This window comes from Pipistrellus kuhlii, unplaced genomic scaffold (assembly GCF_014108245.1).
Source record: "Pipistrellus kuhlii isolate mPipKuh1 unplaced genomic scaffold, mPipKuh1.p scaffold_m20_p_1, whole genome shotgun sequence".
In the NCBI taxonomy this organism is placed as follows: domain Eukaryota; kingdom Metazoa; phylum Chordata; class Mammalia; order Chiroptera; family Vespertilionidae; genus Pipistrellus; species Pipistrellus kuhlii.
In genome coordinates this window covers 157,884,132-157,951,845 of record NW_023425404.1, presented here as the reverse complement: position 1 = coordinate 157,951,845, position 67,714 = coordinate 157,884,132, and the positions used below count along the sequence as shown (strand labels likewise).

Below are 67,714 nucleotides of genomic sequence, written 5' to 3'. Positions count from 1 at the left end.
AAGTAAATAATCTCCCTGCATTGAGGAAATTTTGAGAGTTAATGCTCATAGACTATGTATGACAATAACAATGCATGCCATATGGTAAGGATCAATGCAGTAAGGAATTATTATTAAAACTAGAGGCCTGGTGCATGAAATTTGTGCACCAGTAGGGTCCCTAGGCCTGGTTGGTAATCAGGGCCAATTGGGGCCTTCCTTCTGGCTGCCATTCAGGGATTCCTTCCTTTGCGTCGCCTCCTGGTGGTCAGTGCATGTCGTAGCAAGTGATCAAATTTCTGGTCTCCCCATTAAATTCCTGAGAGGACACTTTGCATATTAGCGTTTTATATATATAGACTAGAGACCTGTTGCAGGAAGATTCCTACAAGAATAGGGCTTCCTATGGCTGGAGCAAAGCAGAGAAAAGAATTAAGCAGAGAAGGGAGCTGCCCTGCTTGCTTCTCTCCCATCTTCACTGCCCCACTTGCTTCTCCACAGCTTCACTCCCTTCTGCAGTGCTTGGCTTCCTTCTATGCTGTCTTTAGTCTTCTCTCCATGCCTGCATATGCAAAGTAATTGCTATCTTTGTTGGATTAATTTGCATACTTGCTCTGATTGGCTGGTGGGTGTAGCGGAGGGACAGTCAATTGGCATGTTTCTTTTTTATTAGTGTGGATATATAAATGTAGCATATAGTTTGTCCCAAATTCAAACAAAATAACTCAGCATTGAATAAACTATTTGGAACTGTTTGGTACCTGAGATTTCTTTCTTTCTTTTTTTGTGAAAATTTGAGTGTTACTTTCCATATGACTTATAGTAATTTAATGTCTTCAGGTATACTTTATGTTTAAGGCTACATATTCTATTGTAGTTTAGGTCTAATCAACATTGCTTTTAGGTAAGGGAGGCACTACTATCTGAAGATGAACACAGCACTAACCCACAGTGTTGGGACTCTTGCTCCCTTGCATGCTGCTTCAGAGCGATGCTCACAGCCTCACCACAGGGGGTTCAGAGAAACACACAATTGCAGTACTGTACATGACAGAGGCAATTTGCACAATCATAGTGTTAAGGACATTAAAAATGATTTAGAATATGAAAATACTTTATAAAAGGAAATTATTTGGTAAACAAATAATTCTGTAAGCAAGTAGAAAAAGATAACGTTTATATTTGAGAATCGAGTGAGTGGCTAGGAACATCATATTAAAGAAATAGTTCTCTGGGAAAAAAATTACAGATAAAATAGAATGAAATGGAAATAACAAAAGATACCTAACATGCAAATAATATAAATTCTAGAAGGAGAAAAAAGAAGGAATAACAAGCAATTATTAAACAAATAAGAAAGAAATAGGTTCTTGTCTGAAGAAATATACTGTATATGAATATAAATATAAATATCTCCAATATTAATTTTTTTTTAAATCCTGGTCATGTGTTAATATAATTATTGAATTTGAAACAAAATTAATTTCTTATCCTATTATAATACAAATAACAAAACTGATCCAGAATGATATACATTTTTCTCTAATGTACTATATTCCAGTCAAAGTGGTCTATTTGCTGTTCACAGAACACATTGCACTGCCATTCACAGTCTCACTTCCTTCTGCTGGGAATAGTCTTCTCCCAAAAATATTAATAGATGGACTAAGCAATTTGTATAGGAGGACAAAAGGGAGAAATAATAATTACACCCAGGCAGCACCAGGATATTGGGTCCATCCCAGGCAAACCTGGTCTCATGGTCACCCTACCAGATCTCCAAAAGATTCACCATTGTATGACTTTCAAAACTCTGCTCAAATGTCAGTTCCCAGCCTCCCTGATAGTAACCAACCCACCTCTGCAATTCCTGTCCCCCCTTTATCCTAACTTAATATCTCACCTTCCCTATTATGCTTTTACTTGTTTATTATTTCTCCCCACCTCCAAGAGCAGGGCCCTTTTCTTTGGTGACTGCTGTATTCCAAGAGCCTAGAACAGTGGCACATGGTAGGTATTCTCTTTCCAGGTGACTTTCCATGAGGGGAATACAAAACGTATATGTCTTCCATGATTTTAGCCCTTGGATAGATGAAGTTTTTTTTTAAGCAGTTAGATTAACAATGAGTATCGCTGAAAGTCTATTCATTAGCCAGTCTTCAACACTGATACTGAAAGTGCTACAGAGCTTGACAGACACCCACTGAAACCTTCACTTGAAGGAGCTCATGCCTCAATAAAAGCTTTAACAGCGACCATCAAATCTCTTAGCACAGATGTGTCCTCATTTTTAAGAGACTTTCCACAGGACTTGAATTTTCACTTGGTTCCACTTGCCTATTTTGCTACAGCAGTGATTTCACACATCTTGACTCTTAGGCAGTATTAACTGACATTTTCTTACAAAAATTAGATTTGCTTCAGGAGGTATTTTACTCAGATAAAGTGAGTGTAAAATTGGCTTTGGTTTTCAGTCTCCATATAGAGATTTTAAAGGTCATTTATTTTGTGTGTATGTGTTGTTGGGGTGGTATGATGATGACATATCCTCTTTTATTTGGTAGAACCATGCTTATATTAAAAATAGTGGGAAAAGAATGGTATCCAATCTCTTATCTATAATTGATGTTATCACTTAATGTTTGCTCTGTAAAAGATGCCATGTTTATCAGGCGTAAATTATGATGTTTTTGTTTTGAGGAGTTCTTCAGAATTTGTCTGTCTTATCCATTATTAAATATAATTAGAAAAATCATGTTCTTATTTCTTAATTGCAACAGATGATTTGTAATAAAAGTTGACTATACTGACTAACCAACCATCTTTTTATTTTAAAGTGATGATTTACATGCATAGTACTACTAAAATTTTCAAAAGTCTATAACATCTAAATAGTGGTATTTGAAAGCTTACATTACTTTTTTTTACTAAGGACTAAAGAAACAAAGATGTCTCAGGCCAAATCCTTTTACTTTCATCCTCCTTAGACCACCTCCTTAAACCACCCCCCAACACACACACACACACACACACACACACACACACACACACATTTATTTTGAGATAACTATATTCACATGCAATTGTAAGAAACAATACAGAGAGATCCCATATTCCCCTTCACTCAGTTTCCCTCAATGGTAACATTTTGTATAACTATGGTACAATAACACTACCAGGAACTTGACATTGGTATAGTCCACCAACCTTACTCATACTCACCAGTTTTAAGTACAGTGTGTTCGTTCTGCGCAGTTTGAGAGCCAGGGTAGATCTATTTGATCACCCCCACAATCCAACTACAGAAATGTCCCAGCACAAGCATTCCTTGTGCTGCACCGCTTCCCACCTCCCAACCTGTCTAAGCCCTGCCAATCACTGACCTGCTCGCCATCTCTACAGTTTGTCTCTTCAAGAATGTTAAATAGCCGAAACCGGTTTGGCTCAGTGGATAGAGCATCAGCCTGCGTACTGAAAGGTCCCAGGTTCAATTCTGGTCAAGGGTATGTACCTTGGTTGCTGGCACATCCCCAGTAGGGGGTGTCCAGGAGGCAGCTGGTCGATGTTTCTCTCTCATCCATGTTTCTAGCTCTCTATCCTTCTCCTGTTCTCTCTGTAAAAAATAAATAGAATGTATTTTTTTAAAAAAATGTTAAATAAATTGAAATATCGAGTATAGAAAGTTGAGATCGATCTTTTTCAACTCAGTATGATTCCATTTAATTGCTTTTTCACCTTTTGTCAAAATCAGTTTGGATGTGTCTGTTTCAGGGTTCTCTATTCTGTTCCATTGATCTATGTGTCTATCCCTTCACCAGTTCCCACACTGACTTTTGAATATAGCTATTTAGAAAGACTGAGTATCAGGTAAAGGGGTTTCTTCCACTTTATTTTTCTTTTTCAAAGTTGTTTCAGCTAGTCTAGGTCCTATGCCTTTCATATATAAAGTATAGAATAAACTTGTCTATGTCAAAAAAACACACACTTGCTTCTGTTGAGTTTGATATAAATTGTAATAAACTTAAAGATCAGCTTGGAAAATTTTCTGTCCCCTTTTACAAGCCCTAGCAAACAAAACAAAAACCCTCAGAGACATAACAGTATGGTAATTATCAGAGGGAAAGGGGGTTGGGGGAGATAGGAAAAGGTAAAGGGAGATAAATAGTGATGGAAGAAGACTTGACTTGGGTGGTGAAAACAATATTTGGACAAAAATATACAGATGATGTGTTATAGAATTGTATGCCTGAAATCTATGTAATTTTATTAACCAATGTCACCTCAATAAATTCAGTAAAAAAATTTAAAGCTCTAGATTTTTCAAAGCTCATGTCATAACACAATCATGCATTATTTCTCACTTTTTCAACAATATCTTTAGCACTTGGTTCACTCTTTCTCATTTCTTTTTCTTGTTGCTATTAATATAATGCAAAGGATTTATTGTGGCTTCTCAGTTTATTGACCTGTTTTTCTGAAATTATATTTTTCTACATGTACCATATCATTTTTATGTTTTACTTTTACATTACCATCTGAAAGGTTTACTTCAGGAAACTCTTTTCCATCCAGTTGATTTACTTTAGCATATCACTCCAGCAATACTTTAACTGTAAAACTTCTAATTTAATATTTTCAACAAATAGTGATGGGAAAATAGGATATCCATCCGTGCCCCCCCCCCCAAAAAAAAGAAAAGAATATCAATCCATACCTCATACCACATACAAAAATTAACTCAAAATGGCTTTAAGACCTAAATGTAAAACTTCAAATAATAAACCCATCGAGAAGAAATTAGGAAATATTTGTAATCCTGGTTAGAAAAACATAAAATTCATAGATTGGAATTCATAAAAATCAAGAACTTCTACCTTTAAAAAGCCAGGTTTACAGAATGAAAAAGCAAACCAAAAATTGGGAAAAAATAAATTTTTTGTTAACCACATATGTGATCAATGACTTGTATTTGAAATAGATAAAAATCTCTTAAAACTCAAAATTAAGACAATAACTCAGTGAATGTTTGGCAAAATATCTAAGCAAACACTTCATTGAAGAAGATCTATACATAGCAAATAAGCACTTGGAAATATGCTCACCACCATTATCATTAGGAAAATGTAAATTAAAATCATAATGCCCAGTCAGTGTAGCTCAATGATTAAGCATCATTCCATGAACTGGGAGGTCATGGTTTGATTTCCTGTCAGGGCACATGCCTTGGTTGTAGACTCAATCCCCAGTGTTGGAGTGTGCAGGAGGCAGCCAATCAATGATTCTTATCATTGATGCTTCTATCTTTCTCTTCCTTCCTCTCTGAAATCAATAAAAATATATTTTTTTAAAAATCACATTGATATATCTCTACCCATTAAAATGAGTAATTTTTAAAATCCTCACCGAGTATATGTTCATTGATTTTAGAGGGAGAGGAAAGGAGAGAGAAAGAAACACTGATGTGAAAGAGAAACATAAGTCTTGGTTACCTATCTTAAGTGCCCCAGTGGGGATCAAATCCACAACCTAAGTATGTGTCCTTACCAGGAATTGAACCCACAATCTTTTGGTATATTGGACCATGGTCCAACTAACTGAGCCACACCCGCCAAAAAAATAACTATTTAAAAAAGAAGAAGAAATTAATGCAAAGTGCAAGAAAAGATGAAAAGTAAATGGAACTTTCATATATTGTTATTAAGATCACAACATGGTACAGCAGTTCAGGAAAATAATTTGGCTGTGTGTTATACACTTACAATATATCCTAGCAATCCCACACCTACATATTTATCCAGGTGAAATGAAAACTGTATTTGGACAAAAAACTGTACAGGAATGTTAATGTGGCTTTGTTGGTAATTGTCTCAAGCTGGAAAAGTCCAAATGCCCTCAACTAGAGTGTGTAAAAAGAAACTGTGGATAACAGTTTCTCCACAAATAATTGAATACTATTCAACAACATAAATGAATGAACTATTGATAGAACAATCTGCATTATTTTATTTTTATAATTTTTATTTTGATTCTCAAATGCACTACTTTAATTTGAAAGAAGCCACACTCAAAATGCTAGTTACCATATGGTTCCACTTATATGATATTCTTGAAAATGGAAAAATGTAGGAACAGCAAATAGATCAGTGGTTGCCAGTGATGGAAGTTGGTATTGGCTACAAAGTGGCACATGGAAGAATGTTGTGACCTAATGGAATTATTTTATATCTGTATTATGATGATGGTTATATGATTGTGTACATTTGTCCCACACATATATACCCTAAAAAGGTCAATTCTATCTACACATTTAAATGATAAAAATAAAAATCCCATTTTAAGGACCTTACCACTTTTTTCATTATTCATATACTCAACAAATTCTATCTCTTGATTTGATTTCATGCTATCAGTATCATTAGTTCCTTGCAAATGCTCTTAACTAATTTACTATCTCTCCAATTTTTTAAATTTTTGCATAATTTAGAATTCACTTGCAGTTTTGATAACTGTCCACAAAGAGATCCTTTATACTCTTCACACAACTTCTCTTGTAATCTCTTGCAAGATTATGTAGTACTATATTATGGCCAGGATATTGTCATTGATTGAGTCAATATACAGAACATTTCCATCCAAAGAATCCCTCATATTGCACTTTTATAAGCATATTCACCTCCCTCTCAATCAGAACTCTCACCTCTGGAAACCACTAATCTATTCTCCTATTTCATTATCATGTAATCTCAAAACTGATATAAAAATAGAAATTTGTTGGGACTGGCTTTTTAAATTTAGTATATTACCCTGAAGATTTATCTTTTTTTTTTTGTATATATCAATAATTCATTTCTTTTGCTGTGAAGTATGCTATAGATGTACAACAGTTTATTTAACCAATTCATCCTGTATTTCCAGGTTGACATAGAGTCCAGTTTTCTGTTTATATCCAGGGTGGATGGGTGATGGTTATTTCTGCATAGGAGTGGGAGTCCTGGCCCCCAATAGCCTTCTATTGATACCTCCCTGTCTGTGAGGCCTAACTTTGCCTCAGTACGGTTTCTCAGTGGCCATCACTCCCGGGGGAGGGGAGAAGGCTTGATGCTGCCTGGCAGTGGTGACAGTCCAAGCTCCACTTGCTTTTCTCTGAGGTTACCATGGTGATGAGCCCTCAATACCTTGCTAGAGAATCATAGGAGTGTTACTTTTATCTTCTACCCTCTTGGCCTTTTACTGGCATGGGTAGAGGTGGGCCAGATTTTGTATGGAATTTGTTTGAATTTGGTGGTTATTGTTTAAAAGTTTGCTGCCTTACTGTTCTTCCCAATTTCTCCCCATTTCTGGTACTTTGGCTAGAGAGAGCAGATTTGAATACCCCTTGACATTTCTAGGTTGCCTGTATCTTCAGCTTGAAGTCTGAAATATACGAAGCAAAAGGAAAACCAAGGGAACTCTCTATGTTGTTGTTCCTTGAGTCCCAATATCCCTACCTGGTCTGCCTTCTCTGCACTATTCAGAATTTTCTTATTTTGTTTTATATAATGTCCAGGGGTTTTAGTTGTACTTAGCGGAATAATAAGGGAAAAATGTCTACTCTGTCTTCCCAGAGGCAGAAGTTTTCTTCCAATTTATTATCTTAGGAAAAATTCTGAATAGAGTTAAACTAAACAAACATCTTTAGCCAAGCCAGTGTGGTTCAGTGGCCCAGGCATCAAAAGGTCGCTGGTTCAATTCCCAGTCAGGGCACATGTCTGGGTTGTGGGCTCAATATCCAGTAGGGGGCATGCAGGAGGCAGTGATTGATATTTCTTTCTCATTGATATTTCTATTTACCCCTCTTCTTTTCTCTTTAAACAAAATCAATAAAAATATATTTTTAAAAAAGCAAAAACAAAATCCAAATGTCTTTATAATCTGTGCCTATTTGGAAAAGTCTGAGAGTGCTGGAGAAAAATCACACAATTACATGACTAATTCCTCTTTTAATTTCATTAACCTAGAATGCAGAGGTAGACTCAATCCCTGCCTTTCATTCTGCATTATTGTTTAAAAGTTTGCTGCCTTACTGTTCTTCCCCATTTCTCTCCCACTGATAAGCTCTATTTTCCTTTTTCATATAAAAATTGTATAACATATTCCATCTTTGCATTTCTAGTAAACTCTTCACTCTCAGCTGATGACTTTATTTTATCCATACTAAGAATAACCATAAATCATTAGAATATCCATAAATAAGAACATGTCTTAGAATTAATGGTGCTTAACAATCACTATCAGAAAAGTTATAGTCATGATATAATTGCCATTGGTTACAGTGGATAAACAGCCTTAGCTATTCATTCTGTTGTCATTCTCTGTTAAAATCTATGATCACCCGCCAAGATCGGTTTGGCTCAATGGATAGAGCGTCAGCTTGGGGACTGAAGGGTCCCGGGTTTGATTCCGGTCAAGGGCATGTGCCTTGGTTGCGGGCATATCCCCAGTAGGGGGTGTGCAAGGGGCAGCTGATCGATGACACTCTCTCATCAATGTTTCTAACTATCTCTCTCCCTTCCTCTCTGTACAAAAATCAATAAAATATATTTAAAAAAAATCTTTGATCACCCTATTAATAAGTTCCAAATAAAATTACCAGGAAAAAAGTATTGAGTGTTTAATTGTCAAACTTTTTGTTGGCAGTATATTAAATAAAATTGCATCTTTATAATTTCTGATATTTTATGAAACATAAAATATTACTGTGATATCAGATAATGTAAATGATCTGAGATGTTATCCCACTGTGCAAATATATGTTTCTAGATATAGAGATGATAGATAGATAGATAGATAATGATAGATAGGTGATAGATGCTTCAAACGCAGGAGATGAGGTGGCTGGGGTCAGGGAAAAGAGCTTTATTTATATTCACAAAAAAATAACCAAATTAACATCGCAGCATAAGCCCCCTATGCCCAGAAACCCTGCAGGTTGGCAGGATAGAAGCCAGATGAAGATATGCCCTTCACAATTGACAGATATAATTTGAGAGGTGAAGGAGACAAAAAAAAATAATAATTCTTTGTGTGTTTATAAAGAGAAAATAAGCCAATTCCCTTTCTCTCTTTCTGAGAAAGTCTCCTGGAGAAGCAATGGGATGAATCTGTACTCCAGCGCTCTGATATATAATCAATCCTTCAGAAGCCAAATACGTTCAGCGTGTCTAGCTTTTGCAAACTAGCTATGTCTCCAAGGATCTGGGATTTATCTCTCTTGCAATCGAAGCACCTAGGAAGATAACACTAAAGCCTTCCTGTAAATCTCTGGGATATTCTCTCACTTTTGGAGTGAACCTAATGCCTATCACAGGATGTAACCATTGGGCTCTTGGGGCGATTACTAAAAAAGTTTATTAGCCTTTTGGATGAGAACGATTTACTTCACCATCAGGGAAACAAATGAGTACAGATCTAATCTAAATGTTTCTAGGGGGAGTAAAAACATACATTCTCTGTAATTGTATACATTTGTATATTTCAGGGATCAGGGCACTGAGAAATCCAGGGAAGATTTATTTTCCTGCATTACAATATGCTAAAACTAGAGGCCCTGTGCATGGAATTGTGCAGGTAGGATGCTTAGGCCTTGCCTGAGATCAGGGCCATCTTCTGCCCATTTGCCAGTCCCTAACCAACTGTCACCTCTGCTGCAGGGGCAGGTAGGTCACAAGTTCACCCCACAGCTTCCATCAGCACAGCAAGCCTTAGCAGCAGTGGCAGCAGCAGCAGTGGCGGCAGCAGTGCCCACATGAGTGACCCCAAGTGGGCAGCGCATTCCATCACTGGCCAGCCCAGCTCATGTGCATGGAGGTGAAGTTGCCAACACCCGCATTCCCACCAGCCTGAGCCCTTGAGCAGCCAGGAATGAGCTGGGAATCCCAATGGCCTGACAGCCAGCCTGGTCTTCTTGCCACCCACCCTGGTTACTCCGCTCACCATCGCTGATCCATTGGAGCCTGCAAGTTGAGGGGAAAGACCAAAAGGCCAACCGTTCCACCCACTTGCCAGTTCCCAGTCTGGCCCCACCACCACCCACCCGCTTCCCCACATGGTTCGCCATTTTTCTGAAGGGGGTGGAGGAGGTGGGGGAGGCAAGGGACCAAGAGGTGGTCAATGCACCTCATGGCGACTGGTCGAGCAGTCATTCCGGTTGTTATGCTTATCGTCCCTGGTCTTTTATTATATAGGTTGAGACTTTTTCTGCCTCGCTTTCATCTGTGGTCCAAAGATAGAACATACCACTTTGTTGTAGTATCAGCTTTGTTAAACTATTTGCTAGAATATCCTTAACCTATATGGTTGGGTAGGAGACAAAATCTCTGTAAACTGTGGAGGCTAACGGGATGCAGTAGCCATTATTCCTGCAAGGATTTAAGAATAAGAGGAGTGACACACAGATAAGGAGGTGCTCAGTTTTCCTCACTCCTTTCTGCTCCACATCATGCTCTTCTTCCCAACTGCTGGCCCTGCAGGCCAACAGAGGTGGCAGCCACACTGAGACATCAGCCTCCCACAGACCTGCCTACCCTCCCCTTTATACAATCTCTGCAGGAAAGCTGAACCTGCCTGGCTTCCCGCATGTTCCCCCAACTCGCAGGGCTCCTCTGCAGCAGTGCTTCGGGGTGACTGATGGGTGCCTTTGTCTGTGGTCCTGCCACACTCCCCTCTGCCAGTTCATTTCCCCAGCACCTCCCCGTCTTGCAGGATGGGAAACTATTTACACCCTCAGATTATTAAAAAAAATTAAAAAATTCTATTGGAACACACTCTAGCTTTTTGTTTGTATATTGTCTCTTGTTCTGTGCTCTACAGCAGTTCTGAGTAGTTGTGACAGAGACCTTGGGAGCCCACAAAGTCAAAAATATTTATCTTGGTCCTTGCAGAGTTTGTTGACCTTTGGTGTATGGTTCCTATAGCAGATTCCATGTCTCACTGGGTTCTTTCTTCCTGACTGAACTCTTACTGAGTGTGCTCTGATGATCCAAAACATGAACAACTCTGTATTTCTTGTCTAACTGTGGGTAGGCTGCATTATTTTAAGCTGTTCTTATCACTATAATGTTCTGTGTAGGCTTCTTAGCATGTAAGTTGATAAAATGACAATGAAAAAAAAAATGTCTAACGGACATTCTGGAAGTGCAGGTTCAGAGAAGTAATCTACATATTTTTCCTTAGTTTCTGACTGATTATAAGAAAATCACTTAATGTCTATTTATTTGAACATGAAAAAATGCAATAGATGAATTGTGTTAGTTATCTTAGTATTCAGAATAATTTAAAATATTATTATTCATATTGTATGATATTCTTCAAAAGTGGGTTCTCTTAAAGAAATATATCTTTAAAAAGTAGTAACAGTTTGTTGCTAATACAGAATAAGTATTGATTTATTAATAATATTCAGTAAATGATTGTTGGTAGATATCCAGATAAACAGTATAAAATGATATAGAGCTTAAGAAAGAGTTATACATCCTGTGGGAACACAAAAATATATCTTTTATTTTCTAATTTATTTTCATTCTTTAATTACATTTGATAGTATTATATTACTTTCAGGTGTACAGTACAGTGGTTAGACATTTATATAACTTATGAAGTGATCCCCTCCAAGAAGCCTAGTACCCACTTGGCACCATAGGTAGTTATTATAATACTAGAGGCCTGGTGCACAAAATTTGTGCATGGGGTGGGGGTGTCCCTCAGCCCAGCCTGCACCCTTTCCAATCTAGGTCCCCTCAAGGGATGTTAACTGCCCCTTGGGATCGGGTCAAAACAGGCAGTCAATATCCCTCTCACAATCCAGGACAGCTGGCTCCCAACTGCTCGCTTGCCTGCCTTCCTGATTGCCCCTAACCACTCCCATGCCAACCGGATTGATGTCTAACTACTCCCCTGCCAGCCTGTTTGTCCCCAACTTCCCTCCTTCCCATCCCTCACGGCCCTTCCCTGCAGGGTTGATCGCCTCCAACTGCCCTCCCTTGCAGACCTGATTCCTCCCAACTGCCCTCCCTTGCAGGCCTGGTCCCTCCCAACTGCCCTCCCTTGCTTGCCTGATCACCCATAACTGCTCTTACTTGCAGGCCTGGCCTCTCCCAACTGCCCTCCCCTGCTGGCCATCTTGTGGTGGCCATCTTGTGTCCACATGGGGGCAGGATCTTTGACCACATGGGGGCAGCCATCTTGTGTGTTGGAGTGATGGTCAATCTGCATATTACTCTTTTATTAGATAGGATAGAAGCCTAGTGCATGGGTGGGGGCCAGCTGGTTTGCCCTGAAGGGTGTCCTGGATCAGGGTGGGGGTTCCCTTGGGGTGTGGGGTGGCCTGGGTGAGGGGCCTGTGGTGGTTTGCAGGCTGGCCACGCCCCCTGGCAATCCAAGTGGAGACCCTGGTATCTGGAATTTATTTACCTTCTACAATTGAAACTTTGTAGCCTGGAGCAGAGCCAAGTCCCCTGCTCGCCATTTCTGTTTGAATTTGTTTACCTTCTATAATTGAAACTTTGTAGCCTTAAGTGGAGGCCTAAGCTGGCCAGGGCAGGTGGAAAGCTTGGCTTCCTCTATTGCTGGGGGTAACCCTAGCTTCCTGTCCTTTCCAGCTCCATGGCTGCTGCCATTTTTCTTGGGATTTATCTTCTATAATTAAAACTTTGTATCCTTGAGTGGAGGCCTAAGCTGGCCAGGGTGTGTGGAAAGCTTGGCTTCCTCTATTGCTGGAGAAACGCAAGCATCTCAACTGCTCTCTGTGGCTGCAGCCATCTTGGTTGGGGTTTGCATACTCTCTCTGATTGGCTGGTGGGCGTGTTTGAGGGTGTGGTTTGTGGGTGTGGTTTGAGTGGAGTGATGGCTAATTTGCATATTATTATTTTATTAGGTAGGATTGTTGACTATATTCTTTATACTGTACTTTACATCTCTGACAAAAATATATCTTTTATTTTTTAATATATATATCTGGGATGACTAAACTGTTGACAAATTTTGACATGGATACTTAATGACAAGAAAATTAGTAAATATTTTTTACAAGTCTGTAATTTCCTTATAAACATTATTAGAATAACTGAGGAGGGAGGGAAGGAAACAGTGCTCTGAAATTTTTTACCTTAGAGCAGTGTTTTTCAACCTTTTTTGGGCAAAGGCACACTTGTTTCATGAAAAAAATCACGAGGCACACCACCATTAGAAAATGTTAAAAAATTTAACTCTGTGCCTATATTGACTATATATAAAGTAATTCTCTTGAATAGGAATCAAATAAACACAAAGAAAGTATTTTATAATTACTTTATTATGAAATATTAAGTAAACAAAATAGTGAAAAATTATAAAATTCTTGTCTTGTCTGCACCTACGGCACACCAGGCAACATCTCGTGGCACACTAGTGTGCTGCGGAACAGCGGTTGAAAAACGCTGCCTTAGAGGAATGTTAGACTCAGTCAGGAATACCTACTGGAGTTGAATTGCTATTTCATGCTGTTTCAATGATGAACATATTTACATGTGGAGATTGGGCCCTGAAGGTATATGGCAACTTCATTAATTCAATCCTTAACATTCATATCTGAGCACTGAAAAATTTGAGTTATGGTCCACATAGCAACTTGCCGGCAATATGCTTGTAGACTCGCCAGGAATTCTGTGAATTGTTTTGCTAAAAGCTTTGCTGTTTGCCTCTGTTGCTAATGCACTGAAAGAAAACAAACAAACCAAAAAAGCATACCATAGGAAATTTCCATACCCCCTGCCACTTCCCCTAGAAAGGCAGATAATATGATGTGCACTGCCTTCCAAGCACAGAGATTAGTGCAGTGACAGGCAGACTACACTAAAAAATATAATCTAGGAAAAATTGTCCCAAATGAAATTTTGCTGATTATTTGAGTGGCTAGACTTAGCAGCATTAGTAAATGATTCTCTTGTTTACATAACCTTTTCTTCAGTTGTGACTAGCCAAGGCCCCTCTAAAGGAGCTGGGAGAAGATTCAGAGAAAATAGCTAAATTGCTAAATAATTAATTAATAAGAATTTGAGAATGTTCCAGAGGCTGAGGATAAAAGGCAGTTTGTTTGCCTTCTGGAAGTGGGTGGTTAGATTGGGGCGAGAGAGAAAATTTAAGGGACTGAATGGGAGTGTAAGACAGTTCCCACCAGTTGATGTTAAAAAAAAAAAAAAAGATTTTTTTAAGGAAAACATCTTTTCATGGTAGGCATGGCAAAACAATGTCTAAAATTCAGTTAAGGCTGTTTCCCTTCCTGCCTCTGCTGCAATTCCTTGACATCATCTCCAAACAAATAACCTCACAGAGGGATACTCTGAAAAATGAGAAGGGAGGATTCAAGAAGAGAAAGGAACTGAGTATTTAGTGAGAGCCAGAAGCTGAAGGAACTTGATGCCCATATCATTTTACACTCTGATAACAAACAAAACTCAACAGAATACATTTTAAATATTTCATTGGCTTTATTCAACAATTCCTGAATCATAGCAGTACCCAGTCTAGCAGATCAAAAGGAGTTCAAGGAGCTAGCCCAGGCTGGAGACCTTTCTAGGCAGAAGGGAGCCAGGAACAAGGAAGTTAAACTAGGGAAAAAGTGGATTGCTTAGGGCAAAGTGATTTTCCTTAAGGGGATGGCTGGAGGCTATAAGAATGATTTCCTAATTAGTGTTGATCAGACAATTCAAAATTAACTGGTTTAAGATTCCATTCCTTGAGAGCCGAAACTGAAATCAAATTAAGTCTCAGTTTGGTGACGCAGGGCTTAGTATAAGCAACACATTTTGGAGTTGTTGTCTTGTTTTTAACTCCCCTCAAAATCCAAGAGAGAGACTGGATCTATCACAATCCATGGTCCAGGGCTCTAGCCATTTAAAGTGGACATTTACACAAAGGCTTATCTTAGAAAGATAGGTAAAAGGAAAGTGCACTGTTTGTTTATTTGTGTGATTATAAGTCAGTCAGTAAGTAGTTAGCAAGTGGATTTCTCAGACTGCCTGCTTCATTTGCAAAGTACGTTACAAATAACTCTTTATTTCAACAACATCCTATTTTTATTTTCTTATTTCAGTTTCTCTAAGATATTAATGGAAATATCTATTTTTGGAAGGGATGATGAAGTTTAAGGCTATTTAATGTGGTTTGTACATACATATTTGAAGAGGTCATCTGCTCATTTGTTCATGTACTTTATTTTATTCAACTATTGTAATGGTTAAATATTATATTTCTATAGTTTTCTTGTTATAGAGGTTTTTCCTTTCTTTTTCTTTAATGAATGAATAATGAAAAACAAGTGGATAAAATCATGTTAACCGTAAAAAGTAAAAGTAACTTTTAGATGAGTACTAGGAAGAAAGTAAATTAAAAATTCCAACACAGAAGAAATCACTCTCAATACTGGGCAGATATAACTATATATGTGTGTGTATATATATATATATATATATATATATATATATATATATATATATATCCTGTGGTGTTCTGGGTTTGGCTTGTATTGGTTCAAGAGAACTAATTGTGGCATTATTTCCCAATTCTGCGATCAGAGATATAACATGGGTACATTGAAATCAGCCATGATGGCAATATTTACATCATAGATATAGGCTTCATTCCATGGCTTTTGTTATATTTTGGTTGTTATTTTGAAAGCCAATTTTTAAACATTTGCAAACACACATACACAACTATGTATATCACATGAACAGATAAAGAAAGAGAAATTTCCATATAGAGATAGACAAAAAATACTTTATGGTATACATTATATTTTAAAATAAAATGTGTTGAATTTAAAACTATCCTTAAATTTTAGAATAATAAGGAATGGAGGTGGAACTGAAGGCATTGCTAAACTTTATTGATATTTTTTTAGTCTGGTTGGTGGGAAGAAATGCTACTATAGACCCTATATAACTTTCAGGAAATGCTAATCTTTTGGACATTGGGATGAGAGAGAATTCATCCAGTGGTATGTCCTGAGAATTCTAGGCACTTTGGTCTCCCTGGATTTTCAGCTTGTCTCTTGTTTGTTTTCTGTGTTTTTTTTTGTTAGTTTGTTTTGTTTTTGTTTTAGTTATTTATTTATTTTATATTTTTATTGATTTTAGAGAGAGAAAAAGGGGAAAGGAGAGAGAGAAAAACATGGAAGAAAAAGAAGCATGGGTCAGCCACCTCCTACACATCCCCAACTGGTGATCGAGCTGCAACCTGGGCATGTGCCCTAACAGGGAGTCACACCTGCGACCTGGGTGCATGGGACAACTCTCAGCCAACTGAGTCTTACCACCAGAGCTCAACTCAATATCTTTAACTCAGCGAGTCCGCTAGGTTCTTCTGCCTGGGTTCCCATTTTCTACTCTGGAACTGTAAAACTCTCAAAACAGTAAGCTGGGGTAGGTAATCATAGGGTTCACCTCATTTTTCACCCATTTCTCAGTGATGACTGTCCTTATGGCCTGATGTCTAATGTATTTCAAACTATTGCTTTTATCTATTTTGGGAGAGTAAATCTCATCTCTGTTATTCTGTCTTGGATAGAAGCAAGAGTTCCAACTTGATATTTATGCTAATATAGGATATTTTTCAAGTACTGTTGTACTGTAGGTGATTTAGCAATTCATCTTAACTACTTCATTAATTCTCTGCCATCTAAAGAAATAATGGAGACATTAATAAAATATTAGATGGTAAATACTTGATAAAATGAAAGATGCCAACTAAATATTGGTAATTTTCAGAAAAATTATTTGTAAGTTTGTGATATGCATATGCTTTGGCTTTTGAATAGGTCATAATATCTGTATTTGAAACTAAAATTGAAAATTGAATGTTCCTACAGCTTTTGTGTTAGTGTACACACAATGTATAATCCTGTATGTTCTGTTAGGGCCATGGTTGGCAAACTGCGGTTCGTGAGCCACATGCAGCTTTTTGTCCCCTTGAGTGTGGCTCTTCCACAAAATACCATGGCCTGGGTGAGTCTATTTTGAAGATGTGGTGTTAGAAGAAGTTTAAGTTTAAAATATTTGGCTCTCAAAAGAAATTTCAACCTTTGTTCTGTTGACATTTGGCTCTGTTGACTAATGAGTTTGCCAATCATTGTTAGGGTAACAATAATGCATATGCTATTCATAACATACATTCATCATTAAGCATACTGTTTAGTAAGTAGTAGACAACAAATATTGTTGAATTAATGTACAGGTTTGAGAATTGTATATTAGTGAATTCACATATAGTTTTGAGAACACTTAACCACAATTAAAATTCTTAGTTTAAAGAGAGCTACATGAATGTCAATCAAGACTCTTTTCTATAGAAATGTATGCTTTTAGTAAAATTTACTCATCTCTGGGTGAATAAAATTTACTCATTTCTGCAAGAACTAATAAAGCATCACATTACAGATTTGTATTCACTCACTTGTGTATTTCTATCATGAACAAATATATTTTATATAATGTAAATGGATTTTTGCCATAATAATTCACACAGTTAAAATATTTAAACTGGCCCTGGCCTGTGTGCTTCAGTTGGTTGAACATCGTCCCATGCACAATAGGTCACTGGTTCAATTCCAGGTCAGGGCATAGGGCTCAGTTTCAGACTGATTCCTCAGTGGAGGGCATACAGGAGGCAGCTGATCCATGTTTCTCTCTCACGTTGATGTTTCTCTCTCTCCCTCCTTTCCTCTCTCCAAGACTATCTCCTTTCCTCCTCTTTCCCTTCCCTCCCTTCACCCCTCCCTTTCCCCCCTCTCTCTAAAATCAATTAAAAACATATCTAAACATTTTTAAATAAAATAAAATATTTACTAAGCTGTTATATAAAAAAAAAACTTACAACATAAAAATAATACTGTTAATAGGAATAATATATTCTCTCTTCTATCTGGTATCATAGGAGGTTAGATAACCTTCATATTAATATTCCAGATAATTGAAATTTTTCCTAAACAGTATTAACCTTATATGATAAAGAGATAATACTCCAACACACAAGATGGCGGCCCTATGTGGTCAAAGGTGGCCAACCCCATGTGGACATAAGATGGCCTGCAGGTGAGGGCAGTTGTGGGCGGGGGGGGGACCAGGCCTGCAGTGGAGGGCAGTTGGGGGGACCAGGTCTACAAGGGAGAGCAGTTGAGGGTGACCAGGCCTGTAGGGGAGGACAGTTAGATGTGATCAGTCTGGCAGGGGAAGACAGTTAGAGATGACCAGGCCTGCAGTGGAGGGCAGTTGGGGGCAACCAGGTTAGCAAGGGAGGGCAATTATGGGCAATTGGGCTGTGGTTAGGGGGTGATCAGGCTTGCAGGCAGGCAAGTGGTTAGGAGCCAGAAGTCCTGGATTGTGAGAAGGATGTCTGACTGCTTGTTTAGGCCCGATCCCAATAGCATCAGGCCTAAATGGGCAGTCAGACAACCTTCGAGAGGTCCCAGATTGGAGAGGGTGCAGGCTGAGCTGAGGGACACATACACCCCCTTACCCCTGTGCATGAATTTTGTGCTCTGGGCCTCTAGTATTTTATAAAAGAGTTACTTATTTACTTTATAATATTTATATTTATTCTGCAAATATTTTATCTTAAATAGTGCAAGACTATATTTAAATTTAATAATTCAGTGTCAGTATTTGAATTATTAAGTATTGTTTTTATGGCTATCATATATTAAACTCTATGTGATGTTGTTGGTTTCTACATAAAATTTTTCCAACTTTCTGTGCCTTTATAAATACATCGTGTTTTTATAATTTCCTCTCTCTTCCTCCACTCTGAGGTTTTCAGATGGCACTTTTCACTTCTAGAGTGATTCTGTCATTTTCAGTTAACTTCCTCATTCTTCTAGTTAAACATGGACTTTATAATAAAGGTTTCACTGTAGCCTTTTTAACTATTGGGTGATTTTCTTCACATTCATCTTGCTTCTTGGTTCTTGAACTGAAATTTCTCTTTGACATTTTACATTTAAAGATCACTGTCACATCTAGAAGAAAAATCACATCTATAAACCACACCTGAGCATAAGATGCAAAAGACCCAAATCCCCTGGAGAGCTATGTTTTGAACTTTTAGATTTAGAGGACTGGGAATAATATACACTCAAGTGAACAATGTTTTTTGAAATCTTTCACTGCTTTTTTTTTTTTTTTTAATGTTTTATTGATTTTTTTTTTTTACAGAGAAGAAGAGAGAGGGATAGAGAGTTAGAAACATCGATAAGAGAGAAACATCAGCTGCCTCCTGCACAGTTTCTACTGGGGATGTGAACACAACCTCGGTGCCCACCCTTGACCAGAATTGAACCGGGGATCCTTTATTCTGCAGGCGGATGCTCTAACCACTGAGCCAAACTGGTCTGTGATGTCACTTAATGAACCCCAGGATATCCTTGAGATTAGGCTCAATTTACTTGTCTTCTTGGAAGCAGTTTCTGAGCTTTCAGATAGAGTTGACAATTTCTTGCATTATCCACTTGACTTTCTCTCTAGGACCTATGTTGCATGTTTGTTTACATAAAGTATCTTGCTTTTTAGTCTGTAAGTTTCCTAATGACAAATAGTGATTTATGTTAACTAATACGCAGAAGCTCAATGAATGTGTATTGAATAGATGAATATTCTTTTTAACAATTCCTGAAATTACATAATGTTCTGTGAATTCTATGGTATTAATTTGAACAAATAATATGTAAGGCATCATGTTATATGCCAAAAGTCTTATAAGGATGAGCAAGAAATAGGACTCACCTGTTTAAAAGCTAAATATATTTTTCAAATATTTAAGGTGGTAAACAATGGTGGTGTTTTATTAGTTCAAATAGGGTAGTTAGGATATGCTCTGGTAACAAGTAAATCTTCATATTTCAATGGCTTACCACAGTAGGATTTTGTTTCTCATTCATCCAAGTCTGATCTGGGTCTGGCAACTTCACTGGGTGACTCCTCTTCCATCCATGACCCAAGGATCTGAGCTTCATGCAGCATGTGTTTCAGCCCACTGAGTCCTTGCCTACACAAATGGATGAAGGAGAGGAGAGAAAGCATGGAATAGTACAAAAATCCTTTTTCAGGACATGGTTTGGAAGAGACATTTGTCACTTCTTGTCACATTTATTTGGCCAACACTCATCTTGTTATTCTGTCTAGCTGCAAGAAGCTCAGAAATGCCTTCCTGTACTCATAAACATAATGTGTTATCTCCAGCCCAGTTGCCAAGTATAAGTATTAAGTCAATTTGCATAGGCAACTTAAAAAAGAATAGTTAACTTGTACAGTTCTTCAATTTTCATTCTTATCATTACACTCCAAAATGTTTCCTTTGTGTATCATTACGCTACAACTATAAAAAGTTCTCTCCAGGCAAGAAAGCAAATCATAATAATGACATGCACAATAATTTCTGCTGAGCTCTTATTTCATTCACCTTCTGATAAATTGTTTATAAATATTATGACAACAGCATGACACATCTGTTAAAATTAATTTAACAAGAGATACACAGTAGGGTTTGCCTTGTCATTATTTTATCTTTTAGAAAACAGCAATAGGATCATTCACCTTTGTTAAAGACTCAACATTTTATTACTTTAATGAGGTTTATTGAAATAAATTTCATATTTAATTTAAAATTTGATAATCTTTCTGTGTAGAGAATGTATTTTCAACATTCAACATTCTGTGCCTCAAAAAAATTAATAGTTTTTTGTTCTAAATATAAATGTCAGAAGTACAAGGAAAACAATAGAATAAAAGCACATAAGATTTTGTCTCCATAGTTTTGTAATTGAAGCACTTGCTTGCAAGTGGCTAGGGTCAGTCAATAATTCAAGAGTTGAGTGAATAACAAGAATTATATGTAGATATGGATTTGGACATACTTCAAATTTTGGTTCTGTTGCTTAATTTATGTATGACAAAATATAAATTACTTATTTTTTTTTAACTTTCAGTGTTTTAATTTATAAAATATAGATAATAATACATGAATTTTAGAGTTGCTGTGATGATTAAATGAAATAATAAATGTAAAGTAGCTAATACGTGACCCAATAAAATGTTACTTATTAGTCTCTCCAATAATAATAATAACTTTTTTTAATGTAAGTAAAGACTTAGCAAATTATCTTTAAACTAAGGCAATATAGGAAGATTTGCTTATATTTTCCCCCTTTGCATACTTTTATTAGTAGGTTGAGTTTTAATAAGTAGGTTTCTTATTAATATAATTTTTTGAATTTGACAAGTATAGTAAAATATGCCATATGAACACAGGTGATTGTTATAATTGAATATATCAAAGGACAGAAAATTGAAAGTGGTGTAAACTTCAGAAATTTTCTAAGTGTTCTTAAAACACTACTGGGAAGAAAATTTCTTTTAGGGCTGTTATCATAGTTAATCATGTAGGCATAACTGAGAAGTTTAGAGAATTCCTTTCTACGCATTTTCCATTTTCAGAGCTTCATATTGAGAGAAATGGTTCAATTCTCTTATCAAATTGAGGAATGAAATATAAATACATAAATGAGATATTTTAAAACTATTAAAATACAATGCTATTTTAATAAATATGTAAAATATATGTGAATACTTACACTTCCAGAAAATATTCTTTTAGAGGAAATACAAAAAAGTAATAGGATACAGTTTGCTATATAAGCACATGAATATATTTAACCTAAGAACACTGTAAAAATTAATTTGGAATTTTCTAGTTGAAAATATATGAAACATGTAAAAAGGAATAAAATCCCTCATAAGAAATACCTTGTGAATCATTAACAATAACCACAATGTGATGACTTCAATATAAAAAAAAGAAACAATTCACTAAAGAATGCATATTCCCAAAGTCTGAATATTCCATTACAAAATAAAGGAAGGTACATTTAAATAAGAAGTTAACTATTTTTTTTAAAGAAAATTAATGAAGATTAAAAGAGGAGTGGTGGGAGGAGAACCAAGATGGGGACAGAGGTAGATGCCTGTACTTGGTGCTTCCCACAACCACATCAAAATTACAACTAAAATACATCATCCAGAACTGGTGTAAAGCTGGCTCAATATAAGTACTATAACTAGAGAAGTAAAGAAGAAAGGATGCTGAGACTGATAGAAGGTGCAGAGGCACAAACGGCTGGTCCTGCCCCTGGGTGTGCTGCATTTTTAATTGGGAGGGAGATTGCCTCTGCAGAGGTCGCCTGGAGGAGCAAGGGCTCCCAACCCCTTACCAGATGCTCAGCCCACAGTCCCAGAGCAGAGAAAAGGAGTCCCTACAGGCAGTAAGAACTATGGGCTGTAAGACCTATGGGCTGTAACAAACAGTGCAGATTGGGGATGTGTGACACACAGGCTGCTGAAGACCCAGCTGCTCCTCTTAAAAGGCAGGCACCGTGAACTGAATTTACAAGCTCCCACATCCTCTGAGCTGCAGTACTAGGCAAGGCTCTGGGTGACCCAGACACATACGGGAAGAAACTGGACTGTTTGACATTGGGGCAGGAATTGGGGTGGCTTTCTTTCAGAAGGAGATGTCCGCAGTTGTCATTGTTTTCATGCTGGGACCTCCCTGGTGCAGGGCTGGCAGCCATTTCTATTTGCTCCAACTGGTGATTCCCTAAATTCCATCCCACCCAATTTACAACCCCTCCCAAGCTGTGTGCAGTGGCTTTTGCATATGAATGGTCTGTCCTTACTCAGGCTAAAAATCTGTCAGACAAGTTGCAGCTGGGTGAGGGAGCCCCAAACCTATCAATAAAAGGCCCAAGACCCAGCATCAGCACCAGCCTGCCTTGCTTCACAGCTGGGCCTTTTCTGGGCCTCATCTGGGCACTTCCAAACCTGATACAAAGAGAAGGAATCTGCAGATCTCTCTGTAGCTCATGATGCATGGCCACAGGCAGTGGCTGACTTTGCACCTATGTGGAGACACAAGAGCCAGTGTGTCCAGTGGTCAGTGTGAGACCGTACCAGATTACAACTATTCACATCCATAAGCGACACGCTCAAGGGGCAGACTCAGTGAGCATCAAAGCCCTACTGAAGCAAGTACTGCTCCATAAGGGTATTTCCATAAGCAGCTCTTCCACTGTAATCTCAGCTGGTCCCCACAGTCAATTGGTCTGAAGGTCAATTCCTCGCAGTGACATCAGTAGCAGTCAAGGCTCAACTACAACAAAACTGTGCACACGGCCCACAAAGGGGTGCATCAAGAGTGTCCACCCTCAGTGATTGGAGAGGCTGAGCCACTGGGCCCTATAGGACACCTACTACACAAGACTACTTATCAGCTCATGGAGACTTAGCTGCTACTCAATACATAGAAACAAACAAAGGGAAGCAACTGAATTTCAAAGAAACATGTCACAAATAAGAGAAATGAAGAAAGAAAACCACTGGATATAGAGTTCAAAACCACACTTTAAGGTTACTCAAAAATATTTTAGAAACCTCCAAGAAACTTAGACTTTCAAGGATCTTAGTGAGAGTGCCAAATAAATAAATAAATAAATAAATAAATAAATAATGGAAAGGACCAGTCATAAATTGAGCATACACTCATTGAAATAAAGAATAATATACAGGGATTCAACAGTAGACTAGAGGATCCTGAGAATCAAATCAATTATTTTAAATACAAGGAAGCAAAAAACACCCAGCCAGCAGAGCAAAAAAAAATTTAAAAATATGAAAATAGTGTAAGGAGCCTCTGGGACAACTTCACATGTACCAACATTTGGATTATGCGGGTGCCAGAAGAAGAGAGAGAACAAGATATTGAAAACTTATTTGAAGAAATAATGACAGAAAACTTTCTCTACCTGATAAAAGAAATAGACTTACAAGTCCAGGAAGCACAGAGAACCCCAGACAAGAGGAATACAAAAAGGACCACAACAAGACACATCATAATTAAAATTCCAAGGGCAAAAGACAAAGAGAAAGTCTTAAAAGCAGCAAGAGAAAAACAGCTAGTTACCTACAAGGGAGTGCCCATACGACTGTCAGCTGATTTCTCATCAGAAACTATTCCTGCCAGAAGGGAATGGCAAAAAATATCCAAAGTGATGAATAGCAAGAACCCATAACCAAGATTACTCTACCCAGCAAAGCTATTGTTTAGAATTGAAGGTCAGATAAAGAGCTTCACAGAAAAGAAAAAGCTAAAGGAGTTTATTACCATTAAGCCAGTATTATATTAAATGCTGAAGGGTATTCTTTAAAAATAGGAAGAAGAAGAAAAGGGTAAAGATAAAAAAATATGGACAACATAGTGACAACAAAAACATATCTATTTAACAACTGAATCTAAAAATCAAATTATTAAAAAATCTAATGAACAGAAAATACTGGTGAATGAAATAGAATCAGAGGCATGGAAATGAAACAGAGTGATGATTCTCAAAGGGAAGGGATTGAGCGGGGGGTATGGGAAGAGATTGGACAAAGATCTTCTATGCATGTATGCATTACCTATGGACACAGACAATAGTGTAGTGAGGGCTTGGGGTGGGATGGGAATAGGGTAGAGAGGAGTAAAGAGGGTAAAAAAGAGGGTCTTCTGTCTCCCAAGAGCATTCTCCTGATGATTGTGGGAGAAATGGATTACCAGTCAGTTGCTTTAACACCTTCAAACAATTAACTCTGACCTCAGTTAATACTCCTGGGCCACACATTTTTTTCAAGTTATTATTTGTTTTAGTACATTTTATTTAATATTAAAAAAGAATAATCTTTTTATTACCTCAATGACCATCAATTTGAACCATGCAATGAGAAGTGGGAATAAAGCATTTTCATAATGACCATCTCTCTTTAAAGGTCTTTTGATATCCTTTGTCATCTCAGTTACTGTTTGTCTTCAATTATACCTTTTTATTTGAACCTTTTCATATGAGTTTATGAATATATTTAATCAATTTTGCAATGTTTCTAAAGTCAAATTTATTTCCTTCTCTGCACAATTAATTTAACTTGTTTATATCAATCAGATCTTTAACTTATTTTATAATAGTAACTTATATTGCTTACTCTTCCCAGTACCTAAGGTATAAAGAGAAAACTATTCAAAGTTAAGTATCAGAAATAAATAATACATATATTAATTCTTATGTTGCATTTACAAGAATAATGATGTTCCTCTAAGATGATATAAATGTGTGCTTGATGAAAGACTGAAAATTGCTATTGAGAATGAGATCTCTGAATGCCTTAATCTTCTGCAAACTGGGGTCTGATTATATTTCTGTAGAGACCCATTTGAATTTATCCTTACCAATTAAGAGTCCATGAAACTACTCCAAATGAGATAATATGGGAGCTCAGTTGTATAATTCCATCAAATTCATTTTCATTTATGGCACATAGAACCTTCTGTGCAATTTTCAAGGTATTCAGAGCTAACAAGCAGCCCTGAGATTGCCATCTTTAGAAAGGCCTACTTGCAAGGCTGGCCTACTTGGTTAGAGACTGGAAACTAAATCATAAACAGTCCCCTATACTGATATAAAGTTTCTTTAAGTGATAAGTGGCTCACTATGCCTCATCTATTTGTACAAACAACATGCATCATGGTGCACACCTTCTTGCCATCTGGGAGTCTGAAATTTTGACACATGCTAGGAAGAAGTTGCTCAACTGATGCTTTCTAAAAACCTTGGGCATTGAGTCTGCAACTAGCTTCTCTGGTAGATAACACTTACATAAGTCATCAAACTGGTGACTGGAGGAATTTAGCATGTCCTGTGTGACTCCACTGGTAAAGTACTCTTGTAAGCTTGTGCCTGATTTCCTGCAGATTTTACCCCATGTGCCATTTCATATCCTGATTTTACTTTGTAACCTTTTATTTTCATAGTACTTAGCTTCGAATGCATTAGGTGCTAAATCTTCTAGTAAATCTTCAAACCTGGGAGTGCTGGGGACATCTGACACACAGGATGAATTGAAATATCTATATTGAGGTACATAAATTCTAAATAAAAATATTTATTGAATACATACTATGTGAATAGAATTATGTTCAGTGAAACCAAGACAAGTAGCCTAGACCTATTTTAAGAAATATAAAGTAGGGTTATTTCAGTGGGAGTTTTGAAAATGTACACACTTTATCTTGTCCAAATTATCAGGAAAGCTAGAGACATATACATTAGCTATAAAAGAACAAGTAAGGTTTGGGTAGGCTATGATATTTGGAGGCAGGAGTAAGAAGCGTTTTAGAAGGTTTTCCTTCTAAAGTTTCACTTGAAATTGTTAAATGTATGGAAGGTATAATAAGTAAGTGAGATATCTATATCTATATCTATATCTATATCTATATCTATATCTATATCTATATCTATATCTATATCTATATATCTCTATCTCTATATCTATATCTATATCTATATCTATATCTATATCTATATCCATATCATCTATATCTATATCTATATCCATATCCATATCATCTATATCTATCTAATCTATCTATCTACCTATCTATCATCTATCTAAAGGGGTGATATGCAAATTAGCCAGGATGCTGTAATAGTCACAACCAGCTCAGGAGGAACAGATGGGTCCAGAGTGGAGACACAACACACAGGTGGGCGCACCCCCAGCCCCAACAGCCACAGCATGGTGGCCACTGGGGCCAGACTCAGAGTAGAGACACAATACGCAGGGGGGCCTGCTCTCACTGGGAGACAGTGTGCCAGCAGTCCTGCCTCTGCACATGAGCTGCAGAGGAAACACCTTTTCTTACAGATCATTGGCTAAGCTCCCTGTAAGCCACTCACAATGTTCTTGATAACTTGGGTAATAAGAATCCAAGAAGGTGATCTAGCATTTTTCCACCTCACTCCTGGAAGAAAAAAATGAATGTCTGCTCCTGGTGGGGCTAAGAAATGTTGTATCCTGCCCTATCCAGTTTGGTTCAGTACCTAGATAGAGCCTCAGCCTGCAGATGGCAGGGTCTGGGTTTGATTCTTGTCAAGGGCATGTACCTAGGTTGCAGGCTCCTCCCTGGCTGGGACCAAGGTCAGGGCTCATGCAGGAGGCAACCAATCGAAGTGTCCCTCTCACATTGATGTTTCTGTCTTTCCCTCTCTCTTCTATGCTCTCTAAAAATCAACGGGAACATACCCTCCGGTGAGGATAAAAAAGAAAGAAAGAAATGTCATATCCTACAAAAGAGACATCTTGAGAATGCCTAAAGAAAGTTGTCATTTTTTCATGGTGAAGGGGCTGGAGTCCATGTTGATGAAAATACCTTAGTGGCTGCAGTGGCTGGCAGTGGCTTCAGCAGTGGGGTGATGGGGGTGGCCCCCTGCAGAGGTTGCCTCCTGCAGAGGGAGGCCAGACTGCAGCTTAGGCCTATTGCTCTGAGAGCCCCTGGATTGTCAGAGGAGGCAGGCTGGGCTGAGGAACCAGTTCCCCCAGTGCACAAATTTCATGCACCAGGCCTGTAGTAGAGTATATTGAGGAAATAAAAATAGAATAACGAGTTACTATGGCACAAAGTGGACTATTAAAATGATCTTGGTGAAAAATCTTAATACTCTGAATGCCTTATTTATAACTCAATTTCATGTAAAACTTATGGATTATTATAGAAAGCCTCCACATTTTTATATAATTTAAAAGTGTCCTTCTTAAACTCTAATTAAGTTTTATCTTTTCTGTCTTTCATTTGTTCAGATCCATCATGAGTGAGGAGTGGGACTCAAACTTTTCAGAAAACTGGAATTATATTTTGAGTGTCAATAACACAAAGCCTGATCTATACTCAGACATCAATATTACCTATGTGAACTACTATCTTCATCATGCTCAAGTGGCAGCGGTCTTCATTATTTCCTACTTTCTGATCTTCTTCCTGTGCATGGTGGGAAATACAGTGGTCTGCTTCATTGTAATGAGGAACAAACATATGCACACAATCACTAATCTCTTCATCTTGAACCTGGCCATAAGCGATTTGCTAATTGGCATATTCTGTATGCCTATCACGCTTCTGGACAACATTATAGCAGGTATGTTGACTTGTGTACAGTGCACTGATGATATGAGAAAATATCCCATCTCCCTGCAGCTATGGCTCAGTAATCTATTCATTGACATTTATATAACTTACAAGGTGATCCCCCCAATAAGTCTAGTACCAGCTCTGCATCATACATAGTGATTACTATGTTACTGGCTATATTCCCTCTGTTGTACTATTTTGTAACTGCCAATTTGTACATCTTAATCCCTTCACCTTACAGTGTTCGCTGAAGGTCACCAGAGAGTAAGATCTAGCACATGTTACCGAAGACTTTGAATTTACTTAATACAATTCAGAGCACACATAATATGGTAGAAATATTATTGAGAATATTATGAACTGTAAAGTTCAAGGAACTGGTCAGGCTGGTTTCAATTAATGTATCCTCTTTAACCTAATATAAATATACCAGTAGCCCAGTGCACAAAATTTGTGCACATAAAAAGGGAATTAGAGGAAATATTTTAATATTGCTATTTGTCCTTTCCCTATAATAGAAGTGTCAGAGATGAAAGAAAATTAGTAAAATTGTATATGAAAATCTCCCTCCTGTCAGAGTCTGGGGCAAGTCACGGGAATTAGAGTCAAGTCCCTACCCACCTGCATGAACCCTGAAATTGTGCAAAACCCAGACCCGGCTGGCTCCATCCCCATCAAGCCCCGCAGGGCAGGGGGCACAGCCTGGTGGTAGGAGAGGCTCCTGCCACTGCTCAGCCTCAGGTCCTCTGGCCTGGTGCCAGCAGGGGGGCACATCTCAGGTTCCCCTTCAAGCCCTACTGGGCAGAGGGCGGAGTGTCAGGTCCCACATCAAGCCCTACTGGATGGGGGGTGCAGGCTCAGGTTCCCCAGTGCAGCTTCAGGTCCCCTACCCCCGGTTTTGGAACATGGGGTGCGACCTCAGGTCCCTCAGCCCCAGTGGTGGGTCAGGGGGTGTGGCCTCAGGTTCCAGGGCACAGCTTCAGGTCCCCTGGTCCTGGTACCGGAGCACAGGGTGCAGCCTCAGATCCCCTGGCCTGGCCTCAAGTTCCCTGGCCCTGATGCAGGGGCAAGGGTGCAGCCTCAGGTCCCCTGGCCTGGCCTCAGGTCCCCCAGCCCCAGTGCAAAACTGCATGGACGTGAGGGCATGAGGGCATGAGGGCGTGAGGGTGGACAACCATTTGCACATTAGCTCTTTATTATATAGGGTATTTATTTATTTTTTATTTTTTTAAAATATATTTTATTGATTTTGTACAGAGAGGAAGGGAGAGAGACAGAGAGTTAGAAACATCAATGAGAGAGAGTCATCGATCAGCTGCCTCCTGCACACCCCCCACTGGGGACATGCCCGCAACCAAGGTACATGCCCCTGACCGGAATCGAACCCGGGACCCTTCAGTCCCCAAGCCAACGCTCTATCCAATGAGCCAAAAACGGTTTCGGCTATATAAGGTATTTAGACTCTCTGTGGTTAGCTAGGGATATTTTCCACAGTTTTTGATGTAAGATGGAACAGCAGTCCCAATGGTTTCTCAAAATATGGACATTTCATCAGTGGGAACTTACATGTGCAAAATAAGTAAGTAAATAGGTAAGTAATCTACCATAGATTATTTCTGGGCCTGCATTACTACTTCTTTTGCACTACATTATACAGTATACTCTGGTATATTTCCAATTCCCAGTAGAGTTCTGATACATAGTACCTGCTTAACAAGTATTTGTTACTAATTAATGAATTGTACTCAAGATATTCATATTCCTAATATATAAGAAAATACTGAAATAATAGCAATATATTAAAAAAATTTAGAGCAGCATGAGCCATGTCATAGTTCTTATCTTTTCATAACATTAACATCAATTTACTGAAGAATAAGAATTTCTCTGTAGGATTCACCTATTTCCTTCCTTTCTCTGGAGTGGGAGTTCAGAACATCTCTTGTTCATAGATTCTGTGTCTTTGTGATGTGTATCATTAAATAATGATATTTATCAAGGATGTTCAATTTCAAAGTACTGTGCTAGACAAAAAGAATTGATAAAAATGAGCATAACTGTTCTCAAGAAACCTAGTCACAAATAACAAATGCTCTCAATATTCCCTCTGTAAATATTTACAATTAAATTATTATTTCAAAAATTTTTATATACATTATCCTTACTTGCCTCTGATTTACATTCCTAGGAGGCAGCCACATTGAGCAATTTTTACTTTATTTTTGGTAATGACTATCATATTTCTAACTAGTGTGTTTTCATTATATTGAGCTGTCTTCAAACTGTAGAGATGTAATTTACTTTCATAATCCTCTTCTACCAGAAGAGGTAGTTGTCCTTACCAGACTCTTCTGAAATAACAGCATTAGGGCAAAAGAACATAAATCCATAGAAACTGCATGTCAGGTGCTATTGAGTGTGAAGTGGGGAGCAACAAGAGTAGCTGAAGCCGAAACCGGTTTGGCTCAGTGGATAGAGCGTTGGCCTGCAGACTGAAAGGTCCTGGGTTCAGTTCTAGTCAAGGGCATGTACCTTGGGCCTGCAGACTGAGAGGTCCTGGGTTCAATTCCAGTCAAGGGCATGTACCTTGGTTGCAGGCACATCCCCAGTGGGGAGTGTGCAGGAGGTGGCTGATCGATATTTCTCTCTCATTGATGTTTCTAAATTTCTATCCTTCTCCCTTCCTCTCTGTAAAAAATATCAATGAAATAAAATATATTTTTAAAAAAAGTAGCTGAAATTCTGTATAAATGTAATCACACATATACATACAAAACCACAAGTGTACATTCACACTAATGTATGTTCACCCTCTTTCCTACTCTTACTCTCTCAATATGAATCCATGCTCCAGTAGGTTGCTGCCAACCTCCTGTAGCTCTCCGCCTGCTGCCCTGCCTCCTGTAACTCCCCTCACCCCCCATAGCTCGCTGCCCTGTCCCCTCCTATAGCTCTCCACCACCCGCTTATAGTTCGCTGCCCCACCTTCCTGCAGATCCATGGTCTGATCATTACGTCATCAGTCATTACGCTCACAGCATAACAGATAATTAGCATATTCCTCTCCTATTATATAGTATCATCGTTTTTTATTGAATCACTATTCAGATTTTACATTCCTGTTATTACATGTATCTTACCCCTGATTAGCCAAGAGGAGTGCTATGATAGCAATTTTTCTCTTATAAGATGATTTTTGTTTTCCTGGGCTTGACAAGGGCATCATATTTTGATCTGCTTAATTTGGGGTGTGTACCTGGTAGTAATATGTATCTTCAAATACACATTCAGGTGTATTGATTTCTTGTCAGTATTTTCAAACATGGTACATAACCTGTAAATTGCATCTTTATTTATTTTTTTCTGGAAATACCCTCCAGGTACTCTTCGATGTTTTGTTCCAATCAAGGCACAGTGCCCTCCAGGCAGGGAGCTCAGCTCCTGCTCTGCAATGCCCCTTCACTAACACCCTAACAATCTCTTTACTTCTCCCAATCCTCTGTTGTCTGGATGCCATTTTTTCCCTCCTTTTATTTCTGTTATCTTCCAGAGAGAGGGTGAATTGAGATTAAAATGTTTAAAATCTTATAGATCTGAACGTATTTTTTTTTCTGCCCTCATACGTGACTAGTTAGATATATAAAGTATTCTAGGTTGGGCATTTTCCCCTCTCAAAATATTTAAAGAGACTGCTCTATTTTTATTCCAAAACCTGATATTATTGTTGAAAAATCCAGTGACTCTTGGTTTTTATGCTCATAATTTGTTGTTGTTCTGCCTGAAAGTTCTTGGGGCTTCTCTTTATCTTCAGTGTTCTGAATTATGGTGTCTTTTTTATTTTTCATTTTCTTTTGGTGAACACAAACTAGGTCATTTTAAGCCAAAAAAAAAAAAAAAAAAAGAATTCTCTTATATCCTGGAAACTTTCTTGTAGAAGTTTTTATTGTTTTACTTTCTTTAACTCCAATTAATCAGATATTTGAGATTTTTTTTCTTCCATTTTCTGCTCCTTATCGTTCTACTTTTCAATGATTTTCTTAATTTTCTCTTCCAGACTTTATGTTGAGTTCTTCATTTATGTCACAATATTTTAAAATCTTTGACCTGCTTTATGTGTTTCTTACACTCTATTGTATATGTTTCATGGATAAAATGTGTTATATCTTTAAGGTTATTAAAAATGATTTGTGGTTTGTTTGTGTTTTTTTTTTTTTTTTCATTTGTCTGCCTCATACTTTTTTTTTTTTCTAAATTTCTTTTTTTTTCCAGTTTGTTTTAGACTATTTTTATATTTTCTGTTCCCCTAATGTCAACTGCTACTTAGCTGCTTGTGTTTCAGAAGGAGGGACTGTAGTGCTTCCTTGAACTACTACATGTATGAGGATTTGTGTTAAGACTACCTGCAGCTTCATTAGTCTGGGCCATTCATTGGGAAACTCACAACTGTTAAGATCTGCATATCACTGTTCTTGGAAGAATATTTTCCCAGAAGGAAATTATCTGATCTACTACCATAGTATACAAGGCTGACTGACATTTGCATTCCACACTGAATGGGCCAACGGTATTGCATTCATTTAATTCTGCATCATTGAGACATCCATTCTATCTGTACCTAATGACGCAGAGTCTAGAACCACTGTGCTTCTACCTCCTCAGTGAGTAACCTCCATGCTTCTTCCCACCTGAGAAAAAGCCATTTATACATAATTCAGCCAATCATTTTGTTTGCCCAACTTTACTTTCTGTAGTATCTGCCATCTCAATTTCTATGGATTTATGTTATTTTTGTCTAGTGCTATCATTTTAGTGGAGTTGGGGAGGGAGATGAGATACATTGTATGTTTATTCTTTAACTTTCAACCAATGGCTGTACACTCTCTTTTGTATTTTTGTTAAAAAATAATACTAAAACAAACAACCAAATTTTAGGACTTGGAAGACATGTTCTCTTTTGGTTTACTCAGTAGAACCACTCAAGCTACTATTGCAAATAGTCTGGATGAATGAAAAGTGTTGTGTTGTTGTTTTTTAAGATATATGTGGATTATTTAGGTCACTGGTAATATTTTTAATTAGGTAAGAATATCTTTTAAAATAAAGTACAGGGTCTTTTTAAGAGATACATTTTCAAAATTTGAGAAATATGTAGCATTCATCATTTGGAAAACTAGAATATCTGCTAGTGAAAGAAAAAATACTTTCCTATAATAGCAAATGGGTGGTTAGAATATCAAACTGCTATAATAATTTTATAACATCTTTTATAAAAATTCTGGCAACTGAAGTTCACTTACGAAAGAATTCAAATAGACTACTTTTGTCCATGTAGAGTGCTCTTTATTCTGAAAGGATATCTTAGTCTGCTCTTGCTGCTATAACAAAATACCATAGACGGGGCTTAACCAGCAGAAATTTATTTTCTTACCATTCTGGAGGTTTGAAGTTCAAGATCAGGGTGCCAGCGTGGTCAGGTTCTTAGTGAGAGTACTTTTCCTGTTTTGTAGATAACCACCCTCTTGCCATGTATTCACAAGGCCTTTCCTCTGAGCATGTACATGGATAGAACTCTTTCTTTCTTCCTCTTATAAATCTCATCATGTGGGCAAAACCCTCACGGCCTCATCAATATCTAATAGAAACCCACACCTGAAACATGTATGATCACATTAACCAATGTCACACCAATGCCACCACAATACATTTAATAATTTAAAAAAAGGCAAAATATATAAGTAAAATGGAAAAAATAAACCTAATTACTTATAAAAGGTTGAATTTCCAAATACCATCACTTTGGGGCTTAAGGCTTAAGTATATAATTGGGGATAGCACAAACAAGTGTCACATAACAAAATACCTCTGTGTTAATATGTATCATTACATTATATATAAACTAGAGGCCGATGCACAAAATCTATCCAGAAGGTTGTTCAGCTGTCCATATTATTTAGCATATTATGCTTATATTATTATTGATAAAAATTAATTTTATTTTTCCTGTAGCTCCTCATAATTTATAGGGTACATTTCTAAGTTAGAAAATGATTTTCTCTTTTTTTATTCATTTAAAGGACATCCTATATAAAGAGGTACTATGCAAATTGACCATCACACCCTCACACAAGATGGTCATTCCCATGTGGTTACAAGATGGCTGGCACAAGATGGCTGGCAGGATAGTGCAGTTGGGGGTGATCAGGCCAATAGGGGAGGGCAGTTGGGGATGACAAGGCCGGTAGAGGAGGGCAGTTGAGGACAACTAAGCCTTCAGGGAAAGGCAGTTGTGGGCAACCAGGCTAGTAGGGGAGGGCAGTTGGGGGTGATTGGGCTGGTAGGCAATTGTGCCTAGAATGTTTTGATATTGTTAGCATGCTAAAAAAAACACACACCAAAAACAGAGCCCTGAAGATACTAATGAAAATAATGGGAATTATTGATTGTTCCATGAATACCATTTAGAAAAGTTATATCATTCTTGATTTCATGCTTTTCTGTTTATATTTTCAGTGAAATTGTAAAAAAAAGATGTTTTTTTCAAGACTAAACTGTTCCTTTTCCCTTTCAGGATGGCCATTTGGAAGCACAATGTGCAAAATCAGTGGTCTGGTTCAAGGAATATCCGTTGCGGCTTCTGTCTTCACATTGGTTGCAATAGCAATGGATAGGTAAGTCAGCACCACAACCTGAATCCAGAAAAATGTGCATGCAGCTAATCCACCTAACTGGAGAAGTATATAATGTAATAAATGGGATATATATATATATATATATATATATATATATATGAGAGAGACATAGAATATGTATATAAAGAGAATATACATATACACACACAGATAAAAAACATAAAATTTAGTATAATTATTGACATAAAAACTTAATAGATTCTATTTTTAATATTAATCTATTGTTTCATGATTATTTACACTGTTTTAATATATTTCTAGGAATTTATCATGTAGATCTAGTTTATTTTGTTTACAGGTATAGAGAATAAATTTAAACATATACTAACCATTCTATAACAAAGATATTTTTTATATTAAGTTTCTAAATTTACTATGTCCTGTTACTATCAGACTATATTATTATTTTTTTTTTTGCATAATCTTTTTTTCTGGATCAGTCTGGCTAAAGATTTATTAATTGTATTTATCTTAATTTTTTAATTCAAGAAATTAGGTCTTGGTTTCATTGACCTAATTCCCTCTGTCCCTCACCTGAGGGAATTATTCTTCATTGCTTTCCAGAGAGAGTAGAAGGGAGGGGGGAAGAAGGAGAGAGAGAGAGAGAGAGAGAGAGAAGCATTGATGTTAGAGGGACACATCAGCTGGTTGCCTCTCACACATGCTTGACCAGAGGTGGGAGCAAACCCGCAGTCCAGGTATGTATGTGCCTTTGACTGGGAATTGAACCCAGGAATCTTTGGTGTGAAGGCCAATGCTCTAACCATTAAGCAACACTAACAAGGGCTTAATGCTATTTCATATGTTTTCTTTTGGGCTCTATTTTGATTATTTCTGCTCTGATATTTATTTGCTTTTCTTTTTCTATTCACTCTGGGCTTTGTTTGTTCTTTTCCTAATTTCTTTAGGTGTAAAAAAATGTTTATTGAACCTTTTTCTTTGTTTCTTTAGGTAGGCCTATATTGCTATGAATTTCCCTTTAGAACTTCATTTGTTGTGTCCGTGAGTCATGTGTTTTCATTTTATTTGTCTCAAGGTATCTTTTTATTTTTTTCCTTGATTCAGTTGTTAACCCATTCATTGTTTAGTAGCATGTTATTTAAACTCCATGTGTTTGTGTATTTTTCTTCAGGTTTTCTTGTAATTGATAGTTTCATACCATTGTGATTGGAGAAGATGCTTGATATGATTTAAATCTTTTTAAATTTGTTGAGACTTGTTTTGTAGCCTAACATATTGCCTATCCTGGAAAATGTTTCAAGTGTGCTTGAAAAAATGTATATTCTGCTTCTTTGGGGTAAAATGGTCCAAAAAATATCAACTAAATCCATGAAATCTAATGTGTCATTTCAGGCACTCTTTCTTTATTGACTTTCTGTCTGAATGATCTATCAATCGATGTCAGTGGGGTGTTAAAGTCTTCTATGATTACTATCAATCTCTCCCTTTTTGTCTATCAAATATTTGTTTTGTTTATTTAAGTGCTCCTGAATTGTGTGCATTGATGTTTACATTGATTATATCCTCTTATTGGATTGATCCCTTTCTCATTGTGACATGTCCTTCTGTTTTTTTTGTTATTGTCCTTACTTTAAAGTCTAGTTTATCTGATATAAGTATTGCTACACTAGCTTTTATTCATTTCTATTTGTATAAAATACCTTTTTGCATTCTTTTTCTTTCAGTCTGTATGTGTCTTTCAATCTAGTATATGTGCTGCCGAAGTGAGCACGTGTCTTTCAATCTAGTAGATCTCTTATAAGTGGCATATGCTGAGGCTTGTTTTCTTATCCATTCAGGCACCCCTACATTTTTTATTAGAACATTTATCCATCTACAGTTAAAGTAATTATAGGTATCTAGTAATTGCTATTTTAGTTTTCATATTTTTAATCTTTTTTCTCCTTAAAGCAGGGAGAAAATTTCTTATAATACTGGCTTGGTTGTGCTGAACTCCTGTAGCTTTTTTTTTTTTTTTTTTTTTTTTTTTTTTTTTTTTTTTTTTTTGTCTTCAAAGTTTTTCATCTCTCCTTTGATTCTAAATATTAGCCTTGCTGGGAAGAGTAGTCTTGTTTATAGGTCTTTGCTTTTTATCATTTTGAATATTTCATGCCAATCCCTTCTGGCCTGCAAAGTGTCTATTAAGAAATCAGCTCACAGTCTTAAGAGAGCTTCCTTGTAGTTAATTAACTGCTTTTCTTTTGCTGCTTTTAAGAATCTCTCTTTGTCTTTAATCTTTGACATTTTAATTATGATGTTTGCCTCTTTGGATTCAGTCTGTTTGAAACTCTCTGTGCTTCTTGCACTTGTGTAGATTTTGGTCATTATTTCTTCAAATAGGTTTTCAATCCCTTGCTCTCTCTTCTTCTTCCTATACCCTTATGATGTAAATATTGTTATGCTTGATGTTGTTCCAGAAATTTCTTAAATTATCTCACTGTTTGATTCTTTTTTTTTCCTTGCTGTTTTTATTAAGTTTCTCCCACTACCTTGTCTTCCAAATTGCTGATTATGTCCTCTATTTCATCTAATATACTGTTGATTTCCTCTAATATATTCTTCATTTCAGCTATTATAGTCTTCATTTCTGACTGGCTCTTTTTTATGTTTTCTATCTCCATTTTTATGCTTCCTATCTCTTTGTTAATGTTCTCACTGAGTTCATCTAAGTTTATTGAACATCCTTATGACCAGTGTTTTGAACTGAGGCTACTATTTATGAGATTGAAAAAAAGAATAGAGTAAATCAATGGAGCAAAGAAGATTGCCTTCTCTGTAGTAGCTAGTCCTTATTTAATCAGTTGAAGACCTGAGTAGAACAAAAAGACTGACCTTCCTATAAGTAAGAGAAAACTTCTGCCTGATTTTACCTAGGACATCAGTCTTTTCCTGCCTTCATACTGAAAATGAAATGTCAGTTCTTCTGGGGTCTTGAGCCTACTATTTTTCAGGCTGGAACTTAATATCAGTGGCACATCTGACTCCCAGGCCTTCAGACTTGATCTTCCCATTTGCCAACTGCAGATCTTGGGACTTCTCAATTACATAATTACATGAGTCAATTCCTTATAATAAACATCTTCAAATATATCTATGCATCCTGTTGGTTCTGTTTCCCTGGTGAGCCCTGACTAATGCACTGGCCAAGTTCAAACTCTAGCATGATGAGAAAAACTACACAGTCAATTTTCATTGACTAATTTCCTGGCAGAGAACATTCTCTTTATTATTCATCTTTGTCTTTCTGATGCATATATTTGTTGAATGAACCAATAAGTAAAATATTTGTGGTTCTCATAGTTGGTTTACAAAAAGAGAAAAATATCTAGAATTGTGCCTATGAAGTTACCAGTAATTTATTGGTGAGTAAATGGGAGGATTCACTGACCAGAAAACTAGAAGAAAGCTTGGAGGTTAAGACAGAAGATCTTATGCCTGTGATGAAGTGGTTCTAAGGGACAACAGAGCAATCAAAGCTCAAGCTGACTACTCATTACATGAAGTTATGTCAGATAAATTAATTTGAGTTGTCATTGAACCATGCCAAAGCTCTGTTTTCTTAAGTGCAGATCTAGAAAGTAATAATTTTCTTAACTTTTATGTTGTATAGCGTCAACACAAAAATCAAAGAAGATTAAATAGGTGATTGTAACTTGAAAACTATAAAATGTTATACAATTTACTTAAGTAATTCCCACATTCTTCTCAAAAATTATAAAATTATAATTATAAAAATATAAAATTATGGTATGATTATTTTATAATTAACATAATGAATATCAGTAATAGTAATAGGAAGAATCATAAGAACAAAATAACAGTAAAGTGAATCAGACTCACTATACATACTGATGCTGAATTTTTATGTTCACCAGAGGACATAGACCTTTGGGAAAGTGCATAATCAGAATTCATAATAGAAACTCAGCTCTCATAGCTGTGAAGCAAACCACCAAAACACATAGTGGCTCAAAATAATAATTCCTTAGTATGATTCATGATTCTGTAGATTGGTTGATTGCTTCCTGTGTTTCTGCTCAGTGTGCTATAGCTGAAATCAGTACTGCTGCAGCATTACCCTGGGATCTAAACTAGGGCTGTATCATTCTGAATGACCAGCCTCTCATGCCCCAGGGTCTTTCTCCACACAGTCTCTTATCTAATTCAAGCATCTTTACAACCCAGTAGCTGGCTTTCAAGAGGAAGCATTCCAAAAGGACAAGCCCCAATATACAAGGGCATAAAAAGCTTGTGTTTATGTCATGCTTGCCAATGTCCCATTGGCCAAGGCAAGTGAAATGGTCAAGCACACAGTTAACATGAGAGAGGGCCACAGAAGGGCATGAAGAAGAAGAGGTTAAGAATATGGGCTTTAAAGGTAAACTACTTGTGTCACAATTATGTGTACTTATGGGCAACATCTTTACCTTTTCTAAGCCTGTTTTCTCATTTTATTTTATTTTTAATTTTTAAAAATATATTTTATTAATTTTTTTTACAGAGAGGAAGAGAGAGGGATAGAGAGTTAGAAACATCGATGAGAGAGAAACATCGATCAGCTGCCTCTTGCACACCCCCTACTTGGGATGTGCCCACAACCAAGGCACATGCCCTTGACCAGAATCGAACCTGGGACCCTTCAGTCCGAAGGCCGACACTCTATCCACTGAGCCAAACCGGTTTTGGCTGTTTTCTCATTTTAAATGATGGTGCTTAAATAGATAATTCATGCAAACAATGGAAAATAATGGAAGAGAGTATTACATATTCATGCTCAATACACAGTAGTTCCTACTATTACTTTTATTAATAATAGTGTCTAATATACATTTATTTATATTTTCATTGAAATGTACCTCATATAAATTACAGAAAATGGCAATGCATGCCTTTCTACTACTAATGGTAACTTTCTATGTTTTTGAGAAGAATGTGGTAATCACTTAAATAAATGTCATTCACAGGTCAGAAGTTATGAGGCACTGCCTCAACTGATATTTGCCTTTAATTACAGGTTTCGGAGTGTTGTCTACCCTTTTAAACCAAAGCTCTCTATCAAGACAGCAGTTGTCATTATTGTGATCATCTGGGTCCTGGCCATTGCCATTATTTCCCCATCTGCAATAATGTTACATGTACAAGAAGACAAATATTACCAGGTGAAACTCAACTCAGAGAATAAAACCATGCCAATCTACTGGTGCCAGGAAGACTGGCCAAATAAGGAAATGAGAAAGATCTACACTACTGTGCTGTTTGCTAATATCTACCTGGCTCCCCTGTTCCTCATTGTCATCATGTATGGGAGGATTGGAATTTCACTCTTCAAGATGCCAGTGCTTCACACAGGCAAGCAGAACCAGAAGCAGTGGCACGTGGTGCCCAAGAAGAAGCAGAAGGTCATTAAGATGCTCCTGATTGTGGCCCTACTTTTTATTCTCTCCTGGCTGCCCTTGTGGACTCTGATGATGCTCTCAGACTACGCTGAGCTGTCTCCAAATGAACTACAGGTCATCAACATCTACATCTACCCTTTTGCACACTGGCTGGCCTTTTGCAATAGCAGCATCAACCCCATCATTTATGGTTTCTTCAATGAGAACTTTCGCCGTGGTTTTGAAGATGCTTTTCACCTCAAGTTCTGCCAAAAAAGAGCACAGTCCAAGGAAGCCTTTGCCCTACGAGCTGAAAACAATGTGGTCATAAATACATCTCACCAGTTAGCCCACGAACCTTCAATTCAAGACACACATGAGGAAAATTTTCTTTAGAAACAGTGTGGAAAACCCCGAACAGAAATTGATGGAAGAATGAGGAGGAGCTACCAATAGCAATGAGATTATAAAAAGAGCTGGGGTGGTGATTTCAACTCTACTGTGTTATATATTGAAATGCTGTCACTAACTATAGTTTTGTACTTCAGTTGTTTCTAATAATGTTCCAAAGAAAACATGTAGAGAAAGCCCTCTCTGGAAAAATAAAAGTAAACAAAAATGGTTTTATGTTCATAACCAATTTTGCAGCATGTAAAATATGTCAAATGACAAATATGTTTGCCTGGATAAATCTATTTTCTAGCAACATATTGCAAAGCTTGACCTTTTCAACTTAACTATTTGTGTATGAGACAAGCATGTGCATTATGTCTATTGATACATGCACACATGAATGCATATGTGCATTATGTCTATTGATACATGCACACATGAATGCATACACACAGAGTTCCCATATGATGATAAATTGGTAGTTTTTTGCATGAGAGTACATTTTGTCAAGTCTCCCTTTGCTTTTCTATTTGAAATTTTAGATTAAAAATTGTCTTTTTTTAATTTGTATTTAAATGTGATTTTTTTTGTATTTAAATGTTTTTGGTTTTTTATTTGTATTTAAATGTTTTTTTTTTCTTTTAAAGAATATATAGTTGGTAAAAATCATAGCATTGTTTCATAGGAATTACTGTCATTTTTTAAATTTTTTATAAGTGAAGTTTATGCCCTACCTGAGTCCATGATTCTTACAGAGGTGATTCAGGACCCAATTTAATCCCCTTGTTAATAGAATATGTGACACAAAAAGGCAAATCTCTCAGTGGAGCAGTTGGCAGAATAATGGCAGCTCTCTTTTGAAGTGCTTAATCAGGGACACTCAAAATCATCTAAGGCCCTACCTGGTTTGGCTCAGTGAATAGAGTGTCAGCCTGTGGACTGAAGGGTCCAAAGTTCAATTTTGGCCAAGTGCACATGCCTGGGATTGCTAGCTCAATCTTCTGCAGGAGGCATGCAGAAGGCAGCCAATCAATGATTCTCTTTCATCATTGATGTTTCTATCTCTCTCCCCCCTCTCCCTTCCTCTCTGAAATCAATGAAAATATATTTAAAAAATCATCTAAGACTCCTATAAAGTCTGTGCAAAGCCAAACCAATTATTCCAAATTTTCTACTGAGCACAACATTTAAATTTAGCACTCCTACTGGTTTAGTAAATTGGTACTGATATTTTAAAGAGAATTGCAACCCCCTGAATTCCCCTGTGTTATAATTATGTTGATGGTAGTTGTAAATGCTAGCTTTTAGGGGGATATAAGTCCCTAGAAAATTGGGAATTATAAAATAATAGTCTGGCAAATAAAAATCTCTGGTCTTGGAACTATTGTGTTTTTCAAGTCATTTATGTAGTTCAATCTAAAAGCTTTTCAATAATATAGGCCTTTGAGAAAATAATTGTTGAGTTTTTAATTAAATTAAGATTTGTGATATTTGAATATGCAAGTGCTATTTCCTGCAGCGAGGGAAACTTTATGAAGTTCTGCTGTGCAGTCTTCCAAATTCAGGTTCCTGTGCCTAATGTGCGGTTAAAACCATTCACTGAAATACCAATGCTGGGAGGCAGAACGGATTATTTGATTTGGCCAGAGCAAGAAGAGTGGAGAGCAAGATCTTTGAAATTTATCTTCCCCAAAAGGCAAAAGGAGGGAGTTTTTATGTAGCTAATGAGTAGGGGAGAGGGTCTTTCAGGGAACTGAGGAAGAAACGGAGTGTTTCTTCTATTTCAAATAACACTTTGTGCAGCCAGACTTTTAGGCATGAGCAGATGATCACAACTTTCTTAAAGGCCCTCCTTCTGCACATAAACCCATAATTTGTCTTTGTGACCTTGGAGTTAGCTCCTCCTGCTAGACAAGGAAGCAATGTACAATATATTGTGAGAACAAGGGCTGCTTGCAGGGAGAGCAGTTAACATGTGTAAATGAGCAAGGTACAACTATACTTTCAACTCTGCCCTCATTTACTGAAATACTATTTATAATGTCTAAGTTGGTGTACTGAGACATCGAATATTATTTTGTTAGAAACTATCACTTTCTGATGGGCATGCTCACATTCTACCAGTTCCTGAAAGTCATCTTAACTAAGTCCCTTACCCTTATCTGTTAACTAGTTAAAATTTTTATCACCTCCAATTCCTCATTACCTGTTTCCCATCAGTGATAAAACTCATCACTGAATCCCATCTTGGCTTTCAGCTTTGTCTTTAAATTCTTTCCATAGTTGGCGGAGTCATCTTCCTGAAAAAGAGGGTGAATGTGTATGTGTTCTTTGTAAAAACACCTTAAGAAGCTCTATAAAGCATGTATAGACACTCAAGGCTCACCTAAGCCTGGCTCTTGTCTCCTGTTTGCATCTACACCACAAATTGTTTTCTAAACTCCAGTCAAACTAAGATGGTCAGCTTAGATTGTGGTATTTTTTTTTCATTTATGAGTTATTCTCTGCCTGTCTACCCTTTGTCCAAAGCCTATTAAAACACTACCTCTTAGAAAGTCTGTTTTTATTCTTATAATCAGAGATGTGTATTTCCTCTTCTAAGCATTATGAGCCTCATGTATAAAAACCTCACCTGTATGGTGATTATTCTGTCTTCTCCTGGCAACTGGAATATACATTCCTCAAGGGCATTTGTTCCTCCCTTGAGCATTGTGCACTTCTTGCATGACAAACTCAATTATATTGTAATTAGAGGCCTGGTGCATGAAATTTGTGCATGAAATTTGTGTCCCTCAACCCTGCCTGTACCCTCTCCAATCTGGGACATCCCTCTCACAATCCAGAACTGTTGGTTCCCACCAGCTCACCTGCCTGTCTTCCTGATTGCCGCTATCTGCTTCTGCCTGTCAGCCTGATCACCCCTAACCACTCCCCTGCTTGCCTTATTGATGCCTAACTGCTCCCCTGCCACCCTTTTTGCCCCTTACTGCCCTCCCCTGCAGGCCTGGTCACCCCTAACTGCCCTCCCCTGCAGGCCTGGCCCCCACCCCCAACTGTTCTCCCCTGCAGGCCTGGTCCCCTACAACAGTCCTTCCCTGCAGGCCCGGTTGCCTCAACTTCTCTCCTCTGCTGGCCTGGTCACCCCTAACTGCCTTCCCCTGGAGGTGTGGTTGCCCCCAACTGCCCTCCCTTGTAGAAACTGGTCCCTCCCATCTGCCCTCTCCCACTGGCCATCTTGTGGTGGCCATCTTGTATCCACATGGGGTCAGTCATCTTTTTTTAAAAATTTATTTTATTTTATTTTATTTACAGAGAGGAAAAGAGAGGGGTAGAGAGTTAGAAACATCAATGAGAGAGAATCATCGATCAGTTGCCTCTTGCACACCCCCTACTGGGGATGTGTCTGCAACCAAGGTACATGCCCTTGACTGGAATCAAACCTGGGACCCTTCATTCCGCAGACCGATGCTCTAGCCACTGAGCCAAACCAGTTTTGGTGGTCAGTCATCTTTGACCACATGGGGGCAGCCATCTTGTGTGCTGGAGTGACAGTCGATATGCATATTATTCTTATTAGATAGGAGGATTAGATAGGATAGAGGCCTGGTGCACAGTTGGGGAGCAGCTGGTTTGCCCTGAAGGGGGTGTACTGGATCAGGGTAGGGGGCCACTTGGGGCTTGGGGCAGCCTTGGTGAGGGGCCTGTGGTGGTTTTCAGGCTGGCCACACAAACCCTCCCCCCCACCCCCGGCGACCCAAGTGGAGGCCCTGGTATCTGGGATTTATTTATCTTCTTTAATTGAAACTTTGTCTTGAGCAGAGCCAAGCCTCCTGCTCACTCTATGGCTGCAGCCATTTTTGTTGGGATTTACTGATCTTCTATAATTGAAACTTTGTAGACTTAAGCAGAGGCCAAGGCAGGCCAGGGTTAGAGAAACTTGGCTTCCTCCATCTCTGGGGTAAACTCAAACCTCCTGCTATCTCCAGCTCCGTGACTGACACCATTTTTATTGGGATTTATTCATCTCCTACAATTGAAACTTTGTAGCCTTAAGCGAAGACCAAGGCAAGCCAGGGCAAGCAGAAAGCTTGGCTTCCTCCATTGTCAGGGAAATCTAAGCCTTCTGCTCTCTCTGTGGCTGCAGCCATCTTGGTTGAGTTAATTTGCATACTTACTCCTGATTGGCTGGTGGGTGTGGCTTATGGGTATAGCAGAGGTATGGTCAATTTGCATATTGCTCTTATATTAAATAGGATTGTTCTATCTTTTTCTTGCAACTACAAAATAAATTTGTCAAGGGCATGATGAATTAAGGCTTACTGGTCTTTAGATGCCCTACAATGTATATCATAATAGCAATAATAACAAGAACTCAATTTTTTGAGCCTTATATGCCAGAAATTTTATAGACATTTGTATTGTTCATTCCTATTTTATAGGTATGAGCACTAGAATTTTGAGACAGTAAGTAAGTTATCTAAAATTGTGTAGGTAAGTTCTGAGTAAGCTGTGAGTGGGACACAGGTCCCCAAGTAGTTTCAAAGCCTATTCTCTTGCATCGGATTGTACTTTTAAATGAAGCATCCTTGGATGTTCTGCATAAAACTTTTTTTAACCTCTCAAATTCTCTTATAAACACCAAGCAGCAGAGTTGTCAGAAAAAGGGAATAAAATTATGTGTTTTCTCATCAAAATTGCAAGGGAGACAATATAATGCTGAATAATACATAACTAATTTCAGACTAAATAGACATTTCGTTTAGAAACACACTTATTAGATCAATTTTTTCTATATAACTATGTTACATCTGTCAAAGACTACAAAGAGAGTGAAGAAATGAAAGAAAACCAGAAAGAATTAAATTAGTGCTTTAACAATCTCAGCTATTCATTTATTTGGAGATGTTTTTTAGCTGTTGCAATCTTACAATTCCATGGGTAGTAAGCAAAGTCATACTTCTCAAGTCAAGGTTCTTTGGCTTTTAGCAATAGTTTCTTTCCATTCTCCCAATCCTTAGCTAAATGAGTCACCTGCAGCACCTCATTTCTTCCAATATAATTCTGTATTAGTTGGATCTCCTTATGTTGCAAATGAACTAGAAACTGTGCTTTCAATGTAAGCAGGGAATTGGTTGTCTCATACTACCTGAATATCCAATGGTAGGCAACTCAGGTGTGACTTGATCCAGGAGCTCAAAGGATGTTGGCTAAAATATGTCTATTTCTTGCCACTGATTTTTCCACATTCACTGAATTCTCAGGCACATAATTTTCTTATAGTAGCCAGATGGATAATTTTCTTATAGCAGTACCAGACTCATACCTTAAAAACTTGGAAATTTTAATAAAAATTGTATCTTTCTGAAATAGTTTTGATACAGATTGTTTTATTGAGCAGGATAATTTATTTCCCAGGTTTTTATCCAGATGGATTCAAAGAATGAAGCCGTAGACAAAAGGTAGTAGGTGAGAAGTATGGAAACTTTATTGCAATCAAATACTGCCTCTGAAACCTTAATTCTAAATTCTAAGCTTAAAACTCTGTCCCTCTTGCACAGAGGAGCCATCTAAGAAAGGTATCCTCTAAGTTCCTAACCCTAAGACTCTGTCCCTCTTGGATGGACAGAGGGGCCCCTGAGAAGGGGACTGCTGCTTTCTTTGTCTGGAATTAGATAGGATGGAGACCCTCCTTTTATCTGTGGGACCTCAGCCCTGTAATCAGCTCCCAGGACTCCCACGTCTGCACTTCTCCTCGTTGGGTCATCTTATCTGTTTAGGTTGGAGTCACTTCTGTTTTATCTGTGGTTTTCTCCCAGTTGTGCTGGCCAAGAAAGCCTTATCTTATAGCTCTCCCAGCTACTCATCTCAGGGATACTTTTGGTCTAACTTATGGTCACTTGAATTGCCCAGGTCCGAGATACCTCTGTCTGTCCTTGGTTTATGGCTGTTGTGATTGCTCAGACCAGAAATGTTTCCATCTGCCTGCGGTATTTCTCCATCCTCTGTACAAGTAAGATAAGCACCCTGGCGTCTTCAAGTCTCCTTCTATGTATTCCTCCCCCATGGACCCTCCTCATTCCTAAAACTCCCAAAACCTGCCTATTTTATTCCTAAAACTCCTTTCAGTTTTAATATAAATCTGAGAATTAGATCTTACCATATTGGATCCAAGTTCATACTCTTTTTGTGATAAAGCATTTTGTCTGGTGAGATTAAACACTGACAACTTTATTTCTAATCTTGTGTGAGACTATCACCACACAATATGCAGAGCCTGGAAGTGTGTCCTCCACCACACACACACACCCACCAAAATAGTATGACATTACTACTAGAAAAGTGGAAATGGATGTTAATGCTGAGTAGGCACACATAATAAATGCCTATGACACATAACTTCCTCAAGTTTTATAACTTCCTATCCACCTTCCTAAGGATTTTGTTCCTTTCATGGGCAATGAAGATGGTAAATAATAATTTTCTGTACACTATGTAAGTAGCACTTTTTGTTGAATAGGCATTTGTCCACACATCGCCCAGTGTTTCTCTTCGCTATGGAACCAATGAGGATAAACTCAGGAGTCAGTTATCATAATGGAACTATAAAATAGAGAAATTTTATAGAAACGGAAATGTGGCCGAAACCGGTTTGGCTCAGTGGATAGAGCGTTGGTCTGCGGACTGAAAGGTCCCAGCTTCGTTTCCAGTCAAGGGCATGTACATTGGTTGTGGGCACATCCTCGGTAGGGGATGTGCAGGAGGCAGCTGGTTGATGTTTCTCTCTCATTGACATTTCTAGCTCTCTATTCCTCTCCCTTCCTCTCTGTTGGAAAATCAATATATATATATATATATATGTGTGTGTGTGTGTGTGTGTGTGTGTGTGTGTGTGTGTGTATATGTATATATATATGTATATATGTATATATATGTATATATATTAAAGAAAAAGAAAATCAATATATATATTAAAGAAAAAGAAATAAATGGAAATGTGATTTTTCACCTAGCCAGCAAGTAACGGTAGCGCTCAAATAAAAGAATTCTGATTATTTTACCCAGAGGCCTGCAAACTCATTCTATTCCATCATCTGAGAGCACCTCTAGTAGTTCCCACAACATCTCTAGTCATTCTCAGTTAATAAAAACCTATTTTGCTAGGTATTAACATTTTAGTCTAATCAAGTATAATTTCAAATCCTCTTAAATGTAACTACTTCCCTCTCAGCTCATTTGCACCCAAAGCTGAGAAATCTACAGTGGTTAAAGGAAGCTTGATCTGCCTCTTGAATTAGCCTTTTGCACCAGCCAGCTGCTATGCATGGCTGCCCAAGATCAGGTAAGATGATATCGACTGGCACATTCAGGATGGAGAAGAGGTAGGAAAGCTGAAAATTTCTTACTTGATGTGTAAAAATCTCTTACTGTGATTTGTCTTCACAAGCCTTCTGGGTGACAGATAATACAGTTTTGGCTGACTTATTGGCTGATTTATTCCCATATAGATACAGATAGCCATTCCCCGGCTGGAGTGAGGCCTCTTCCCTCTGACCACTTTTGTGCATGACCAGTTTCTGCTTTGTTCCTGCATATCCAGCCTCATTTTTAGTGTGGTTGCCTTGCTTCTAGTAGAAAGTCCTTTTTGGCATGATGCCACTCAAAAGATATTTGTTGAATCAAATAGAAAAATATTGATTTTGTACATCACTCTCTATTATAAACATACATTTATGGACTAAAAGAACATTTTAAAAGGAAAGAAAAATGTCACTACTCCTTTGGGCATTACATTTGCTGTTACCTCTGCCTCTAAGTCTGTTCCTTGGAGCTTCATAACTTACTCCCTTGCCTTGTAAGGAGAATTCCAGCACCTACAGCTCTTCCTTTGGAAATATCAAAACTGAATTCCATGTTTCATTATAACTATTCTAAGTAGCTAAAGTTATTACAAAACTAGAAACTTTGAGGGATCTTGGTTGGCAAGAGCCTTACTAAACCTAACTGAAGACTCCTTCCCAACCAAGTACCTGTGGACTCATTGCCTTCTGAATAAAGAGGTCATTTTCTTTCATATATATATATGTTTTTATTGATTTCAGAGAGGAAGGGAGAGTGAGAAAGAGAGATAGAAACATTAATAATGAGAGAGAATCATTAATTGACTGCCTCCTGCATGCCCTCTACTGGGGATCGAGCCTGCAGCCTAGGCATGTGCTCTTGACCCTTCAGTCTGAAGGCCAACACTCTATCCACTGAGCCAAACCACCTGGGGCTAAAGGGGTCATTTTCAATCCCATATTATCATACCCATCATGGCATTCCTGCAGCAATGCCAAAGTAATGGCCAATGTACTAGTAAACCAAAATTTCCTTCTACACACAAATATTAAATGTTTTCATGATAGGTTTAAATTCAAAGAAATTGGAGAAAAGAAGTAATGATTTTTCTTTTAAACTAAATTGTGAAAAATGTTTACAAATTTTTGACACATTTTGTGATTATATATAACTAGAGACCTAGTACACAAATTCGTACATAGGTTGGGCCCGGCGGGTCCACCCCAATTGGGCCAGCTGAGAGAAGGGGCCATGGGAGGTTGGCCAGCCACACCTTCCCCTGATCTGGCTAGTGGGCCTGCCAAAGTGCACATCATAGCAACTGGTCATTCCGGTTGTTCCAGTAGTTTGGCTTTTATATATATATATATATATATATATATATATATATATATATATATATATATATATATATAAACTAGAGGCCTTGTGCATGAAATTTGTACATGGGGTGGAGTATGTTCCTCAGCCCAGCCTGCACCCTCTCCAATCTGGGACATTCCTCTCACAATCCAGGACTGCTGGCTCCCAATTCCTTGTCTGCTTGCCTTCCTGATTGCCCCTAATTGCTTCTGTCTGCCAGCCTGATCAATACATAACTACTCCCCTGCCAGCCTGATTGTCCCCAAACTGCCCTCCCTTGCAGACCTGGTCCCCCTCCCCCCCCAACTGCCCTCCCCTGCAGACCTGGTCCCCCTCTACTGCCCTTCTCTGCCAGCCTGGTCACCCCTAAGTGCCCTCCTCTGCAGGCCTGATTGACCCCAACTGTCCTTCCTTGTAGGCCTGGTCCCTCCCAACTGCTCTCCCCTGCTGGTCTGATCATCCACAAATTCCCTCCCCTATAGGTCATCTTGTGGTGGCCATCTTGTGTGTTGGAGTGATGGTCAATTTGCATATTACTCTTTTATTAGATAGGATAACTCATGGACACACACACACACACACACACACACGCATACACATTCTTTCTTTGATACCCTTGCCATATGATAAACCAAAATAAATCTTTCCAAATAATAGTATAAGAAACTCAATTTACTATTGTGTATATTGTATATATTTGATGAAATTTGTACAAAAGCACATTAAAGACATCTTTGTTTTCAAATGTTGGGTTTAGCAGAGAATCTGAAACAGAATAAGCTGAACTAATTATGGTAATTACATTGAATTTAGTTGATTTAAAATTTCAGAGTTCCCTGTGTGTATGTATTTGTATGCATGTTATTTTACATAATTCCCAAATATCTACCAGTATCTTTGTTAGAAGAATACATTTTGAACAAAGTAGATTTATCATACTTTTCTAAGATGAAAGACTCCATTGGTTTTATGGATAAAAGAAACTTTAATCTGAGATTATTGAAGACATATTAAATTGATGTGCTTTCTTATTTCCTTCCAAAGATGAAAATCCCTTTTGAAGACACATGTTTCATAAGGCCATTCACTAATTAGTAATAATTTCCCAGCATCTACATAATGAAGCTCTAAGTCTGCATGCATTCAAATGCACAAAGCTATACTTAATCCATTGCTGACCTACTTTCCAAAGCTCACCTTTTGCTATTTCTTGCCATGTACAAGCTTAGGCCATCCCTAGAGTTTCTAAGCATTTATCTGAACAATTCTGAGCTCTTTCACATGCCTATATTTTTGCTCATTGTGTGGTCTCTCAATATACACACAAAAAGAAGGGACTGAGAAAGATAAAGTTATTATTGTTTTAATATTAGAATACATGGAGATGAATAATTCTGCTAGTAGTTTGGCTTTTTGTTTTATAGGCAAAATTGAGAGTAAAAAATAAAAATCCTCTATGTCCAATTACCACAGAATTAACCACTTTTCCTAACATTTACTGCTAATATACAATTACTAGAGGCTCGGTGCATGAAACCCATGCACTCAGGACGGGGGAGAGGGCCCTTCAGCCTGGCCTGCTCCCTCTCACAGTCTGGGAACCCTCAAGGGATGTCTGACTGATGGCTTAGGCCCACTCCCTTATTAGGGCCTAAGCCACGGGGATTGGGCCTTGGCCGTCAGTCAGATATCCTTAGTGCTGCCGTGGGGGCAAGAGAGGCTCCAGCCACCACCACTGCACTCGCCAGCCCATGAGTCCAGCTTCTGGCTGAGTGGCACTCCTCCTATGGGAGCGTACTGACCATCAGGGGTCAGCTCCTGCATTTAGTGTCTGCCTCCTGATGGTCATTGTGTGTCAGAGCAACCTGTTCTTCTGCCATCGGGCTGAAAATGGCTCCTAGATTGCGAGAGAGTACAGCCAGGCTTAGGGATACTACTGGTGCATGATTGGTATCAGAGAGGGACATGGAGGTTTGCCAGCCAGGAAGGGACTGTGGGAGGGCTCCAGGGCTTGTCCAGCCATCTTGTTCAGTCCCAATCGACCGGACACCAGCACCAAGCTAACCTACCAGTCAGGGCATTTGCCCCTAGTGATCAATGCACATCATAGCAAGTAGTTGAGCGGCCTTAGCATATCTTTAGCATATTATACAGTGGTGCCTCGCATAAAGAACGCCTCGCACAGCGAACGCTGCACACAACGAACTTCATTTCATGATTCATACAACGAACTTCGTTTCACACAACGAAGTCACCCGAGCTTCCACAACCGCTTTGCCCGAGCTTCCACGACTGCTTTGCCCAAGCTTCCGCGATCGCTGCCGATGTATTGCATCCTTCCGCGCAGGCACTGCAGGCAGTCGTTAGTCACTGCGCTTAACTTAAGCACGTATTGCGGCAATTGTTCTTCATTACGAATTAAATCACGCACGTATCACGGCAGTCGTCCTTTTAAGTTAAACTCAATATTTTTTTTATATCATGGCTTCTAAAAAAATCAGGAAGGTGATTTCTGTTGAAATGAAACAGGAAATAATTAGAAGGAGTGAATGTGGGGTAAAACAGTGTGACCTCGTCAAAGAGTTTGGCCTCAGCAAGACCACCATTTTCACCATTTTGACAAATAAGGATGCAATCAAATAAATAAAAATAATAACAAAAAATTTATCTTTTTTTATGTCATCTTAGCATATTTTATGCTACAGAACGAATTATTTTTTTTAACATGTATTGTTATGGGAAAATGCGTTTCACATAACGAACTTTTCGCATAACAAACTTGCTCCTGGAACGAATTAAGTTCGTTGTGTGAGGCACCACTGTACTTTGATTTGTTGAATAGCCAACTGGACGACTGGAAGCTTAGCATATTAAGCTTGTATTATATAGGATTGAAGGGTATTTTTCACTTATGTACTAGCCATCATCCATTTCACCTATTCAAGGGCTTTCATCCTGTGATTATTCCCTCTCTCATGCATCATAAATTCCCCAGCCTATTTGCTGGACTATGTCTTGAGGCTCAGACATTTAGTATCTGCAATTCTAAAATCAAAAACTTTCTCCTTACCTCTCATCTCTTTCCAGGCTCTTCTGCTTTTCTTTACAGCAAAATATTCAATAGTTTATTTGAAGATATTATCTCATCTTCTTCTAGCCAATCTCTAAGGTGACCACTTCAATCAATCTTATTTCCTTACCAGTCCCCCAAAGTGTTCTGGTCAAGGTCACCATTGACCACTATGCTGCTCTGCAATGGTCCATCATCAGGCTTTATTTTGTTATATACCTCTCATCAGTGATCATTCCTTCCTCCTGAAACACTTTTTTCTTCTTCTGGACTTCGAATTATTACTCCCAATGAGTTTATCTTCTTTATAACTTGCAACACATTCCCATTGTCCTTCTGGAACCTTTCTCTTGCTAGAGATCAGGAACCCAAATCATCTTCCTGAAACTTACATTACAGGTGCCAAATAATAGAAAATGTATTTGGTAATGAACATGAAAATGTATATGGTAGACTATGAACATGAAAATGTATATGGTAGACTATGACAAAAGCCCAATTCAGGAAAAAGAAAACTTTTTATATTGTTTTGTGATGTAAAGATACATACTTGAAAGTTTACAGAGAGAAAAGAACATTATCAATATTTATAGATTGTAAAACAGTGGCAGGAAAAATGTATAAGTAAAAATATTTAAATTGTTATAAGCTAATTCATATGATTACTTTCTTTGCATGATAGAAAACATTTTTAGGAAATGCATCATTATTTTAGACATAAAACAGTAACTGTGGCACGTGATTTGTAGGGGGAAATACCATATAGAAAGCCAGAATGATGTAACAAATTAAAGAAGCCTTGGCACACTGTGGTTGGTGGAAGAAATGAGTTGAAATGACCAGAGCACTTTTGGTGGACTGGCAGGGAAAAAAGATTGATTGAAATGACACTGCTGATATATTGTGTTGAAAGGGAAAGAACTACTTTAATATAAACTTACATTCTCCTTTTTATTAAAAATGAGCATTTGGTATTGTTACTAAGTAACTGCTGTCATTTAAGCCTACAAGGAGATCTGCAGGTGGTCAATTTAACTCCCAGTGTTTCTTGGTTTATCTCTTATATTTGACAGATATTCAGGGTCAGGTAGTGAAAGGTCTCCACTCTTCTTTCCTCTGGTTTTTGTGGAGAATTAGAAACCGTCTGGCATCAGTTCTCAATTTGAGGTGGATGGTGCAAGAGGTCATTCTGACAAAAATAAATAAAAAATACCATGTTATTGAGAAAAGGAAAAAAAATGAAGATTGAAGGATATTGTAGAAGTGGTAGGATAGTCTTTCGGTATAAAGAGGATGTTGCATACGAGTTTTGAAGTACAGGCTAGCATGAGTAATGTTTTCTAAAATCACTACTAATTTGTTTGGCTGCATTTGCAAAGCATATTAATTCTGACATCTATTCACTTCCAGTCTTCAAGTTAGAGAATGGAAAAATAGGACTGCCTTTTCATTGTTCCCCGTTGTTTCCAGACTATCCCTGCTTCATGGAATCCTGTCAGGTTTCTCCTTCATTCCTTAGCACAGTTGTTCCTTTGCTTTTGCTCAAACTTTGGGCCGTGCGATGCCAACCCACATACAGTAGCATGGGGGGAAAATGATTTCTTCTGTTTCAATTAATTATATCATGGGCACATGTTTTCCCTTTTCACAGCAGCCTAATATACATCCTCCCTCTCAAAATCCAATTCCATCAAATCTTTTCCCTGAGAAACCCAGGAGCAAATGACTCTTGTTTTATGGATTCTTACAACACATATTAATATTATATTTGGCAGATATATAAGAATTTAAGCGTGTGCCGTCATTTATTGTTTTCTAACCATTCCATTGTTTGTTTGTTCCCCTAGTGAAATTGAGAGCTTGTTGATTTAATGCTTGTGGTTTACCCAGCCTATACAACCCTAGTCCTCCATCCCATGCTGAGCAGAGAACAGGGATTCCACATGTGCTGACTTGAATTATGCATAACAGCAGATTTCAGAACAGAATCTGCTAAAATTGTGAAAATGCAAACTTCCCTGTGTGTATCCTCTTCAGGATGTTTTCCTCAGAATTTCCTGATATTGCTGTTGTGAAAGAAGGGGAATGAGAATTAAGTTTCCCAAAGAACAAGATTTGAAATATTTATTTCTAGAATTAGGTTAAATAAGTGTCATGTAACAACGAGAGGGTGTAACAACTCTGATTTCACATAAGAAAATCATTTGCAATGTGAAGGACCTTGAAAGTATGAACTCCTGGAGGCAAAGGAGAAGGTTGCTCAGTCTGTAAGGGAACCCTGTGTAAATCACAAACAAGCAAAATGGGGCAAGAGAGGATAGTTTGTTTGCGGCTTTCTGATCAAGGTCATTGATTTGGAACCTGTGTGCCAAGAAAGCTTCTGGATGAAGGGAGGAGTGAGAAATTCTTCCTATTGCTCAATGATGTAACTGGCAAGTGATGAGGTTAACTGCTACTTCCGGAGCTATTATTCCCGTTCACTCCAGAACTTTAACTTTTGTCCTTGAGAAACTAATAATGCACAAAGAACACTAATGTCTTATGGTTTTATGGTCTTATGTCCTTATGCTTAATGTCTACAATATTTCTTCCTTCATTCAAAGGAGCAAAAACCTGTTCAACAAATAGTTTGAAATTATTTAATACTGATGCTTGGGAAGCTTTTATTACATGCATCATGAGCAAGGATGTGCAATACTTTAAAAATTGAAGACAGTTTAAGTGTTTATAGGAGCAATTGTAATTATCTCCATTTTCTCTCATATACACATTGAAATTATAAATCCAGAATGTGCAAAAATAAATAAATTGTTGAGGACTAGAGATGATTACCAGCATATCAAATATTTTTGCAAATTTATAGAAGATGAAAAGTGAATAAAAGGGCACAGAAGGTGAATCACAAAAGAATATAGAATACACAGAGAGAAAGATGGCAGAATAGAAAAATGTTTTCTCTGAAAAAGCAAGGTTTGCTGGTCCTGCCAACCCACTCATCATTTTTTTATATCCTCTCCTCTGCCTCTATATGCAAAGGCATTTGCCTACAGCTAAACTATATTTGCATTATTTATATGATGTAGACTGAAACAGAAAGATAAACTAAAATATTTTCATTAAAATGTTAGTTTTAAGTGTGTTGAAATAAGATACTTTTTAAGATTAATGTCCTATACATTCAAGGATAAAATATAAATTTTAAAGGAAACATATGCTACCTAGAATGTCACTCATACATTTCTGAGTCCTTGGTTCCAAATGAGTTGTTCTAGGTGTCAGCAGGTAGCCCTTGCCTTCTCTTTTCTCCAAACATGAACATGGGCAAAGCCTGTCACAGGCATCGAGGAGGAGCAGTAAACTAAATCTTCCCTTGCTAATTCCTCAAGTTTCCTTTGTTTGTGTCACTTAAGCATGGCTTTGCAGCTGCTGTCCTGTGGCCAAACTGCCTGATGCCTGTGGCAACTTCAGAGGGTACTAAAGCAAGACAAGCCCAAATCCTTGCTCTTAATGTGCAGTTTAATGTCTTTTAATTCCTTCCAAAGAAAAGACAGCATTAAGGTTAATTGCAAATTTAGGAAAAAGACTGTATGTGGTAACTTCTAATTAGTGTATAATTCTCTGAGTCCTTAGAACTTCTGGGAGAAATAAATGGAAGGTAATGACAAGATGTGCTTTGTTTTGTGCTCATTGGTAGATAATTTAGTCTTTTCATTCCCTGTTTTATTACATTATCTGCTATGTGCTTGAAGCCGTACAAGTATTATTGTTAAATGCACCCCTTATACCTTTGATGAGTCAGCTACAAATAAACGCTAATGTGAAAGGCATATTAATGGACACTAAAAGCAAAGTGACCATGAAATAGTTTTATCCCATTTCACACTGTCAAGTTAGCAGGGAATATAATTTTATGTGGCCAGAGATTTTTTCCTTCATTATCTGAACTTTATGAATATTTTATTGAATATTTAATGAACTTAAGTACATAACTTACCTTCTGTGCCTCTGGTTTTTCATCTTCAAAATGAAAAAAAAAAAGTGGGGGGTTTTTCTAACTGTTTTTTTCCAACTGAAAAATCACATTGAAGGATACAAACAAATTTTAAAAAGTAGAATTTCCTCATTGGAACAGAGACAAGGCTAAACCTTGACTGCTGCCACACCTTCCAGGTGTGCCTCTGAGGCCTTCTGGTTCTGGGAAGCACATCAGAAATGATAGACCAGATCATCTATTGGGCCCTAACATTCAGATGATGAAAAAAGAGGCAGCCCATTACTGTACCTCAAAAGAATTGTTGCTTGATATGCAGGATAGAGACAAATCATGTCCATAAAGTTTGCACTTTATGAATATTGATTAAGAAAGACAAATTTAAAAAGGCATGTTTCAATGTGAGGGTAGAACCACTAAGAGGGAACCAAAATATCAAAAGCCTTGTGACTCAAAGGGCAGTACCACCCACCAGACATATAGATCCCAGGTCCCTCTCCAGGTATAAGAAATCAGAATCTGTCTTTTAACAAGATGTGTAGGTGACTCATTTTACTAGTATGTTAGTGTTTGAGAAGCACTATGTAGAAGCAATGATTCTCAGCTCTGGTTGCCCACTAGAATTGCCTGGAAAGTTTAACACTGATACTTGCTCACTATCCCCAGATAGTCTCTTTTAACTGGTCCATAGTGGGACATTGATAATTGTGTACAATTTACAGGTGATTTAAATATACAGCCAGGGATGAAGAATTTATTCTAACTAAAAAAGAGAACCCCTACTCAAGAAAGCTTTTTAAAAAAGTCTCCAGGATGTAACCAAACAGAAGATATGTTTCCATCTGACCCCAGGGAAGAGCTATGCATTAGGATTAATGACTGAAGCTCTGTTGAAAAGCATACATGTCATTTAACAGGGACCTGGCAAGCCACAGTGAGATGTGTTCTGGCTCCCTGAAGCAAACATCTGACGATGCCAAACGTCATCTGACAAATTGATGGCCGATTCTTACAGAAACAGAGACATAAGAGCATTAACTATGAAAAATGATGATTTGGATTCACTTATTAAGGTCATATCAAAGGATTTTGATTTTTCAGATCATAGATTATGAAAACAAATGCATGCATTGTTAGTCATGGGTAAAGTGCATCCCATAAAAATGAAAATACTTTTCAAAAGTTAAATAAGGGTTTGTTTATCTTCCTAAAGCAGAAGACAGCAGCCCAATCATGACTAATGGTTATACAGGCTGGACTTTGGCAGGCTAAATATCACATCTTGACTATGCACCAATTATTTTGTGTACCCATTCCTTCCCAAAGGAAACATTTTCTATGTATCATACATCCCTAGAAATTAGAGTAGTGACCAAAGGTCATTGTTCAGTAATTTCTATATTCTATGTAGTTTGTAGATATAACCATAACCATACATTGATTTCATAGTAAAGTTTTCTATAGACACCAGCTTCTGGATGTTATAATATTGTTTAGTTAACCTCATAGGACATAATTCTGTTGTTCCTTTGTCTATGATAACCACAAAGAAGACAAATTTTCTAGTAATTGGGCCATTAATTAAAGTTTGTAAAAACCACACTGTCCAGTTATCCTGCCATAGCTTAGGTTAACAAAATGTTCCCACAAATACACCATTGGCCTGTGCTGCTATCACCTCTAGCAATTTGCCTTCATAGACATCAGATTCCATAAGATTTTTAAAAATACTTTTAAATTGATTTATACAGAGGGAGGAAGGGAGAGACATAGAAAGATAGAAACACTGATGAAAGAGAAACATCATTCATCAAGTGCCTCCTGCACACCTCCTACTAGAGATCAAGCCCACATCCTTGGCTCTGACCGGAAATCAAATCTGTGACCTCTTGGTCATGGGTGGATACTCAGCCACTGAGTGCTACACTGGCTGGGCTCCAGCATTTCTTATATAACACACATCATTTTTATACAATCATGTAGCTCATGTGTGATAATTGAGCCAGCAGGTCAGTCATTGCTTCTTGAATATTTTTTAGCTTCCCAAGTTCAAGATTACATAACACACCTAAGATTAAATTTACTGTTTACCTCTGACCATCACAAAGGTCATCTCCTCTAGGCTTTCTTGCATGTGTAAGAACAAATACAAATTAAAAATAAGAAGCTTAAATAGTAAATATCCCTTGTGAAAATAAAGTAAGAGACTGTGCCCCCCTTTATATTCTCAGAGCACTGTAAGTTCATTCTTTGGCTCTGAAATGTATGCAGTTCTTTTAAAAAGCTAAATAAATCACTTGCCTTTGTGTCTCTCATTACAGGGACATAAGAACGACTTTCTCAGAGACCTGGGAACCATTTCATTGTATTGTAATTATCAAGGAAAAGGGGTGCCTATTTTTTACTCCAACACAACCTCCTGTCATTGAAAATGAGAAGTTTCTTTCCTATTGGATAAAGCTAATAAGGTAACCCAGTTGGCCACCCCAATTACCGGGAGAATTTAGAATGAGATATGTGACAAAAGGTGCTGTCAAGTCCTCTTACTTGGGGACTAGATATTGCTTGAAAATATTAGTGCAATGGGTGGTATCTAGTCAGCTATATAAAAGGATGACATTTCTTCCTCTCTCTGTAATTTCTTGAGTGAAGGAAGTACAGGTGACAATATAACACTCTGTTATATTGATTAAACATAAATTTAATATTTAATATTGATTAAATATAGATAATAGATTAAATAACAAAATGGTTTTCTTTCTTGTGTTGTGCCAGCATAGCCATAGATGAAAGATAAGAAAAGACAGATAAGAGAATACAGCTGGGGTTAGATGGATCTCTCATGACTGGATAAGGACACAGAGAGACCCAGCCTGCAAGCCAAAGCTTTACTTTATAGTCAGAGCACACAAAGCAAAACAAGGGAAATTGTCAACATGTTTACAATGTTCTTGTGAGTTTCACCTTGTTTTGACAGCACTTGCTGCACCTTCCACAGCCCATTAGCTATCTAGGAAGGAACTAGGGAGGACTATAAGGTTAATTTAATTATGCTAGGAGGGCTCTGCCCTCCAAGCTGGGACTTGTTTGTGGTCCTGCTCAGTCCGAGGCTTGACCCGATAGCTGCTCCCTACACTTTCTCTTCTACATTTTTGGCTTTCTGGCTTGGAGGAAGATTTTTTTTCTGGTTTTATTTCTTCAACAATTCTGATAAAGAGGATGGGATGAGTCTGGCAGGTTTTTTGTTTGTTTGTTTGTTTGTTTGTTTGTTTTTTCCCCAAAGAGGAAGAGAGAGGGATAGAGAGCTAGAAATGTCAATAAAAGAGAAACATTGACCAGCTGTCTCCTGCACATCCCCTTCTGGGGATGTGCCCACAATCAAGGCACATGCCCTTGACCAGAATCGAACCTGGGACCTTTCAGTATGCAGACCAACGCTCTATCCACTGAGCCAAACTGGTTTCGGGGAGTCTGGCAGTTCTTAAATTGAATGGACCATCTGAATATCTTATTGGTCACAAAACAATCAGGTTACAGTCCCTGAAGATGAAAAGTTTCCCTTCTAATTCTCTGCTCTTTTAGAATACTATTCAGCAGAACTACTATATCCAAATGTAAGATTTTTTTCAAATTAAATAAGCATTGGTCAAGTCCGTCAAAATCACTAGTTGGTTAGAAAATGCAGTAGGTCCTCAGATTTTGTAAGAGATCCATTCCCATGGCACGACATAATACCATTTTCACTGTAAGTCAGAACCCACCTACATAAGCACCTAAGTCACTCACATGGAGCATACACAGCAGTAATGAAGTGAGACAGTAAACAAAATTTAAAGGAAATATAATTCCTGACTTTTACTTGTGGTAAGTAAAAAAAATAAATAAAGCACATATGTACATACATGAAAATGATAGAACTTCGTTTTTTACAAATAAACTAGTGACCAGGTGTATGAATTCATGCACATTGAAAGAAAATTAATTAGAAAGTGGTCAGTTTGGTGTGACTAGGTGAGACTGGCCCTACATGCCATAGATTCAATCTCCCATAGTCTCTCCTTAGCCAGCTGCACCTGGGGCAACACCGTGGCTTGAAGGGCATCTGTGGAATGAGCAGGGTCCCTCCCACAGGTGGGGTCTCTCAGCCTGGCCTGCGAGGATCAAGCCGAAACCAGCACTTTGATATTCCCAGAGTTTCTGGATTGCGAGAGGGCAGTTCTCGGGTGATGCAACCCAGAATCAAGTTTCCTCCTCTCTGGTTCGATAGTGCATCACCTGAGAACCAACTTTGCCAAGTCACCACAGCTTGATAGCTCCTTCATTGAGCATCTGCACCCTGGTGGTCAGTGCACATCATGGCTACCTGTCATATGGTTGGACAGTTGCTTAGCCTTTTGTATATATAGATGGGAGATGGTGACGTAACCACGAAATGATGTACTTCGAGTCTGACATAACCCAAGGACTGCCTGTTTGGGATAACAGGAAATGGTGCCTTCTGGTCTTTCCCTTAAAGCACTAAAATCTTCCTGTCAAGTACATGCAGATAACAATGTAGCCCCAAAATATATAAAACCTAAATTGATAGATGAGGTGTTCGATTGTTTTGCTGTTTTCTTTTCCTTCAGCTTTTCAGTTGTCACTGGGCATTGGCCAGCTCCAAGCTACTCCTCTCCAATGCATGTAATTTTCCCTAAACAGTATTTTTAGTGTTTTGTTTTAATGTGGGTTTCTTAGTTAATACAAAGTTAGCAACCTGCAACTATAACTTCTGTCCACTTTTTTTATATAAAAATTTTCTGTCTATATGGACTATTTTAGCCATAGGATTGTAAAGTCTTTTCAGTCGGTGTTTTTTTCTTCTTTTTTTTTTTCTTTTACTTATTTTATAATGTAACATAAGCATTTAGCAAAAATCTGGATGAATTGTACTAAAGCCAGTTCACCGAAAACAAACAAAAACAAAACAGTTTATCAAACATGCATCAGAACATAATGAAATCTTATCCTTAGTAAACATACAGAATCATAGAAGAGATAATAATAATTGTAACATGGTACAAAACATACCAAGTACCATAGACGCATAGAGACAAAGTACAGCTAATTCATTAAAGAAAATGTTACTTTCAGCTTGGTCAGAGGAGTAGGATGGGTGACAGGAAGAGATAGAAACAATAGTACAATCAGTAACTCAGCAATATTTAGGAAATACTGAGCATTCTGGCTGGTATGATGAAGGTTAGTGGGAAGTATAATTAAAAAGGAGGTTTGGAAACAGACTGTAGAAGTCTTGAAAGCCAGATGGGATTCTCTTTCCTGGACTAGGCAAACCACCATGGTTATATTTTAGCAGGAAGGTGGACAACATAGTCATCAGTACTTAATCTCTCCCAAGAGGAAAAAATCACTCTAGGTTAACTTTTATTTTAAAATAACAAATGATAATTTAATAATATTCTCCAAGATGGTTTTTCTTTTTGTAATCTCTAAAGGACATTCAGTTCCCTGGGGACACCCACATGGCTCTTAACCAAAGCAGCACAGCTTCTAATTGGTCTTTTACACAAAATGCTAGGCAGCCCACTAAGCCCACATCTCCCAAAGGGCCACATGTGGGGCTCTGTGCATGACATCATGTATTTAATGTCTGATAAGCCTGCATCTGTTTTATTCTTTAGAAACTATAGGCACAGTCCCAGGGACAACATGCTTTTCAGGGGCTTATGCAATTTCTGAAGCTAGAAAACATAATTATTCTCTCAGCAATAGGAACATAAAATCTATACATAAAAACTAATTAACATTTACCAGTCAACAAGACATAGCTTTATGCTAGCTGCATTACTGTTAAATTTAATCCTGATAATATTTCTGTTGTACTTGGACGCTAGTAAGTAAGATATCTTCAGATGGCAGGAATTTCCACATATACGTGGCCATTTGAAAGAATAAGTGCTAATGATAAATGATTTGCTTATAGCTAAATAATTTTAAAATGATATTATAAATATCCTTTTAATTTTTGATGTCAAGTATTACATGTAGTATCAATAGTGGCTACACTTTAATATCTAATAAAGAGGTAATATGTAAATTTTCCATTACGGGATCACAGTAAGGACTGTTCAACAGGCTGTGTGCGCAGCAGGGGGACTTGTGTGAGGCTCACTTGCTCCTGGTGAGTCTGAATCATCCCCCATTCGGTGCCCAAGTCCTCTTTTTCTCACCATCAGGGGGTATGAGATTCTGTGGTGACCCCCGGGAGGGGTCGCACACGCAAATCAAGAGGGTGTGGACCCAGCATGAAGAAACGACCTGGATGTGACAACAGAGAGTGGACATGGAGGTAAGGTACTGGACCTGGACAGGCCACCAAATAAACAACGTGGGGATCCCACCACCACAGACACACAGGGCAACCCCGTGATGCCAGTGGATCCTCCCAAGTGCACAACCTCAAAGCCTCCTCCCACCATGCAAACTCAGACCCGCCACCGTGGAGACCACAGGCGACACTCACACCACTGGGAAGCCTTCGGGGCTTTCTCCAGCCATCCACCCATTCATCTGCTCGGTCCGACTCAGATGGAGGCTCGCATCCTGGGGGGAACGCCTCCAAGGACGAGCTGTGCCCCGACCGTGCCTGCACAAGGACGCCTGTCGCCTGTGAATTTGGGACAGGAGTGAATGGAGAGCCCCTCAAGGCATGGGAGCAGGCACACCAGGGGATGGGGAAGGCTTCTGCATCCTCCCATTTCAGCATACAACGGGAGGAAAGCCTTGCACGCGCATATGTGCACATGTGTGCACACTTAATGCAGCGCTCCCCTTGATGGAGCTGGCCCTGGCCCGGTGGAACTCTCCCCGGACTCGGAGCGGGGAGGCACGGCCACGGTAGGCATCACACAGCTGCGTCTTGCTTGTCTCCTCAAAGCCAGTGCCAGAGGGTCCCAAGTGCCCAAACAGAGGTGATTACAGGTCCCAGAGAGGAAAGAAGAAAGTCCTAAGAAAGGACAAAAAAAATATATATATAAAAAATAGAATTTTTAATTAGCCTGTAAAAGAGTGAGGGAGGAGGGGGGAAGATGGGAAAGAAGGGAAGGAGGGAGGGAAGACTTTATAAATGAGTCAGTATACAGCAGAGTTAAAGAAGGAAAGAGGATATATGAGTGAACTGTAGGACCTATAATGAAAATTAAGTATAGTTGTGTACTGGAGACAGATTTTAAAAGTAGAAGTCAGAAAAGAAAAAAATATAAATGATAGTGAATAATTAGGCAGGTAGATAGATATTAAAGCAGTGGAAGTTAAGTAGAGAAGAATGTATGGGAAAAGTAGGATGAAAGAGGAAAATGGAGGGAAGAAAGGATTTTTAAGGGGAGCTGGTAGAGCTTAAAAGGAGAATGGGAAGAAGGAAGAAATGGGGGAAGGAGGAAGTGAAGAAAAAAATTAAGGTGGGAAGGAAGGAAAAGGGGAGGGAAAGCAGGGGTAAAGATAAAGGAAAGAAGAAATGTGGAGAGGGATGGAGTGTAGGAGAAAAATAGGAAGAAGGATGATAGAACAGAAGTAGGAAATGAGGAGGAAAGAAAAGTTTATAAATGATGAGTCAGTAGGAAAAAGTGTTACATAAAGAAGAGGGAAAAATTGTGTGAGAGGGAGAAACCAACAAGGAAGTCATATACAATTGTGTGTGAAGGGGATAAGATTAAAAAAAAAAAAAAAGTTAATAGGGGTGACCAGGCCAACAGGGGAGGGCAGTTGTGGGGATCAGGCTGGCAGGGGAAGGAAGTTACAGGGAATCAGGTTGGCAGGGGCGAGTAGTTAGGGGATCAGGCAGGCAGAATGGTTAGGGCAGTCAGGCAGGTGAGCAGTTAGGAGCCAGAGTTCCTGGATTATGAGAGGAATGTCCAGCTGCCTCAGGGATTGGACCTAAACTGGCAGTTGGATATCCCCCAAGGGCTCCCAGATTGGAAAATGTGCAATTTGGGCTGAGGGACCTCCCCCTGCCCCCATTCACAAATTTCATACACCAGGCCTCTAGTACTTAATATTACAGTGTGAGATGAAGCCAGAAATCTGCTGAGAAATTTCTCCTCCATTCTTTTTGTTGACCACTGGATTCAGATTTATCTTTTAAATAACTCATCCGTCCTTACTCCATTGCCATCATCTCCTTTCAGGATATACAGTGAGAGCCTCCTGGTGGTGGCATTGAAGACACCCAGGCAAACAGGATTGGTTTCCACAGAAAAGTCAAGGTGCCATCCTGCTGGAGAATTACAGGTCTGACAGGTAGGAGAGGGGCTAGGAGGTTAGGGGGGCAGCACAGGAACTTCAACAAGCAGTTGTTTAGATTAGTGAAGTTTCAGGGATGAACATATATAGAGGAGCTTTAAAAAAAAACACTTGTTTTTGTGTTTTATGACAAGCCCTACTCTACTTTCCTTCCTCAAATAGACACTTTTCATGAGACTCCAGTGAAACTACTCTTGAAGTCTTTTGAATGCTGCACTATGTATGCAGGGACGGAAGGAAAAGGTGTGTGTGTATGTGTGTGCTAATGTTAGAGAGTTTAGTAGATAGATGATAGATGATGATGATGATGATGATAATAGATAGATAGATAAAGAGATAGATAGATAGATAGATAGATAGATAGATAGATATTTTGGCATGTAATAGATGGTAAGATAACACAAATGCCATGAAATAGAAAGAGTCCCCAAGATAACAGAAATTACTAGAGACTGCCTTGAGGTGGTGGTTGTTTTCTACCTTGGCTTCTTTACTACTTCATGGTTGTCAACCACACAGTAGCCCGCCTGTTGAATTAGGATGTGATACAACATTTCTCCCATCTCTAAATTTAAACTATAGTAATTAAATTCCTCCTTATCTGAGATAAATTTGCATAACATTGGAGAAATCTGTATTTAAATGTTCCTAGGGGTGCTGTGGTAGAAGAATATGACCATCTATGAATAATACAAATGACCAGTAAATGGAAGGAACAAATAAAATGATAACAATGAAACTCAATAAATATAGCATGCTAAATGAAAACATCAATAACACTTCATACTTTAAATTAATAGCAGAAACAAGTATCTAGTACCTAATATGTGTCATACTCAACATGCTTTATTCATAAGAAACCTACTAACATTCCCTAGGTGTCATTATTTTATGAATGAACAGGGGCAAGATTGACTGTGTAAATTTCCCAGAGCTGGCACAGAAATTGTCCAGAGCCAATAAGCTGTGCAGCAAGATCCAAAACTAGGTCATCTAACTCTAAAACTGATCTGTTACAACATTATATGTAATGGTAAATGCTGCACACTTAATGTCCATTGACCAACTCTTGTTTGATAGACATTTTTATTTTTATTTTCATTTTTTTATTAAATTATTATCTGTGTACATATTTTAACATTGCCCCCCCCTCCCCAGAGTTTTGTGTCCATTGGTTATACTTATATGCATGTATACAAGTCCTTTGGTTGATCTCTTATCTCCCCCAGATCTCCCTATCCTCCCAGCTGTAATTTGACAGTCTGCTTGTTGCTTTACTATCTTTATATCTGTCTTTTGGTTCATCAGTTTATAATGTTCTTTAATATCCATAAATGAGTGAGGTCATGTGGTATTTCTCTTTCATTGACTGGCTTATTTCACTGAGCATGATGTTTTCTAGTTCTATCCAGGTTGCTGCAAATGATGAGAATTCCTTCTTTTTTATGGCAGCATAGTATTCCATTGTGTAGATGTACCATAGTTTTTGGATCCAATCATCTGCTGACAGGCATCTAGGCTGTTTCCAGATTCTAGCTATTGTAGATTGTGCTGCTATGAACATAGGGGTGCATATATCCTTTTTGATTAGTGTTTCTAGTTTCTTGGGATATATTCCTAGGAGTGGGCTTACTGGGTCAAATGGGAGTTCCATTTTCAGTTTTTTTGAGGAAACTCCATACTGTCCTCCACAGTGGCTGCAGCAGTCTTCATTCCCACCAGCAGTGCAAGAGGGTTCCTTGTTCTCTGCAACCTTGCCAACAATTGTCGTTTGTTGATTTATTGATGTTGGCCATTCTGACAGGTGTGAGATGGTACCGCATTATTGTTTTGATTAAATATTTCTCGGATAATTAGTGACTTCGAGCATGTTTTCATGTGCCTCTTAGCCTTCCTTCTGTTTTCTTTTGAAAATATTCTATTTAGGTCCATTACCCATTTTTTAATTGGATCATTCATCTTCCTTTTATCAATATTTAGTTGTATAAGCTGTCTGTAGATGTTGGAGATTAAACCTTTATCAGTGATAACATTTGCAAATATGTTCTCCCATACAGTGGGCTTTCTTGTTGTTTTGTTGATGGTTTCTTTTGCTGTAAAAAATCTTTTTATTTTGATGTAGTCCCATTTGTTTATTTTCTCTTTAGTTTCCATTGCCCTAGGGTCAGTATCAGTGAAGAAGTTCTTTTGGCATACGTCTGAGATTTTGCTGCCTGTGGTTGCCTATAGTATTTTTATGGTTTCCTGTCTTATGTTTAAGTCCTGTATCCATTTTGAGTTTATTTTTGTGTATGGTGTAAGTTGGTGATCTAGTTTCATTCTTTTGCATGTATCTGTCCAATTTTCCCAACACCATTTATTGAAGAGACTGTCTTGACTCCATTGTATATCCATGCTTCCTTTGTCAAATATTAATTGAGCATAGTGATTTGGGTTGATATCTGGGTTCTCGATTCGATTCCATTAATCTATATGTCTGTTCTTGTGCCAGTACCAGGCTGTTTTGAGAACAATGGCTTTGTAATACAGCTTGAAGTCTGGTATTGAGATCCCTCCTACTTTATTTACTCTTTCTCAAATTGCTGTGGCTATTTGGGGTCTTTTATTATTCCAAATGAACTTTTGGAGAGTTCTTTCTAGGTCAGTGAAATATGCTGTTGGTATTTTAATGGGGAATGCATTGAACCTATAGATTGCTTTAGGAATTATGAACATTTTGATGATGTTGATAGACATTTTTAATCATCTTCCCTCAAAAGTGAATTTTTTTCCCTAGAAAACCCACATACTAAAAGCCTTGCCTTTTATTTTTAAATGTTTGATCCTTCATCTAAATAGTTGACTTTTGTTGTTTATTTTTTCATCCCCATTTTGCCAGTTTGTCTCAAAATACAAATCTTAGCTTCTCTTCTTCCTCATTACACACCATAGGCAGGTGCTTACATTAAGGCTATATTTCTGTTTGTCTTTACTTTTTCTAGACTTTATTACAAACTGTTAATGTAATTATAATTACTCATATTGAAGCAAATCTATACTAATAAAATAATAACATGCTAATTAGACCAGGAGACCTTCTGGAGACCTTCCAGGTGTCCTTCCAAACAAAGCCATGGTGGTGGGACCAAGGCAGAAGCAGTTATGGGCAATCAGGCCAGGAGGGGAG

The 67,714-nt window shown here is 38.0% G+C and overlaps 1 protein-coding gene across 1 annotated transcript; it reads left to right on the top strand.

The window, feature by feature from the left end:
* Positions 1 to 27,703: 27,703 nt before the first annotated feature.
* NPFFR2 (neuropeptide FF receptor 2) lies at positions 27,704 to 41,039 on the top strand. Its single transcript, XM_036414271.2, has 3 exons — positions 27,704 to 28,039; positions 34,601 to 34,700; positions 39,736 to 41,039. Exons 1-3 carry the CDS (start codon positions 27,712 to 27,714, stop codon positions 40,490 to 40,492), a joined length of 1,185 nt encoding a protein of 394 aa, XP_036270164.1. The 5' UTR covers positions 27,704 to 27,711; the 3' UTR covers positions 40,493 to 41,039.
* Positions 41,040 to 67,714: the final 26,675 nt, after the last annotated feature.

Bases quoted from the DNA above. Each gene is read 5' to 3' on its own strand.
- NPFFR2 (XM_036414271.2), top strand. From the start codon at position 27,712: ATGAGTGAGGAGTGGGACTCAAACTTTTCAGAAAACTGGAATTATATT. The intron at 28,040-34,600 runs GTATGTTGACTT...TTTCCCTTTCAG, and splicing joins TCTGGACAACATTATAGCAG to GATGGCCATTTGGAAGCACA. The intron at 34,701-39,735 runs GTAAGTCAGCAC...CTTTAATTACAG, and splicing joins GTTGCAATAGCAATGGATAG to GTTTCGGAGTGTTGTCTACC.